Source organism: Oncorhynchus clarkii, chromosome 25 (assembly GCF_045791955.1).
Source record: "Oncorhynchus clarkii lewisi isolate Uvic-CL-2024 chromosome 25, UVic_Ocla_1.0, whole genome shotgun sequence".
Taxonomy (NCBI): domain Eukaryota; kingdom Metazoa; phylum Chordata; class Actinopteri; order Salmoniformes; family Salmonidae; genus Oncorhynchus; species Oncorhynchus clarkii.
In genome coordinates, this window is record NC_092171.1 from 41180537 (window position 1) to 41246983 (window position 66447).

The following is a 66447-nucleotide window of genomic DNA, read 5'->3' on the forward strand; positions in this document are numbered from 1 at the left end:
GTTGGTCTGAATGGATAAGGTTTGGGATAGGCTTAAAACAAAAAAAGATCTTATTTCGCTGGATTTGTACATGCAACCTTTGGAATCAGCGGCTTAGGCTGATCAAGACATCCCCAAGTCACTTAACAAAACAAACTATTTGAAGATAACAGCGCTCACCGTTAGTGTCCGGTTTCCACGTCATCTCCGAGAGAGACGTCCTCACACATGGGATGGACGTCGAACGCGGTCTTGTATCGCGGGTGACTAATAAAACACACATGGGATGGACGTCGAACGCGGTCTTGTATCGCGGGTGACTAATAAAACACACATGGGATGGACGTCGAACGCGGTCTTGTATCGCGGGTGACTAATAAAACACACATGGGATGGACGTCGAACGCGGTCTTGTATCGCGGGTGACTAATAAAACACACATGGGATGGACGTCGAACGCGGTCTTGTATCGCGGGTGACTAATAAAACACACATGGGATGGACGTCGAACGCGGTCTTGTATCGCGGGTGACTAATAAAACACACATGGGATGGACGTCGAACGCGGTCTTGTATCGCGGGTGACTAATAAAACACACATGGGATGGACGTCGAACGCGGTCTTGTATCGCGGGTGACTAATAAAACACACATGGGATGGACGTCGAACGCGGTCTTGCATCGCGGGTGACTAATAAAACACACATGGGGTGGACGTCGAACGCGGTCTTGTATCGCGGGTGACTAATAAAACACACATGGGATGGACGTCGAACGCGGTCTTGTATCGCGGGTGACTAATAAAACACACATGGGATGGACGTCGAACGCGGTCTTGTATCGCGGGTGACTAATAAAACACACATGGGATGGACGTCGAACGCGGTCTTGTATCGCGGGTGACTAATAAAACACACATGGGATGGACGTCGAACGCGGTCTTGTATCGCGGGTGACTAATAAAACACACATGGGATGGACGTCGAACGCGGTCTTGTATCGCGGGTGACTAATAAAACACACATGGGATGGACGTCGAACGCGGTCTTGTATCGCGGGTGACTAATAAAACACACATGGGATGGACGTCGAACGCGGTCTTGTATCGCGGGTGACTAATAAAACACACATGGGATGGACGTCGAACGCGGTCTTGTATCGCGGGTGACTATTAAAACACACATGGGATGGACGTCGAACGCGGTCTTGTATCGCGGGTGACTAATAAAACACACATGGGATGGACGTCGAACGCGGTCTTGTATCGCGGGTGACTAATAAAACACACATGGGATGGACGTCGAACGCGGTCTTGTATCGCGGGTGACTAATAAAACACACATGGGATGGACGTCGAACGCGGTCTTGTATCGCGGGTGACTAATAAAACACACATGGGATGGACGTCGAACGCGGTCTTGTATCGCGGGTGACTATTAAAACACACATGGGATGGACGTCGAACGCGGTCTTGTATCGCGGGTGACTAATAAAACACACATGGGATGGACGTCGAACGCGGTCTTGTATCGCGGGTGACTAATAAAACACACATGGGATGGACGTCGAACGCGGTCTTGTATCGCGGGTGACTAATAAAACACACATGGGATGGACGTCGAACGCGGTCTTGTATCGCGGGTGACTAATAAAACACACATGGGATGGACGTCGAACGCGGTCTTGTATCGCGGGTGACTAATAAAACACACATGGGATGGACGTCGAACGCGTTCTTGTATCGCGGGTGACTAATAAAACACACATGGGATGGACGTCGAACGCGGTCTTGTATCGCGGGTGACTAATAAAACACACATGGGGTGGACGTCGAACGCGGTCTTGTATCGCGGGTGACTAATAAAACACACATGGGATGGACGTCGAACGCGGTCTTGTATCGCGGGTGACTAATAAAACACACATGGGGTGGACGTCGAACGCGGTCTTGTATCGCGGGTGACTAATAAAACACACATGGGGTGGACGTCGAACGCGGTCTTGTATCGCGGGTGACTAATAAAACACACATGGGGTGGACGTCGAACGCGGTCTTGTATCGCGGGTGACTAATAAAACACACATGGATATAAAATGGCCTGTTGCGCGCTGTGTGTGTGTGTGTGTGTGTGTGTGTGTGTGTGTGTGTGTGTGTGTGTGTGTGTGTGAGTAGGAGGAGAAGTCGATGGAGGGTATTGCCACGAGCTTCATGTTTTGATTACCAGTCCAATAAACCCATTAGAACAGTCAATACAGCCTTTCAAGTCTACCAGGGGTTCCAGCTTACTGCCAGCACACAGTCACACAGTCACGCCTTTTACACACTTTGTCCTCTATTGCAGACAGAGAGGGACAACGGCCAACGAGCATTTCCATTTTAATCTACATCAGATTTATCTTCTGTTTTTGATGAGTACCTTCTAAAAGTTGTTTCGTTTTTTGGGAGTTTTTCCCGGAATTCTACGGAATTCTCCACTGCTGTTCTAGAATTTGATTGTTGTATTTTGCCGCTATTCTCTGCACCCCTCATTGCATCAAAGGCTGTCTGCTTCATGAGGCTAGAGAAGAAGAAGAAGAAGAAGAAGAAGAAACGGCCATTTTGAACCACTTCATCTCTGATTCTTTCTTCTTATAGTAGAAGCAGAGATATATATATATATATATATAGTTGCATCTATACTATGTGTATTATTATCTGAAAGAGGCTTTGGTATTAGCCTGTCTGAGATGCTCCGTGTGAGAACAGGGAGGGAAACCTGACATGCTAAGTGTACAGTGTGTTTGACACAATAGTGCTTATCAAACAAAGAGAGAGCAATGTATGAGCAGATATTACATATGCAGAACCCATGGCTAAGGGAAACGCTGGCATCCTAAATCATTTTTAGTTCATAAAAAAATATATATATATATATATTTATTCTGGCCTGGAAGAACTAGGCTGTAATGTGGCTACATTTCATCCTCATGTCAACCCTTTATCTCCACCAGACATGTAGCCAGATGCCTTGTCACCAAGCGAGGATAATATTTTGCAATCATCAAGTGTGGTGAGTATTATGGGTTGGATAGGTTTCAGCCTGGTTGGGGGCCGGAGGAGAGTGAGAACAGGGTGGATGGATCAAGTCGTGTCTGTCTGTCAATGATGTTTTGATTTTTGATGTGATTGATTGGGTGCTAAGCCAAATCCAAACGGGCTTCGGTTGACACTATTGTTTGGTGCGGCAGGTTCATTCACATGTGAGCAGGTTCATTCACATGTGAGCAGGTTCATTCACATGTGAGCAGGTTCATTCACATGTGAGCTCACAGGCCAGTTAAGTTCTTCCGATCTTGTCAAGCTAAAACAGGAAACGGCCTTCCCCAAACTGTCGCCACAAAGTTGGAAGCACATAATAGCCTAAAATGTAATTGTATGCTGTAGCGTTACGATTTCCCTTCACTGGAACTAAGGGGCCTAGCCGGAACCATGAAAAACAGCCCCAGACCATTATTCCTCCTCCACTAAACTGTACAGCTGGCACTATGCATTCGAGCAGGTAGCATTCTCCTGGCATTCGCCAAAACCAGATTCGTCCTTCGGACTGCCAGATGGTGAAGGGTGATTCATCACTCCAGGGAAGACGTTTCCACTGCTCCAGAGTTCAATGGTGGCGAGCTTTACACCACTCCAGCCGATGCTTGGCGTTGCGCATGGTGATCTAAGGCTTTTGTGCGGCTGCTCGGTCATGGAAACCCATTTCATGAAGCTCCCGACAAACTGTTCTTATGCTGACGTTGCTTCCAGAGGCAGTTTGGAACTCAGTAGTGAGTGGTTGCAACAGAGGACAGATGATTTTTACGCGCTTCAGCACTCGGCGCTCCCGTTCTGTGAGCTTGTGTGGCCTACCACTTCGTAGCTGAGCCGTTGTTGCTCCTGGAAGTTTCCACCTCACAATAACAGCACTTACAGTTGACAGAGGCAGTTCTAGCAGGGCAGAAATGTGACGAACTGACTTGTTAGAAAGGTGGCATCATGTGACGGTGCCACGTTGAAAGTCATTGAGCTCTGCAGTAAAGGCCATTCTACTGACCATGTTTGTCTGTGGAGATTGCATGGCTGTGTGGTCGATTTTATACACTTGTCAGCAAACGGGTCTGGCTGAAATAACCCAATCCACCTATTTGAAAGTATGTCCACATATTTTTGTATATATAGTGTATCTCTGACATCATAGTGCACATTCAACATGATGAAACACAAAGAATAGAAAGAGAAATTGTTTTGTATGTTTTTATTTATATATATATAAATAAATAAAATATTGGTAAATGTTTTGGGGGGGGGGAAGCGTGGCTTCCATTGGAATCCATGAATACACACCACTGCAAACAAATATGTAAATATATAAATATATATTTAGTAGGCTGAAGGTTTTGTGAATGTCTCCGATGTAGTGGTTGTTGGTTACTCTCCACCAGAATCAAAACATTACTGCACGTAAGGCGCCAATGTAAACTGAGATTTTTGGATATAAATATGCACATTATCGAACAAAACATACATGTATTGTGTAACATGATGTCCTATGAGTGTTATCTGATGAAGATCATCAAAGGTTAGTGATTAATTTTATCTACATTTCTGCTTTTTGTGACTCCTATCTTTGGCTGGAAAAATGGCTGTGTTTTTTTGACTTGGCGGTGATCTAACATAATCATATGTTGTGCTTTAGCTGTAAAGCATTTTTGAAAACGGACACGATGGGTAGATTAACAAGATGTTTATCTTTCATTTGCTGTATTGGACTTGTTAATGTGTGAAAGTTACATGTTTCTAAAAATATATTCTTGAATTTTCACGCGCTGCCTTTTCAGCGGAATGTTGTCGACCTGCGCTAGAAAGGTTGAGGAACAGACACTCTGGCTCTGAGGTGGTGCTACGGACTGTACGTCATTGAAGTCTACATATGTCGGATCTTAAAATGACCCATTTTGTCACAGGAGGATAATAAATCCTGCATCAGGAGGAATTTGAAAGGATCTTTAATATTTAGAGTCGCCGCCAGGGGGCAGCTGGAATCAGTGTTTGTAGGCTATTAAACCAGGGCTCTCCAACCCTGTTCCTTCCTGTAGGCTATTAAACCAGGGCTCTCCAACCCTGTTCCTTCCTGTAGGCTATTACACCAGGACTCTCCAACCCTGTTCCTTCCTGTAGACTATTAAACCAGGGCTCTCCAACCCTGTTCCTTCCTATAGGCTATTACACTAGGACTCTCCAACCCTGTTCCTTCCTGTATGCTATTAAACCAGGGCTCTCCAACCCTGTTCCTTCCTGTAGGCTATTAAACCAGGGCTTTCCAACCCTGTTCCTTCCTGTAGACTATTAAACCAGGGCTCTCCAACCCTGTTCCTTCCTGTAGACTATTAAACCAGGGCTCTCCAACCCTGTTCCTTCCTGTAGGCTATTAAACCAGGGCTCTCCAACCCTGTTCCTTCCTGTAGGCTATTAAACCAGGGCTCTCCAACCCTGTTCCTTCCTGTAGGCTATTACACCAGGGCTCTCCAACCCTGTTCCTTCCTGTAGGCTATTAAACCAGGGCTCTCCAACCCTGTTCCTTCCTGTAGGCTATTAAACCAGGGCTCTCCAACCCTGTTCCTGGAGAGATACCCTCCTGTAGGTTTACACTAGGACTCTCCAACCCTGTTCCTGGAGAGATACCCTCCTGTAGGTTTAAACCAGTGCTCTCCAACCCTTTTCCTGGAGAGATACCCTCGTGTAGGCTATTAGACCAGGGCCCTCCAACCCTGTTCCTGGAGAGCTACCCTCCTGTAGGCTATTAAACCAGGGCTCTCCAACCCTGTTCCTGGAGAGATACCCTCCTGTAGGTTTACACCAGGACTCTCCAACCCTGTTCCAGGAGAGCTACCCTCCTGTAGGTTGAAACCAGGACTCTCCAACCCTGTTCCTGTAGATACCCTCGTGTAGGTTTAAACCAGGGCTCTCCAACCCTGTTCCTGGAGAGATACCCTCCTGTAGGTTTACACCAGGACTCTCCAACCCTGTTCCAGGAGAGATACCCTCCTGTAGGTTTAAACCAGGGCTCCCCAACCCTGTTCCTGGAGAGATACCCTCCTGTAGGTTTAAACCAGGGCTCTCCAACCCTGTTCCTGGAGAGATACCCTCCTGTAGGTTGAAACCAGGGCTCTCCAACCCTGTTCCTGGAGAGATACCCTCCTGTAGGTTTTTCGCTCCAACCCTAATTTAACACACCTGATTCTAATAATTTGCTGGTTGATATGCTGAATGAGGTCAATTACAACTGGGGTTTGAGTGTTAACCTACAGGAGGGTAGCTCTCCAGGAACAGTGTTGAATATGCAATTTAAAAGAGAGGCCGTTGTCAATTAAAATGCCAAGATATTTATATGAGGTTATGTTAGTGGAATTCTAAATTCCTCTGTATTATTTTCCCAATCAGAATTAAGTACTCTGTCAATGCATTCTATGGGATCGTAAAACCCATATTATTATTATAGGAATGGACAGAGCCCCAGTCTTAAACTCAGGTAACAGCGTTTATTACAAGAGAGTACTGCCCAAGAATACAATGAACCTTACATTTAAAGAGACAACATAAAATGACATCATCAGTTTCCCACCCCCTCTCCGATCCACACAATAGCGCAGTGTCTTCAGTTCTGGAGATCTTCTTCTACTCCCCTCATTAAACAAAACATTCCAATCTGTCTAAAAGACATCTTCTCCTCCACTACTGGAACATCAAAGACCATTCTTATCTGTCAGAAAATATATATGCCCTCCTTCTCCCTTTCCTACAAGGTAAAGATAATTCATTTGTTTTACTTACATTTTCAGTAACAGCTTAACCAAGAACCCATACATTTCATACCATAATATAATAGTTTTAAAATAACTGGTTCTAATTTAAATGTATGCATAATTAATCATTTCAACTATAATTTCCTCCAACAGGTTACAACCTCAATTTCCTTGCCCTGACAGGTAGTAATAGGTGAAAGGTTCAGAGGTCTATTTCTTGCTTTAGAAAACACCATTAGTTTAGTTTTGTCAGTATTGAGGATAAGCTTCAATTGACACAAGGTATGTTGAACAGTATAAATAGCAGTTTGCATGTTCTGGAAAGCTTTTGTAAGAGACGAGGCACAACAGTAAATAACAGTATCATCAGCATAAAAATGAAGTTGTGCATTTTGGACATTTTTGTCTAAATCATTTATATAAATAGTGAATAAGAGAGGACTAAGTACAGAGCCTTGGGGCACACCATTAAAGACAGACAATTTAACAGACATAAGCCCATCAAATTTCACCAGGGGTGACAGCGTTGAGATTTGCCAATAATTATTTAAAAGATTTGGATCTCCCCCTTTTAAAAGTGGTAGGACAAATGCTGATTTCCAGATCTTTGGAATTTCATTACATTCCAGGGTTAGATTGAACAGATTTGTAAGTGGTTCAGCTATGAAATCAGCTGCCAGATTTAAAAAGCAGGGATCCAAAAGATCAGGACCTGCAGGCTTTCTCTGATCTAAGGATTCAGGGCTTGATGTACCACCTGCACTGAGAATGGCAAATAGCTAAAAGTTTGACCAGCTCTCACGACTTCAAGTAAGCTTTGTATGCTCTCGTTGGCTGGCCCTCGCTACATATTCGTCGCCAAACCCACTTGCTCCAGGTCATCTATAAGCCTTTGCTAGGTAAAGCTCTGCCTTATCTCAGCTCACTGGTCACCATAGCAATATCTCCCTCACTAACTTTAAAGCATCAGCTGTCAGAGCAGCTTACCGATCGCTGCAGCTGTACACAGACCATCTGTAAATAGCCCATCCATCCAACTACCTACCTCATCCCCATATTTGTTTTTCTGCTCTTTTGCACACCAGTATTTCTACTTGCACATCCTCATCTGCACAAATATCACTCCAGTGTAAATTTGCTAAATTGTAATTACTTCGCCACTATTGGCCTATTTATTGCCTTACCTCCTTACTTCATTTACACACACTGTATTTAGACTTTCTTTTTTCTCTATTGTGTTATTGACTGTACGCTTGTTTATTCCAGGTGTAACTCCGTGTTGTTTGTGTCGAACTGCTTTGCTTTATCTTGGCCAGGTCGCAGTTGTAAATGAGAACTTGTTCTCAACTGGCCTACCTGGTTAAATAAAGGTGTAATAAAAATCCGCACCTTTCCCTCCTCTCTACCATCTCCCCTCCATATCATTCCTACCTCACTCCCCTTCTTTCTCCCCTTATCCTCAACACCCCATCATCCTCACTCCCCCACTTCTCCCCTCGTCCTCACACCCCCCCTCTTCCTCACTCCCCTCTCCTAGGTGGCTGACAGAAGGATAATTCCATAGAAAAGAGACAAAAAAAACGGTCTATATTTTTTTTTTGCAAGTTGCGAGCAGAACAATCTCAGCCGCTAAGTTCCAGCCTCTACTCCGACCAACACAACAGCCCCAGACTCAGCTTCGTTATTGGTAGAGCTCTGCTACTTGACCCGAGCCTGACGGCCCCAACATTATACATGGGGTTTAGGGCCGGGTAGGGTCTGTTTTTTCATCAATAACTAGGGCAGAACTTTGGTATCACTGACATTTTGAAGCTGAGCCGTTTGATAATGCTCTGCTGCACATAATATAGCCGGGCCTTAAATTTGGCAGAAGCAAATCGGGCTCGTTTAAGTTAGGGCCTGAACGTCACGGCCTGGGTAAGGTTCGGGCTTAAAATTCATACACTTGCCGGGCTCTAATCCCAGGCCTCCAACCCATTCACCAGAACCCAGTTTTATGCTGCGTTCACATGCTTGTCGGAACTAGGAAGCTGACATTTCCCGACTTGCTAACTGGCTGAAGAAAGATGATCCCAACCCCAACTTGAAAAAAATACCAAAATCAACCAATAGGAGGGCTCTACGCAAATAACTTATGTTCATTTTAACTGCTGTATCACATCCGGCCGTGATTGTGAGTCCCACCGGGCGGCGCACAATTGGCGCAGAGTCATCCAGGTTTGCCCGGGGGTAGCCCGTCCTTGTAAATAAGAATTTGTTCTTAAACTCACTTGCCTAGTTAACTAAAGGTGAAAAATATATAATTTGAAGTCACTGGGCTCACTAATAAAACAGTGAACATGTGATCGGTCTTTTAGCCTCTAGCTATAGTCCTCTGTAGCTCTGTATATCCCCCTGTTGAAAGCAGAATCCTGGGATGTGTTCATTAGGCGCCAAAAAGGGAATAAATGTTTATAGCGTCTCGCTACTGTTATTTTATTGTTGCTCCTTAATTGTTTGTTATATATATTTTTTAATGAAATTCTTTCTTAAATCTGCATTGTTGCAAGGAACCATTTCACTGTTGAAATTCAGCGCAAGTGACAAATACAATTAGACTTGGTTTGATTTTGAAACCGGGAAGGAAATATTCTGTCATTATCCAATAAGAAAGTCTTGTTTTTGTTTTACGTTTTTGAAACGTTTTGGTACGGCGTGCCCTAATGACATTTGGGCTAATGATTGACAGGCCATTGGCCAGGCTGAACAGCTGACTCACCCAGGAGAGTGCATGCCTAATTTACAGTGGGACATACTACCCCCATCAAGACTAATGAACAGTGGGGGACACTACTACTACTTTAGACCAGAGCCCTATGGAACCCTATTCCCTATATAGTGCACTACTTTAGACCAGAGCCCTATGGAACCCTATTCCCTATATAGTGCACTACTTTAGACCAGAGCCCTATGGAATCCTATTCCCTATATATAGTGCACTACTTTAGACCAGAGCCCTATGGAACCCTATTCCCTATATAGTGCACTACTTTAGACCAGAGCACTATGGGTATGCAAACAATATCTGAGGAATAACACAGTGCCACATAATTAATCTAGTATGATTCAAATATCTCTCCTTTTATGTTTAAGTTTAAGTTTGAGTTTATTTTATTTTTACAGGGACAGTGCACATTAATCAACGTTTCAGTAAAAGTGCCGGTTTTAGCCGGCCGGCTAATTTTCAACCGCAGTCCCTGGGCAGGTTATTAAAAACAATTACAATATAGACAATAGCAGCATAGAACAAGCAAGACATAGCAACATAGGACAAGCAAGACATAGCATAGACAGAGCAACATAGGACAAGCAAGACATAGCATACAGACAGAGCAACATAGGACAAGCAAGACGTAGCATACAGACAGAGCAACATAGGACAAGCAAGACGTAGCATACAGACAGAGCAACATAGGACAAGCAAGACGTAGCATACAGACAGAGCAACATAGGACAAGCAAGACGTAGCATACAGACAGAGCAACATAGGACAAGCAAGACATAGCATACAGACAGAGCAACATAGGACAAGCAAGACATAGCATACAGACAGAGCAACATAGGACAAGCAAGACATAGCATACAGACAGAGCAACATAGGACAAGCAAGACATAGCATACAGACAGAGCAACATAGGACAAGCAAGACATAGCATACAGACAGAGCAACATAGGACAAGCAAGACATAGCATACAGACAGAGCAACATAGGACAAGCAAGACATAGCATACAGACAGAGCAACATAGGACAAGCAAGACGTAGCATACAGACAGAGCAACATAGGACAAGCAAGACGTAGCATACAGACAGAGCAACATAGGACAAGCAAGACGTAGCATACAGACAGAGCAACATAGGACAAGCAAGACGTAGCATACAGACAGAGCAACATAGGACAAGCAAGACATAGCATACAGACAGAGCAACATAGGACAAGCAAGACGTAGCATACAGACAGAGCAACATAAAACAAAAAGCAGCAAGACAAAATTCATAAAAGTAACAAATTATGACATGTATCCATGTACAGTACAGTATGCCTATTCCTGATCACACGTACAGTACAGTATGCCTATTCCTGATCACACGTATAGTACAGTATGCCTATTCCCGATCACACGTACAGTACAGTATGCCTATTCCTGATCACACAACAGTACAGTATGCCTATTCCTGATCACACGTACAGTACAGTATGCCTATTCCTGATCACACGTACAGTACAGTATGCCTATTCCTGATCACACGACAGTACAGTATGCCTATTCCTGATCACACGTACAGTACAGTATGCCTATTCCTGATCACACGTACAGTACAGTATGCCTATTCCTGATCACACGTACAGTACAGTATGCCTATTCCTGATCACACGTACAGTACAGTATGCCTATTCCTGATCACACGTACAGTACAGTATGCCTATTCCTGATCACACGTACAGTACAGTATGCCTATTCCTGATCACACGTACAGTACAGTATGCCTATTCCTGATCACACGTACAGTACAGTATGCCTATTCCTGATCACACGTACAGTACAGTATGCCTATTCCTGATCACACGTACAGTACAGTATGCCTATTCCTGATCACACGTACAGTACAGTATGCCTATTCCTGATCACACGTACAGTACAGTATGCCTATTCCTGGTCACACGTACAGTACAGTATGCCTATTCCTGATCACACGTACAGTACAGTATGCCTATTCCTGATCACACGTATAGTACAGTATGCCTATTCCTGATCACACGTACAGTACAGTATGCCTATTCCTGATCACACGTATAGTACAGTATGCCTATTCCCGATCACACGTACAGTACAGTATGCCTATTCCTGATCACACGACAGTACAGTATGCCTATTCCCGATCACACGTATAGTACAGTATGCCTATTCCTGATCACACGACAGTACACCTATTCCTGATCACACGTACAGTACAGTATGCTGAGCAAGCCGTTTTCAAGTTTGGGCAGAGCTGAAATAATTATAACACCTAGACAACTTGACAATTACTGATCACATGTATAGTACAGTACCTTACTGGTCACATGTATAGTACATTACCTTACCGGTCACATGTATAGTACATTACCTTACCGGTCACATGTATAGTACATTACCTTACCGATCACATGTATAGTACAGTACCTTACTGGTCACATGTATAGTACAGTACCTTACTGGTCACATGTATAGTACATTACCTTACTGGTCACATGTATAGTACATTACCTTACTGGTCACATGTATAGTACATTACCTTACTGGTCACATGTATAGTACATTACCTTACTGGTCACATGTATAGTACATTACCTTACTGGTCACATGTATAGTACATTACCTTACTGGTCACATGTATAGTACATTACCTTACTGGTCACATGTATAGTACATTACCTTACCGGTCACATGTATAGTACATTACCTTACCGGTCACATGTATAGTACATTACCTTACCGATCACATGTATAGTACATTACCTTACTGGTCACATGTATAGTACATTACCTTACTGGTCACATGTATAGTACATTACCTTACTGGTCACATGTATAGTACATTACCTTACTGGTCACATGTATAGTACATTACCTTACTGGTCACATGTATAGTACATTACCTTACCGGTCACATGTATAGTACATTACCTTACCGGTCACATGTATAGTACATTACCTTACTGGTCACATGTATAGTACATTACCTTACTGGTCACATGTATAGTACATTACCTTACTGGTCACATGTATAGTACAGTACCTTACTGGTCACATGTATAGTACATTACCTTACTGGTCACATGTATAGTACATTACCTTACTGGTCACATGTATAGTACAATACTGATCACATGTACAGTACCTTAATGGTCACATGTACAGTACCTTACTGGTCACATGTACAGTACCTTACTGGTCACATGTACAGTACTACACATGTGATCAGTAATGTACTGTACATGATGGACTGTTGTTTCTCTTTGCCTATTTGAGCTGTTCTTGCCATAATATAGACTTGGTCTTGTACTAAATAGGGGTATCTTCTGTACACCACCCCTACCGTGTCACAACACAACTGATTGGCTGAAACACATTAAGAAGGTTAAGAAATTCCACAAATTAACCCTTAAGAAGGCACACCTGTTAATTGAAATGCATTCCAGGTGACTACCTCATGAAGCTGGTTGAGAGAATATTCTGATTTGTTTAACACTTTTTTGGTTACTACATGCTTTCATATGTGTTATTTCATAGTTTTGATGTTTTGACTATTATTCTACAATGTAGAAAATAGTAAAAAATAAAGAAAAACCCTTGAATAAGTAGGTGTGTCCAGACTGTTGACTGGTTCTGTACCTTAATAGAAAATGACTCAAGTAAAAGTGAGTCACCCAGTAAAATACTACTTGAGTAAAAGTCTAAAAGTATTTGATTTGAAATATACTTAAGTATTCAAAGTAAATGTAATTGCTAAAATATACTTAAGTATGAAATGTTAAATAATAAAACTTTTCTCTGTTTAGTGAGTCCTCCAGATCAGAGGCAGTAGGGAGGACCAGGGCTGTTCTCTGTTTAGTGAGTCCTCCAGATCAGAGGCAGTAGGGATGACCAGGGATGTTCTCTGTTTAGTGAGTCCTCCAGATCAGAGGCAGTAGGGATGACCAGGGACGTTCTCTGTTTAGTGAGTCCTCCAGATCAGAGGCAGTAGGGATGACCAGGGATGTTCTCTGTTTAGTGAGTCCTCCAGATCAGAGGCAGTAGGGAGGACCAGGGATGTTCTCTGTTTAGTGAGTCCTCCAGATCAGAGGCAGTAGGGGTGACCAGGGATGTTCTCTGTTTAGTGAGTCCCCCAGATCAGAGGCAGTAGGGATGACCAGGGATGTTCTCTGTTTAGTGAGTCCTCCAGATCAGAGGCAGTAGGGATGACCAGGGATGTTCTCTGTTTAGTGAGTCCTCCAGATCAGAGGCAGTAGGGAGGACCAGGGATGTTCTCTTGATAAGTGTGTAAGAATCTGACCATTTTCCTGTCCAAATGTAAACGAGTACTTTTTGGGTGTCAGGGGAAAATGTATGGAGTAAAAAGTACATTATTTTCTTTAGGAATGTAGTGGCAAAAATATAAATAGTAAAGTACAGATATCCACAAAAACGAATTAAGTAGTTCTTTAAAGTATTGTTTTACCTAAGTAGTACTTTAGAGTATTTTTAACTTAAGTACAATACACCACTGATATTCCTCTTATCTAGGTTGGTGAGGGCAATTGATATTGCGTCGTCTATGGATCTGTTGGGGTCCGTATGCAAATTGGAGTGGAGAGCTACCGTCCTGTAGGTTTTCAGTCCAACCCTAATCTAACTTCGACCTGATTCTAATAATTAGCTGGTTAATAAATTGAATCAGGTTAGTTACAACTGGGGTTAGAGTGTAAACCTACAGGATTGTAAGCACTCCCGGAACATGGCTGGAGACCCCTGGTCTAAGGTGTCTTGGTGATGATGGAAGTTGATGTGTTGCCATAACCAGCCTCTCAAAGCACTTCCCGATGACAGATGTGAGTGCTACAGGGTGGTAGTCATTGTGGCATGGAGCCTTAAAGAGTTCTTGGGAACATGAATGATGGTGGTTATAAGACATGAGCGGATTACAGACTGGGACAAGGAAAGGTTGAAAATAACCCTGAATATGCCTGCCAGCTGAACTGCTCTGAGAACGCTCCCTGGAATACCTTCTAGCCCCCTGTTAACCTGATTAAATACCTTCCTCGTGCCGGCCTTAGAGAGCGGGATCACCCAGTTCTCTGGGTTGGTGGGGGGGGGGACTCACGCACGGCACGGTGTTGTTATTGTCGAAGCGTGCATCACATACATTGCGTTTGTCTGGAAGAGAGGCATCGTTGGGCGGATCACGGCTGGGTCTTCCTTTGTAATCCATAATAGAGACTGTAGCCCCTGACACATGGGCAGGCATCAGAGCCTGTGTAATATGATTCCACCTTATTCCTATATTGTCCTTTTGCTAGTTTGATGACTCTGCGGAGGTCGTAGCAGGACTTCCTGTACTTGTTCCTGTCCTCAGTCGTAGCCTCTTGGTAAGCAACTCCAGTGTATATTTGGCCTTGTGTTTTAGGTTATTGTCCTGCTGAAATATGAATTTGTCTCCCAGTGTCTGTTGGAAAGCAGACTGAACCAAGTTTTCCACTAGGATTTTGCCAGTGCTTAGCTGTATTCTGTTTATTTTTATCCTAAAAAAACTCCCTATTCCTTGCCAATGACAAGCACTCATAACATGATGCAGCCACCACCATGATGGTACTCAGTGACGTGTTGGATTTGCCCCAAACATAACGCTTCGTATTCAGGACAAAAAGTGCATTTCTTCGTCACATTTTTATCAGTTTTACTTTAGAGCCTTGTTGCAAACAGGATGCAGTGGGGTTGCCACACCAATTAAATTTTTTTAATTTTTTTTATTAAAATACAAATATAGGTTATTGTATGGGACTTATCAATCTTTTTGCGAAAGATAATTAGAAAAATAAGTGTTTTTGTCTGGGATTTTTACGTGTAGGTTAGGCGGGCTAATGCCAAGGGGGACTACTGTGAGGCTAATGTAAACTAACTTGCAAAAACAGAGAAAGACAAAAAAAAAAAAAAAATCTCATTCCAAAGGAAAATTCAGCAGCTACACAAAAAACGCGAGTGGAACAACAAACTAGGACGAGGGAAATAAAACACCTTGATGTTTTCCTTGAATACGGATTTAACTTCGTCGAAGTAAAAGTGGGGGAGCAGAGGCCTCACTGTCTCATATGTTCAGTGTCTCTGGACAACAACAAGAGACTGTAGCCAACGAAATTACAGCGGCATTTGGAAACCAAGCATCTGGTTGGCAAAACAAGATACTTTTGACAGGGGATGGATTGTCAGAAGAGCGTGATAAGGAATGTGGCCTGCACACCAGCAAGTGTCCCGTCTCATCTCCAAGCCGTAATCTATTGGGGAATAGCAGGCTGCCATTGACATAGTTAGGACAGTGACAGCAGACAGCGCAGTGTCAGATACGTCCAACGAGCAGCTGATGTCCCGATTCAGGGAGTCGGAGTTTGCCATACAGTTGGATGAGGCAACGGATGTGGTGAAGGAGGCCTATTTTTTTTGTTGCTTTTGTGAGGTTCAGGACATTGGTTTGTTCTGTAAATCAATCAAAAAAGGAGGGGCAACTGGGCATGGAGTTATTTTTAAATCCTGATTGATTTTTTCCTTGAGAATGATTTGAAGTGGGATACCTGTGGTGTTATCTACACAGATGGAACCCCGGCTATTACTGGGTTCGCCCGGAGAATTAAAAGCAACAACAACAACAACAACAACAACAACAACGACAACGAAAAAAGACTCGTAATGTGCAGTGGGAATCACCACCGGGAAGCACTTGCCACTCTGGGTAAAAGAAGAAGAGCTGATATCAGATATCTTTGAAAAGCTGAACTCCCTGAATCTGTCTCTGCAATTTGTCAGAAGCCCAAGTTTTTTTTTGAAATGTTCCCGAAAGAAAGGTAGAGCTGTGGAAAACATCACTTGAGAACGGACACAATACCATTCTACCATCTCGCTAGTGAACGATGCCACTTTATTTTTATTACCTTTATTTAACTAGGCAAGTCAGTTAAGAACAAATTCTTATTTTCAATGACGGCCTAGTGGGTTAACTGCCTTGTGCAGGGGCAGAACGACAGATTTGTACCTTGTCAGCTCGGGGATTTGAACTTGCAACCTTTTGGTTACTAGTCCAATGCTCTAACCACTAGGCTACCCTGCCGCTAGTGAACGATGCCATTGGCGATAATGAGTGATTACTTGACAACCTTGAAGTCCAGTCTGGAAAAATAAGTCCCAGAGAACAGCTCCCAAGATTCAGATCAAGATCACTCACCCCTTTCTGGTGGACATCGTCATCTCTCCATGGAAATCCAGGATCAGCTGACCTGTGAACTTCAGTTGCAAAGACAGCGAGTTCTGGTTGAAATCTGACACAGACTACGCAGCTCTCACAAGATATAGTCAAATCAGAGCTCTCCTGCCATTCGAATCAGCCTACCTGTGTGAGCTTGGCTTCTAATGTTTTTGGCCGTGTTGGAAAACCAAGTACAGATCCAGGCTTGAAGTGGAGGACAACCTTGAGACTTTCTGTATCCAAAATATCTCGAAGAAGAAGAAGAAATAATGAGGATTTTCTGAATGAGGCCATACATGCTCAAATATGAGGTCATCAATCCATTCAAAATTATTTGCTGAATTGAATTGATTAAATAATTTTGCTCAAAATGCCAAGAGTGAAGAGATAACCACATCATGATATATAGGCATTCGATGCCTGACTGCACAGTCGATGATGTGGCAGGAAACCATTGGTTGATACATGTCGTCGGGTAGGAACTCAACCAGTGCGTGAGGTGTACTATTTCTGCTTCCATTTCCCCAGGAAGTACCGGACTTCCTCCTCCTTTTGGTTCATCCGAGGATCATTATGATATTCATAACAGATCAAACTGAATAAAAAAGGAGTTTGTTTCAAAGGAGAAAAGAAGGTTTGTAGACCATACAAGTGAATAAACAAACAAAACAACATTCTCTGTTTTCTGTTTTATTTGGGTTTCCATGTCTGATGTCCGACACACTCAAACCAACCACAGTACAGAGGGGAAGTGAGGTGAAGTGGAAGTCGTCTCTAAGCCAGACGTTTTCTGAACTCAGTTCTGGGGATCTCAAAGTTTTGGGGTTTTTGGTCCTAATATATATACCATTCAGCAGACGCTTTTATCCCACGCATGCATACGTTTTACGTATGAGTGGTCCCGGGAATCGAACCCACTACCCTGGCGTTTACAAGCGTCATACTCTACCAACTGAGCTACAGAGCACTACACAGCCGTTTCAAATAAGCAGAGCTTGTTATTGTGTTGATTATTTGAAATAGTCCGTAATGCTAGGGCAACAGCAGAAACATGCACCCCTTGGGGTTCCCAGGAAAGAGATTGTGATCCAGGGCCAGGTATGTTTTCATTCCCCTAAAGGTTTAGGTTAATATTGAGGGTTTTACAGTCATCTTACTAGGCAGAAACTGATTAATCAACGTTGTTTCAACAACAACAACAAAATCTATGTGATGACATTGAATGAACGATGTGGAAAATTACTTCCCTTCAGGGTTGGGGGCCAATTCCCATATCAACTCCAGTCAATTCAGGAAGCACGTTGAAATTTATATTCTAGCCAATGAGAAACATTTGAAATTTGATTTACTTTTGGAATTAAAACCGAATTTGAGGGCAACCCTGCTTCCTTACAGGTCGGTACAAAGACTACAACCCTGCTTCTCTACAGGTCGGTACAAAGACTACAACCCTGCTTCCTTACAGGTCGGTACAAAGACTACAACCCTGCTTCCTTACAGGTCGGTACAAAGACTACAACCCTGCTTCCTTACAGGTCGGTACAAAGACTACAACCCTGCTTCCTTTCAGGTCGGTACAAAGACTACAACCCTGCTTCCTTACAGGTCGGTACAAAGACTACAACCCTGCTTCCTTACAGGTCGGTACAAAGACAGTATATGAGAGAGAAAACATGCAACACTTCTGATTTTATAAAACAGGCAAAAAGGACAAAAGTTGTTCAACACGGTTCGTGTTGTAAGACAAACGCAAATGATTTAAAGTTCGGACATATTCATAACAATTAATGATTTATTTTTTTTGGTATTGTTCTCTCACTTTGCTACCTTGTATGAGAGGAGAGAAACCCGTCATCGCTTTAATACAAACGTCATTTGTAAATTCACGAGTTCATTTTTCATAACAGTTTAGGCAGATACGAGGCTAGTCCAGGCCAATAACAAAACTAAAAACAAGACAACTGTCCTTGCCAGTTACAGCAAATACTGCTAGCCAGTACATAAAAACACCCTAGACACGTACTGTCTAAGACAACCGACAAACAGAAATACCGGGGTCACATTGTCTCTTTCACCGACTGGTTAACTGCCTGCCTGCATGACAAACAAAAAATAACTGATTTGACCAGAGACCGAGAGGGAGATGGAGAGAGATACACATAAAAAGAGAGGTATAGGATGCATGCCGTGCAGCTGTTTAGTTTTGTAGATTTAAAAAAAATATGTTTTTGTTTGCCCCAGGATTTGGAGAAGCCCTTTGTGCTCTCTTCCTCCCTCACTCCTTCCTCTTCTTCTTCACCTCCTCCTTATTTCAGCTCCTCCACCTCTTGTTTGACCTCAGTTACGTAGTGGTGATCCTTCCCATGAGCCACTTCCATGATGGCGATCGCCTGGACAGGAAATCAGGAAGTGACACGTTACACATTAACGTTTGTTGGTCGTCACTATCTAGCCAAGTTACAAAGACCCTGCCTATTTCAAAAAACTATATATTTAAAAAAAAAAAACTGGTTTTAAACCTAACCACTCTGAAAAGCGTATGCCTAACTTTGAATTATTATTATTATTTATTTTTCATACATTTTTACGATTCAGCAAATTTGGACTTTGCAGCTTGGACATTTAGTGGGAACCCTAGGTCAGGGATATCTGACTACGCCAGAGAGCTACAGAAATACAAACCCTGGGTATTCCATCTCTGTAGTAACACACCTGATTCAATTGATCAATGTGTGTGTGTGTGTGTACTTCCTGAATGCCCTGGTGAATGACAGGGTTTACCTTCTTTAATGCCTTGACTCCCTGGGTCTTCCTCTCAAGTCCCAGGTAGAGACGGCCCAGTTTCAGGTACATGGAGGCCACGTTCAGAGAATAGGCTGGGTAGTGGACACTGGAAACACAGGAGAGATGAAACAATCAATCAGAGAGCAGGCTGGGTAGTAGACACTGGACACACAGGAGAGATGAACCAATCAGAGAACAGGCTGGGTAGTGAAATGTAAACGCTGTTTACAGAATTTTTTATTTTATTTGGGGAGCGCGTTTACCCAGCTTTTGAAGGAAAATGCATTGAAAGTAAAGGGAGACTTCCTTCACTCAGAGGGAGACTTCCTTCACTCAGAGGGAGACTTCCTTCACTCAGAGGGAGACTTCCTTCACTCAGAGGGAGACTTCCTTCACTCAGAGGGAGACTTCCTTCACTCAGAGGGAGACTTCCTTCACTCAGAGGGAGACTTCCTTCACTCAGAGGGAGACTTCCTTCACTCAGAGGGAGACTTCCTTCACTCAGAGGGAGACTTCCTTCACTCAGAGGGAGACTTCCTTCACTCAGAGGGAGACTTCCTTCACTCAGAGGGAGACTTCCTTCACTCAGAGGCAGACTTCCTTCACTCAGAGGGAGACTTCCTTCACTCAGAGGGAGACTTCCTTCACTCAGAGGGAGACTTCCTTCACTCAGAGGCAGACTTCCTTCACTCAGAGGGAGACTTCCTTCACTCAGAGGGAGACTTCCTTCACTCAGAGGGAGACTTCCTTCACTCAGAGGGAGACTTCCTTCACTCAGAGGGAGACTTCCTTCACTCAGAGGCAGACTTCCTTCACTCAGAGGGAGACTTCCTTCACTCAGAGGGAGACTTCCTTCACTCAGAGGGAGACTTCCTTCACTCAGAGGGAGACTTCCTTCACTCAGAGGGAGACTTCCTTCACTCAGAGGGAGACTTCCTTCACTCAGAGGGAGACTTCCTTCACTCAGAGGGAGACTTCCTTCACTCAGAGGGAGACTTCCTTCACTCAGAGGGAGACTTCCTTCACTCAGAGGGAGACTTCCTTCACTCAGAGGGAGACTTCCTTCACTCAGAGGGAGACTTCCTTTACTCAAAAATAGCGTTTCTTGTACACATGAATAAGTCTCTTTGGATAAAAGCGTCTGCTGTATGTTTTAGTCACCTGTATGGTTGAATGATCTTCTCTCCGTAGCTCATGGCTCCGTCCCAGTCCTGCATGTACAGACAGACTCCCATGGCCTGGTACATCATGTGAAGCACGTACACGTTAGTGTCTGCAAATATAGAGCTCATCTTCTCCTGGCTCAACTCACAGATCTCCAGCAGGTCACTAGGGGGTGCTAGAGGGTCAAGGACTCAATACAACAGATTATTTATTTATTTATTTCACCTTTATTTAACCAGGTAGGCTAGTTGAGAACACCTTTATTTAACCAGGTAGGCTAGTTGAGAACACCTTTATTTAACCAGGTAGGCTAGTTGAGAACACCTTTATTTAACCAGGTAGGCTAGTTGAGAACAAGTTCTCATTTACAACTGCGACCTGGCCAAGATAAAGCAAAACAGTGTGACACAAACAACAACACAGAGTTACACATGGAATAAACAAGCGTACAGATAATAACACAATAGAAAAATCTATATAGAGTGTGTGCACATGTAGAAGAGTAGGGAGGTAAGGCAATAAATGGGCCATAGAGGTGAAATAATTACAATTTGGCATTAACATTAGTGACAGATGTGCAGAAGTTGAATGTGCAAGTAGAAATACTGGTGTGCAAAAGAGCAGAAAAACAAAACAAATATGGGGATGAGGTAGGTAGTTGGTTGGATGGGCTATTTACAGATGGGCTGGGTACAGCTGCAGTGATCGGTAAGCTGCTCTGACAGCTGATGCTTTAAGTTAGAGAGGGAGGTAAGAGTCTCCAGCTTCAATGATTTTTGCAATTCGTTCCAGTCATTGGCAGCAGAGAACTGGAAGGAAAGGCGGCCAAAGGAAGAGTTGGCTTTGGGGACGACTAGTGAAATATACCTGCTGGAGCGCAGTGCTACGGGTGGGTGCTGCTATGGTGACCAGTGAGCTGAGATAAGGCGGAGCTTTACCTAGCAAAGACTTATAGATGACCTGGAGCCAGTGGGTTTGGCGATGAATATGAAGCGAGGGCCAGCCAACGAGAGCATACAGGTCACAGTGGTGGGGCTTTGGTGACAAAACGGATGGCACTGTGATAGACTGCATCCAGTTTGCTGAGTAGAGTGTCGGAGGCTATTTTGTAGATGACATCGCCAAAGTCAAGGATCGGTATGATAGTCAGTTTTATGAGGGTATGTTTGGCAGCAGGAGTGAAGGATGCTTTGTTGCAAAATAGGAAGCCGATTCTAGATTTAATTTTGGATTGGAGATGTTTGATGTGAGTCTGGAAGGAGAGTTTACAGTCTAACCAGACACCTAGGTATTTGTAGTTGTCCAGCGATCGGTTAAGAGCATGCATTTCATTTACTAGCTTTTAAGAGCAGTTGGAGGCCCCGGAAGGAGAGTTGTGTGGCATTGAGGCTCGTCTGGAGGGTAGTTAACACAGTGTCCAAAGGGCCAGAAGTATACAGAATGATGTCGTCTGCGTAGAGGTGGATCAGAGAATCACTAGCAGCAAGAGCGACATCATTGATATATACAGAGAAAAGAGTCGGCCCGAGAATGTAACCCTGTGGCACCCCCATAGAGACTGCCAGAGGTCCAGACAACAGGCCCTCTGATTTGACACACTGAAATCTATCAGAGAAGTAGTTGGTGAACCAGGCGAGGCAATCATTTGAGAAACCAAGGCTGTTGAGTCTGCCGATAAGAATGCGTGATTGACAGAGTCGAAAGCCTTGGCCAGGTCGATGAAGACGGCTGCACAGTATTGTCTCTTATCGATGGCGGTTATGATATAGTTTAGGATCTTGAGCGTGGCTGAGGTGCACCCATGACCAGCGCTGAAACCAGATTGCAGAGCAGAGAAGGTACGGTGGGATTCTAAATGGTCGGTAATCTGTTTATTAACTTGGCTTTCGAAGACTTTAGAAAGGCAGGGTAGGATGGATATACAGTGGGGCAAAAAAGTATTTAGTCAGCCACCAATTGTGCAAGTTCTCCCACTTAAAAAGATGAGAGAGGCCTGTAATTTTCATCATAGGTACACTTCAACTATGACAGACAAAATTAGGGGAAAAAAATCACATTGTAGGATTTTTAATGAATTTATTTGCAAATTATGGTGGAAAATAAGTATTTGGTCAATAACAAAAGTTTCTCAATACTTTGTTATATACCCTTTGACAGAGGTCAAACGTTTTCTGTAAGTCTTCACAAGGTTTTCACACACTGTTGCTGGTGTTTTGGCCCATTCCTCCATGCAGATCTCCTCTAGAACAGTGATGTTTTGGGGCTGTTGCTGGGCAACACGGACTGTCAACTCCCTCCAAAGATTTTCTATGGGGTTGAGATCTGGAGACTGGCTAGGCCACTGCAGGACCTTGAAATGCTTCTTACGAAGCCATTCCTTTGTTGCCCGGGCGGTGTGTTTGGGATCATTGTCATGCTGAAAGACCCAGCTACGTTTCATCTTCAATGCCCTTGCTGATGGAAGGAGGTTTTCACTCAAAATCTCACGATACATGGCCCCAATCATTCTTTCCTTTACACAGATCAGTCGTCCTGGTCCCTTTGCAGAAAAACAGCCCCAAAGCATGATGTTCCCACCCCCATGCTTCACAGTAGGTATGGTGTTCTTTGGATGCAACTCAGCATTCTTTGTCCTCCAAACACAACGAGTTGAGTTTTTACCAAAAAGTTCTATTGTGGTTTCATCTGACCATATTCTTCTGGATCATCCAAATGCTCTCTAGCAAACTTCAGACGGGCCTAGACATGTACTGGCTTAAGCAGGGGGACACGTCTGGCACTGCAGGATTTGAGTCCCTGGCGGCGTAGTGTGTTACTGATGGTAGGCTTTGTTACTTTGGTCCCAGCTCTCTGCAGGTCATTCACTAGGTCCCCCGTATGGTTCTGGGATTTTTGCTTACCGTTCTTGTGATCATTTTGACCCCACGGGGTGAGATCTTGCGTGGAGCCCCAGATCGAGGGAGATTATCAGTGGTCTTGTATGTCTTCCATTTCCTAATAATTGCTCCCACAGTTGATTTCTTCAAACCAAGCTGCTTACCTATTGCAGATTCAGTCTTCCCAGCCTGGTGCAGGTCTACAATTTAGTTTCCGGTGTCCTTTGACAGCTCTTTGGTCTTGGCCATAGTGGAGTTTGGAGTGTGACTGTTTGAGATTGTGGACAGGTGTCTTTTATACTGATAACAAGTTCAAACAGGTGCCATTAATACAGGTAACGAGTTGAGGACAGAGGAGCCTCTTATAGAAGAAGTTACAGGTCTGTGAGAGCCAGAAATCTTGTTTGTTTGTAGGTTACCAAATACTTATTTTCCACCATCATTTGCAAATAAATTCATTAAAAATCCTACAATGTGATTTTCTGGATTTTTTTCTTCTCATTTTGTCTGTCATAGTTGAAGTGTACCTATGATGAAAATTACAGGCCTCATCTTTTTAAGTGGGAGAACTTGCACAATTGGTGGCTGACTAAATACTTTTTTGCTCCACTGTAGGTCTGTAGCAGTTTGGGTCTAGAGTGTCCCCCCCCCCCCCCCCCCTTTGAAGAGGGGGATGTTCGGGAATCTCAGAAGACACGAAAGAGAGGTTGAACAGGCTAGTAATAGGGGTTGCAACAATTGCGGCAGATCATTTTAGAAAGAGAGGGTCCAGATTGTCTAGCCCGGCTGATTTGTAGGGGTCCAGATCTTGCAGCTCTTTCAGAACATTGGCTATCTGGATTTGGGTGAAGGAGAAATGGGGAGGCTTGGGCAAGTTGCTGTGGGGGGTGCAGGGCAGTTGACCGGGGTAGGGGTAGCCAGGTGGAAAGCATGGCCAGCCGTAGAAAAATGCTTATTGAAATGATCAATTATTGTGGATTTATCGGTGGTGAAAATGATTCCTAGCCTCAGTGCAGTGGGCAGCTGGGAGGAGGTTCTCTTATTCTCCATGGACTTTACAGTGTCCCAGAACTTTTTGGAGTTTGTGCTACAGGATGCAAATTTCTGTTTGAAAAAACTAGCCTTAGCTTTCCTAACTGCCTGTGCATATTGGTTCCTAACTTCCCTGAACAGTTGCATATCACGGGGGCTATTCGATGCTAATGCAGTACGCCACAGGATGTTTTTGTGCTGGTCAAGGGCAGTCAGGTCTGGAGTGAACCAAGGGCTACATCTGTTCTTAGTTCTACATTTTTTGAATGGGGCGTGCTTTTTAAGATGGTGAGAAAAACACTTTTAAAGAATAACCAGGCGTCCTCTACTGACGGAATTAGGTCAATATCATTCCAGGATACCCGGGCCAGGTCGATTAGAAAGGCCTGCTTGCTGAAGTGTTTTAGGGAGCGTTTGACAGTGATGAGGGGTGGTCGTTTGTCCGCGGACCCGTAGCGAACACAGGCAATGAGGCAGTGATCGCTGAGATCCTGGTTGAAGACAGCAGAGGTGTATTTAGAGGGCCGGTTGGTCAGGATGACATCTATGAGGGTGCCCGTGTTTACGGATTTAGGGTTGTACCTGGTAGGTTCCTTGATTTGTGTGAGATTGAGGGCATCTAGCTTAGAATGTAGGACAGGCGGGGTGTTAAGCATATCCCAGTTTAGGTCATCTAACACGAACTCTGAAGATAAATGGGGGGCAATTCACTCACATACGGTGCCCAGGGCACAGCTGGGGCCTGAGGGGGGGTCTATAACAAGCGACAACAGTGAGATTTATTTCTGGAGAGGTGGATTTTCAAAATAAATGTTTGGGCACAGACCTGGACAGAACTCTGCAGATCACTAGGGTGGTGCTAGAGGGTTAGAGACTCAATACAGCACATAGATCACTAGGGTGGTGCTAGAGGGTTAGACTCAATACAGCACATAGATCACTAGGGTGGTACTAGAGGGTTACAGACAATACATCACATAGATCACTAGGGTGGTGCTAGAGGGTTAGACTCAATACTGCTTCCACCAGTCCAATGAGCTCACAGTATAAAGGGTATAAAGAGAGGAGAAAGGGAATTTGACTGTGGGCTAAGGTTCATAACAGGAGTGATGTGTGTGGAAGGGAAGATAGTACTGGACCTACTGGTACTGGACCTACTGGTACTGGACCTACTAGTACTGGACCTACTAGTACTGGATCTACTGGTACTGGACCGTACTGGACCTACTGGTACTGGACCTACTGGTACTGGACCTACTAGTACTGGACCTACTAGTACTGGACCTACTGGTACTGGACCTACTACAATCAATCAATGTATTTATAATGCCCGTCTTACATCAGCTGATATCTCAAAGTGCTGTACAGAAACCCAGCCTAAAACCCCAAACAGCAAGCAATGCAGGTGTAGAAGCACGGTGGCTAGGAAAAACTCCCTAGAAAGGCCAAAACCTAGGAAGAAACCTAGAGAGGAACCAGGCTATGTGGGGTGGCCAGTCCTCTTCTGGCTGTGCTTGGGTCTACATGGGTCACAAACAACACAGGAACTGAATACCTGACATTTCCATATTTCCATACCCCCCCCCCCCTCTGTCAATCAAACCTCCCCTCCCACACTGTATCCAGGTACTGTGGTAGCAGCCATAAGAGCACAGATAAAAATGACTCCTACAGAGTTAGGTATAAAAGGGTCAACTCTTGTTCTTTTATACCGATTGTTGTGCTCTTTTCATACTTATCAACTTGTCTGTTGATTCGCTTAGCTCATTTACTTCACGCTGTTGATTCGCTTAGCTCATTTACTTCACGCTGTTGATTCGCTTAGCTCATTTACTTCACGCTGTTGATTCGCTTAGCTCATTTACTTCACGCTGTTGATTCGCTTAGCTCATTTACTTCACGCTGTTGATTCGCTTAGCTCATTTACTTCACGCTGTTGATTCGCTTAGCTCATTTACTTCACGCTGTTGATTCGCTTAGCTCATTTACTTCACGCTGTTGATTCGCTTAGCTCATTTACTTCACGCTGTTGATTCGCTTAGCTCATTTACGCTGTTGAGGAAGAGAGGCAATTATGCATTTCACTTTACCACTCACTATATTGTGCACGTGACAAATAAACTGATTTGAGCGAGGGAGAGAGAGAAGGAGGGAGAGAAGGAGAGAGAAGAGGTATAGAAGGAGGTATAGAAGGAGGGAGAGAAGGAGGGAGAGAAGGAGGGAGAGAAGGAGGGAGATAAAGTGAGTGTGGGGATGGAGAGAGCGAAGGAGGGAGAGAAGGAGGGAGAGAAGGAGGGAGAGAAGGAGGGAGAGAAGGAGAGAGCGAAGGAGGGAGAGAAGGAGGGAGAGAAGGAGAGAGCGAAGGACGCGTAGAAAGTAAGAGGTGTACAGTAGAGAAAAGGATATTCTTGTAGTGCTTAGCTCTACGGAACTCTTCAATAACATTCCTGGCATAGCGAACCATCTTTCTGACCTCCTCTGGCTGTGGAGGAGAGCTCAACTTTTGAAGCGCCATCTTACCTCCATCCTAGAGACAGTGGAGAGAGACAAGAGACACAGAAGAGAGGAGAGACAAGAGACACAGAAGAGAGAGATACAGAAGAGAGACAGAAGAGAGAGACGGGAGACAGAAGAGACACAGAAGAGAGAGACAGAAGAGAGACAGAAGAAAGAGAAGAGAGACAGAAGAGACACAGAAGAGAGAGACAGGAGACACAGAAGAGAGAGACAGGAGACACAGAAGAGAGAGACAAAAGAGACACAGAAGAGAGACAGGAGAGAGAGACAGAAGAGACACAGGAGAGAAAGACAGAAGAGACACAGAAGAGAGAGAGACAGAAGAGACACAGAAGAGAGAGACAAAGGAGAGAGAGAAGAGAGAGAGACAGAAGAGACACAGAAGAGAGAGAGACAGAAGAGACACAGGAGAGACAAAAGAGACACAGGAGAGACAAAAGAGACACAGGAGAGAGAGACAAAAGAGACACAGGAGAGAGAGACAAAAGAGACACAGAAGAGAGAGACAAAAGAGACACAGAAGAGAGAGACAAAAGAGACACAGAAGAGAGACAAAAGAGACACAGGACAAAGAGAGAGACAGAAGAGAGAGAGAGACAGAAGAGACACAGGAGAGAGAGAGACAAAAGAGAGACAGAAGAGAGAGAGAAGAGAGGGACAAAAGAGAGACATCTGAAACTGAACGAAATGAGGGCTAGAATGGCTCCAGAGGGGATTGCATGTATTCTAGTTTTCACACGAGGACACGCAGATCAATAACTAACACACACACAGCTGCAGTCTTCTTTACTGCAGTGCGTCTCACACCTTTACTGCAGTCACAGTGTGTGACCCACCCAGTTTTAGGAATTGTCCTTGTCTTGTATGGAGAGGGAAGAGGAGAAGGTTAGCCCTGTTCCTGGAGAGATACCCTCCTGTAGGTTTACACCAGGGCTGCTTGTAGTAGTAGTAGTAGTAGTAGTAGTAGTAGTAGTATTATTATTATTATTAGTGGTAGTAGTAGTAGTAGTAGTGGTATTAGTATTAGTGGTAGTAGTAGTAGTAGTAGTGGTAGTAGTAGTAGTGGTAGTAGGAGTAGTAGTAGTAGTATTGGTGGTAGTAGTAGTAATAGTAGTATTGGTATTGGTAGTAGTATTGGTAGTAGTAATAGTAGTAGAGGTAGTAGTAGTAGTAGTAGTAGCAGCAATGGTAGTAATAGTAGCAATACTAGTAGTGGTAGTAGTAATACTAGTAGTAGTAGTAGTAGTATTGGTATTAGTAGTAGTAGTAGTATTAGTATTGGTAGTAGTAGTAGTATTGGTATTAGTAGTAGTAGTAGTAGTAGTAGTAGTATTAGTATTGGTAGTAATAGTAGTAGTAGTAGTATTGGAAGTAATACTAGTAGTAGTAGCAATGGTAGTAGTAATACTAGTAGTAATACTAGTAGTAGTAGTAGTAATACTAGTAGTAGTAGTAGTTGTAATACTAGTAGTAGTAGTAGTAGTAGTAGTAGTAGTAGTAATACTAGTAGTAGTAGTAGTAATACTAGTAGTAGTAGTAGTTGTAATACTAGTAGTAGTAGTAGTAGTAGTATTAATACTAGTAGTAGTAATACTACTACTAGTAGTAGTGGTAGTAGTTGTAATACTAGTAGTAGTAATACTAGTAGTAGTAGTAGTAGTAGTAGTAGTAGTAATACTAGTAGTAGTAGTAGTAGCAATGGTAGTAGTAATAGTAGTATTGTTAATAGTAATAGCATTGGTAGTAGTAGTAATAGTGGTAGTAGTAGTAATAATAGTAGTAGTAGTAATACTAGTAGTAGTGGTAGTAGTAGTAGTGGTAGTAGTAGTGTTTTCATAGGCTGTGTGCTAGTTACAGTGACCCCGTATGGTCTGGTTTGTACATCTGTGGTTACTACGTTATTGTTTTTGTACTGTGGTTACTACGTTTGTCTGTGGTTACTACGTTATTGTACTGTGGTTACTACGTTATTGTACTGTGGTTACTACGTTTGTACTGTGGTTACTACGTTATTGTACTGTGGTTACTACGTTTGTCTGTGGTTCCTACGTTATTGTACTGTACCTTAGACCGCGTGGCACACTCATTACACACGCAGGTAAAGAAGTATGAATCCCTCAGTCTCTCGTTCCTGTCGTCTGTCGGGTAGAGCAGGTCAATGTAACTGTTGAAGATCTACACAAAGAGAGAGGAAGGGTTAACAGGACAGACACAGGGAGAGAGAGAGGAAGGGTTAACAGGACCTCTACAGAGAGAGAGAGAGAGGAAGGGTTAACAGGACCTCCACAGAGAGAGAGAGAGGAAGGGTTAACAGGACCTCCACAGAGAGAGGAAGAGGAAGGGTTAACAGGACCAGGGTTAGAGTTCAGGTTTATTGGGTGTGTGGTATGGTGTGTGAGTGTTCAGGGTGTGTGGCTTGGTTCTTTTATCCTTGTTTGAACCTAAAAACCCTAAAAAGTAAAGCAAGGAAAATCCCCACGAGGATAGAAGAGCATAACGTGTGTCTCAGCGTGTGTGTGTGTGTCTCAGCGTGTGTGTGTGTGTGTCTGTGTGTGTGTGCGTGCCTCGGCGTGTGTGCGTGCCTCGGCGTGTGTGCGTGCCTCGGCGTGTGTGTGTCTCAGCGTGTGTGTGTCTCAGCGTGTGTGTGTCTCAGCGTGTGTGTGTCTCAGCGTGTGTTCAGGCCAGGTCTCACCTCGTCTCCAGGCTGGATGTCCTGCACGGCTCGTACCTCAGCTACTGTCCCCTTATAGGTGACGATGACGTTAGGACTACAACTATGGTTCATCAACGCTACACTGGAGGGAGAGAGGAGAGAGGGAGGAGAGGAAGGAGAGGGAGGAGAGGGAGGAGAGGAAGGAGAGGGAGGAGAGGGAGGAGAGGGAGAGAGGAGAGAGGGGGGAGAGAGGGAGGGAGGAAAGAGGGGGGAGAGGGAGGAGAGGGAGAGAGGAGAGAGGGGGGAGAGAGGGAGGGAGGAAAGAGGGGGGAGAGGGAGGAGAGAGGGCGGAAAGAGGGGGAGGAAAGAGGGGGAGGAAAGAGGGGGAGAGGAGAGAGGGGGAGGAAAGAGGGAGGGAGGAAAGAGGGGGGAGAGGAAAGAGGGGGAGGAAAGAGGGAGGAAAGAGGGAGGAAAGAGGGAGGAAAGAGGGAGGAAAGAGGGAGAGAGAGGAAAGAGGGAGGAGAGAGAGGGAAGAGAGGGGGAGGAGAGGGAGGTGAGAGGGAGGGAGGAAAGAGGGGGAGGAGAAGGAGAGAGGAGATAGGGGGGAGAGAGGGAGGGAGGAAAGAGGGGGGGGGGAGAGGGAGGAGAGAGGGCGGAAAGAGGGGGAGGAAAGAGGGGGATGAAAGAGGGGGATGAAAGAGGGAGAGAGGAGAGAGGGGGAAGAGAGGGGGAAGAGAGGGGGAAGAGAGGGAGAGGAAAGAGGGAGAGGGAGGAAAGGGGGAGAGGGAGGAAAGGGGGAGAGGGAGGAAAGGGGGAGAGGGAGGAAAGGGGGAGAGGGAGGAAAGGGGGAGAGGGAGGGAGGAAAGAGGGAGAGAGGAGAGGGGGAGAGGGAGAGAGGGGGAGAGGGAGAGAGGGAGAGAGGGGGGAGAGGGAGAGAGGAGAGAGGGGGGAGAGAGGAGGGGGGAGAGGGAGAGAGGAGAGAGGGAGGAGAGGGGGAGAGAGGGGGAAGAGAGGGGGAGGAGGGGGGGAAGAGAGGGGGGGAAGAGAGGGGGAGAGGGAGGGGGGGAGAGGGAGGAGAGAGGGAGGAGAGAGGGAGGAGAGGGAGAGGAGAGGGAGAGAGAGGGAGGGAGGAAAGAGGGGAGGAAAGAGGGAGAAAGAGGGAGGAGAGAGAGGGAGGAGAGGGAGAGGGGAGAGAGAGGGAGGAGAGGGGAGAAAGGGAGGGAGGAAAGAGGGGGAAAAGAGGGGGAGAGAGGGGGGGAGGAAAGAGGGGGGGAAAGAGGGGGGAGAGAGGGGGAGGAGAGAGGGAGGGAGGAGAGAGGAAGGAAAGAGGGGGAGGAAAGAGGGGGAGGAAAGAGGGAGAGAGAGGAGAGAGGAGGGGTAGGGAGGAGGGAGGGGGAGGGAGGAGGGGGAAGGGAGGGAGAAGAGAGGGGAGAGAGGGGAGGGAGAAGAGAGGGGAGAGAGGGGAGAGAGGGAAGAGGGGGGAAGAGAGGGGGAAGAGGGGGGGAAGAGAGGGGGAGGAGGGGGGGAAGAGGGGGGAAGAGGGGGGGAAGAGAGGGGGAGGAGGGGGGGAAGAGAGGGGGAGGAGGGGGGGAAGAGAGGGGGAAGAGAGGGGGAAGAGAGGGGGAAGAGAGGGAGGAAAGGGAGGGGAAGAGGGAGGGGGGAGAGGGGGAAGAGAGGGGGAAGAGAGGGGGAAGAGAGGGAGGAAAGGGAGGGGAAGAGGGAGGGGGGAGAGGGGGAAGAGAGGGGGAAGAGAGGGGGAAGAGAGGGGAAGAGGGGGAAGAGGGGGGAAGAGGGGGGGGAAGAGGGGGGAAGAGAGGGGGAAGAGGGGGGGAAGAGAGGGGGAGGAGGGGGGGAAGAGAGGGGGAAGAGAGGGGGAAGAGAGGGGGAAGAGAGGGAGGAAAGGGAGGGGAAGAGGGAGGGGGGAGAGGGGGAAGAGAGGGAGGAAAGGGAGGGGAAGAGGGAGGGGGGAGAGGGAGGGAGGAAAGAGGGAGCGAGGAAAGAGGGAGGAGAGAGGGAGAGAGGGGGGAGAGAGGGGGAGGAAAGAGGGAGAAAAGAGGGAGGAGAGGGGAGAAAAGAGGGGGGGAAAGAGGGGGGAGAGGGGGAGGAGAGAGGGAGGGAGGAGAGAGGGAGGAGAGAGGAAGGAAAGAGGGGGAGGAAAGAGGGGGAGGAAAGAGGGGGAGGAAAGAGGGGGAGGAAAGAGGGGGGAGAGAGAGGAGAGAGGAGGGGGAGGGAGAAGGAGGAGGGGGAAGGGAGGGAGAAGAGAGAGGGAAGAGAGGGAGAGAGGAGAGAGGGGGAGAGGGGGAGGAGAGAGGGGAGAGAGAGGGAGGAGAGGGGGAGAGAGGGGGAGGAGAGGGGAGAGAGGGGGAGGAGTGGGGGAGGAGAGGGAGGAGAGAGGGGGAAGAGAGGGGGAGGAGGGGGGGAAGAGAGGGGGAAGAGAGGGAGGAAAGGGAGGGGGGAGAGGGAGGGGGGAGAGGGAGGGGGGAGAGGGAGCGAGGAAAGAGGGAGGGGAGAGGGAGCGAGGAAAGAGGGAGGAGAGAGGGAGGAGAGAGGGAGGAGAGAGGGAGGGGAGGGGAGAGGGGGAGAGAGGGGGAGAGGGGGGAGAGAGGGGGAGAGAGGGGGGAAAGAGGGGGGAAAGAGGGGAGAGAGGGGAGAGAGAGGGGAGAGAGAGGGGAGAGAGAGGAAGGAGAGGGAGAGGGGAGAAAGGGAGGGAGGAGAGGGAGAGGGGAGAAAGGGAGGGGGGAAAGAGGGAGGGAGGAGAGAGGGAGGAAAGAGGGGGAAAGAGGGGGGAAAGAGGGGGAAAGAGGGGGGAAAGAGGGGGGAAAGAGGGAGGAGAGAGGGGAGAGAGAGGGAGAGAGAGAGAGAGGGGGAGAGAGGGGGGAGAGAGGGGGGAGAGAGGGGGGAGAAATGAAGATAATGATGTGTCATTCATTCGTAATGATTGTGATTCTACTCTTCTTTCCTAAAATGCATTTAATATCTGAATGTTCAAAATGTTGAATCCAACAGTTCCTGTTACTACAGTTCCTGTTACTACAGTTCCTGTTTGTACAGTTCCTGTTACTACAGTTCCTGTTTGTACAGTTCCTGTTACTACAGTTCCTGTTTGTACAGTTCCTGTTACTACAGTTCCTGTTACTACAGTTCCTGTTTGTACAGTTCCTGTTTGTACAGTTCCTGTTTGTACAGTTCCTGTTTGTACAGTTCCTGTTTGTACAGTTCCTGTACTGCCAGTGGTGTGAATGGGTCCAGACAGTGACAACATTGTAGACTTACTCAGGGAACACAGCAGAGCCCAGATGAGACAGCTCCTCATCCTCTATGGTGAATCCATTACAGTTTACCTACAGGGGGAGGTAGAGAGACAGGTGGGGGGGGAGGTAGAGAGACAGGTGGGAGAAGGTGAGGGGGGGCTCGAAGGGGTACAGGGGGGGTCGAAGGGGTACAGGGGGGAGGTAGAGAGACAGGTGGGAGAGAGAGAGAGCAGACGTGTAAGGACAAATATGGTAGCAGACTACCAAATATGGTAATCCTCGTGGTAGCAGACAAGAAATGCTAGTGGTCTGTCCTGACTAATGTAATGAAACTAAAAGGTTAAAGGTCAGGTCCCTCAGGGCTGTCCTGAGTGGGTGAGAAGTCTGGTGTCATGGAGGCATTCAGGGGATTATGTCTGTGTGTAGACAGACAGACAGACAGACAGACAGACAGACAGACAGACAGACAGAAAGAGAGAGAGAGAGAGCCGGAAAGAGAGGGAGAGAGAGCCGGAAAGAGAGAAGAGACTGGCAGCTGACAGCTCGACCCGCAGGAAAGAAAAAAACATTGTTGAGAGAACTAATCAAAGATCCGCACATTTCAGTTTGAATACTGCATTTACAACAACCTCCTGTCCAGATCAGTGTCACAGCTCTCCTACCCGTGCCCCACGCGAGCCAGGCTACCCGTGCCCCACGCGAGCCAGGCTACCCGTGCCCCACGCGAGCCAGGCTACCCGTGCCCCACGCGAGCCGTGTCCCACGCGAGCCAGGCTACCCGTGCCCCACGCGAGCCGTGTCCCACGCGAGCCAGGCTACCCGTGTCCCACGCGAGCCAGGCTACCCGTGTCCCACGCGAGCCAGGCTACCCGTGTCCCACGCGAGCCAGGCTACCCGTGTCCCACGCGAGCCAGGCTACCCGTGTCCCACGCGAGCCAGGCTACCCGTGTCCCACGCGAGCCAGGCTACCCGTGTCCCACGCGAGCCAGGCTACCCGTGTCCCACGCGAGCCAGGCTACCCGTGTCCCACGCGAGTCGAGTCAGCCAGGCTACCCGTGTCCCACGCGAGTCGAGTCAGCCAGGCTACCCGTGTCCCACGCGAGTCGAGTCAGCCAGGCTACCCGTGTCCCACGCGAGTCGAGTCAGCCAGGCTACCCGTGACTGTGACCACAGCAGTAGTGATGATGCAGAGCTGCTGTAACATAGATGTATAAGAACTAGATCCTATCCTCCTTACCTGTCCAAAGAGCACAGTGAGGGTTTGGTCATCAGGGAAGTCTATGTGTCGAGAGTAGAAATGATGCAGTGCAGCTATATCCGTCTGGTTCATCTCATTCTTCTCACTGTCCAACTTATCCAGGTCTGAGAGAGAGGAGAGAGAAAGGGGAGAGAGGAGGTGGTGGAGAGAGAGAGGGGGGTGGTGGAGGGAAAGGGAGAGGGGGTTGGTGGAGGGGAAGGAGAGAGAGGGGGGGTGGTGGAGGGGAAGGAGAGAGAGAGGGGGGGTGGTGGAGGCGGAGGAGAGAGAAAGGGGAGAGAGGAGGGGGAGAAGAGAGAAAGGGGAGAGAAGTGGTGGTGGAGAGAGGGGGAGGAGGAGAGAGAAAGGGGAGAGGAGGTGGTGGTGGAGGGGGAGGAGAGAGGAGGGGTAGGAGAGAGAAAGGGGAGAGAGGAGGTAGTGGAGGGGGAGGAGAGAGGAGGGGTAGGAGAGAGAAAGGGGAGAGAGGAGGTAGTGGAGGGGGAGGAGAGAGGAGGGGTAGGAGAGAGAAAGGGGAGAGAGAAGGTGGTGGAGGGGGAGGAGAGAGGAGGGGTAGGAGAGAGAAAGGGGAGAGAGGAGGTGGTGGAGGGGGAGGAGAGAGGAGGGGTAGGAGAGAGAAAGGGGAGAGAGGAGGTGGTGGAGGGGGAGGAGAGAGGAGGGGTAGGAGAGAGAAAGGGGAGAGAGGTGGTGGTGGAGGGGGAGGAGAGAGGAGGGGTAGGAGAGCGAAAGGGGAGAGAGGAGGTGGTGGAGGGGGAGGAGAGAGGAGGGGAAGGAGAGAGAAAGGGTAGAGAGGAGGTGGTGGAGGGGGAGGAGAGAGGAGGGGAAGGAGAGAGAAAGGGGAGAGGAGGTGGTGGTGGAGGAGAGAGGAGGGGAAGGAGAGAGAAAGGGGAGAGGAGGTGGTGGTGGAGGGGGAGGAGAGAGGAGGGGAAGGAGAGAGAAAGGGGAGAGGAGGTGGTGGTGGAGGGGGAGGAGAGAGGAGGGGAAGGAGAGAGAAAGGGGAGAGAGGAGGTGGTGGAGGGGGAGGAGGCAGAGAAACATTAATCTTCCCATTTCAGGTCATACACTGAACAACATATAAACTCAACATAAAGTGCTGGTCCCATGGTTCATGAGCTGAAATAAAAGATCCCAGAAATGTTATTTCTCTCAAATGTTGAGCACAAATTAGTTTACATCCCTGTTGGTGAGCATTTCTCATTTGTCAAAATAATCCATCCACCTGACAGGTGTGGCCTATCAAGAAGCTGATTAAACAGCATGATTGCACAGGTGCACCTTGTGCTGGGGACAATAAAAGGCCACTTTAAAATGTGCAGTTGTCACAACACAAAGCCACATATGTATCAAGTTTTTATAGGGGACGTGCAATTGGCATGCTGACCGCAGGAATGTGCACCACAGCTGTTGCCAGAGAAATTATTGATAATTTCTCTACCATAAGCCGCCTCCAAACATTACTTTAGACAATTTAGCAGTATGTCCAACCGGCCTCAAAACTGTAGACCTCATGTATGCCCAGGACCTCCACATACGGCTTCTTCACCTGCGGGATCGACTGCGACCAGGCACCTGGACGAAACTGTAGGTTTGCACAACCGAAGAATTTCTACATTAATAGTCAGGAACCGTCTCAGGGAAGCTCATCTGTGTGCTCGTCGTCCTCACCAGGGTCTCGACCCGACTGTAGTTCAGCGTTGTAACCGACTTCAGTGGGGAAATGATCACCTTCGATGGCCACTGGCACGTTGGAGAAGTGTGCTCATCACGGACGAATCCCGGTTTCAGCTGTACCGGGCAGATGGCAGACAGCGTGTGTGGAGTTGTTTTTGTGAGAGATTTGCTGACGTCAACATTGTGAACAGAGTGCCCCATGGTGGCGATGGGGTTATGGTATGGGCAGACATACGCTACAGGCAATGAACATAATAGCATTTTATCGATGGCAATTTGAATGCACAGAGATACCGTGACGAGATCCTGAGGCCCGTTGTCGTGCCTTTCATCCACCACCATCACCTCATGTTTCAGCATGATAATGCACGGCCCCATGTCACAAGGATCTGTACACAATTCCTGGAAGCTGAAAATGTCCCAGTTCTTCCATGGCCTGTATACTCACCTGACATGTCACCCACTGAGCATGTTTGGGATGCTCTGGATCGACGTGTACGACAGCGTGTTCCAGTTCCCACCAACATCCAGCAACTTCACACAGCCAATGAAGAGGAGTGGGACGACATTCCAACAGGCCACAATCAACAGCCTGATCAACTCTGTGTGAAGGAGATGTGTCACGCTGCATGAGGCAAATGGTGTTCACACCAGATCCTGACTGGTTTTCTGATCCACGCCTCCCTTTTTCTCTCTTTCTTTTTGGTACAGCATCTGCATATCTGAATTGCCAGTCATGTGAAATGCATAGATTAGGTCCTAATTCATTTTTTTTATTTTTTATTATTATTAACAGATTTCCTTATATGAACTGTAAAATCAGTAAAATATTTTCAATTGTTTGGTTTATATTTTTTGTTCAGTGTACTATAGTCATCTAGAACACAACATATGAGTCAGATGTTTTCTTGTTGGCACAATGAGGTCAGACCTAGACTAGCCTGGACCCAGATCTGGCTGGGCTCTTGTCGACTACATTGCTGTCGACATAAAGTCCCTGTGGATCAGAAGGAGGGGGGATACGTTCTTGGAAGGGGGGGCTGGAGGCAGGTGCACCTGCTAGGCAATGTGACAGGTGTGAGGGGTCATGATATATGCCAGCAGCCTGTTGTCTGTGCAGAAACCCGAAAGACCTCCTCCTCTATGAACAGCTAGACTAGAGGAACGGAGAGGCCTCCCTAGACTAGAGGAACGGAGAGGCCTCCCTAGACTAGAGGAACGGAGAGGCCTCCCTAGACTAGAGGAACGGAGAGGCCTCCCTAGACTAGAGGAACGGAGAGGCCTCCCTAGACTAGAGGAACGGAGAGGCCTCCCTAGACTAGAGGAACGGAGAGGCCTCCCTAGACTAGAGGAACGGAGAGGCCTCCCTAGACTAGAGGAACGGAGAGGCCTCCCTAGACTAGAGGAACGGAGAGGCCTCCCTAGACTAGAGGAACGGAGAGGCCTCCTCCATGTTGGTCCAGTCCCACACAGACTATCCTCCCCTCTCTCAGTATGTACAGGCCAGGATACAAGTGTGTGTGTGTGTGTGTGTTCTCCACTTCCTCATTTGGCAGTGAGCCTGTACTATAGATCATCTATTAATAGTTCTCCTGTAGGTCACACTATGTGACCAGCTCTAGTTCTACTGTAGGTCACACCATGTGACCAGCTCTAGTTCTCCTGTAGGTCACACCATGTGACCAGCTCTAGTTCTCCTGTAGGTCACACCATGTGACCAGCTCTAGTTCTCCTGCAGGTCACACCATGTGACCAGCTCTAGTTCTCCTGCAGGTCACACCATGTGACCAGCTCTAGTTCTCCTGCAGGTCACACCATGTGACCAGCTCTAGTTCTCCTGTAGGTCACACCATGTGACCAGCTCTAGTTCTCCTGTAGGTCACACTATGTGACCAGCTCTAGTTCTCCTGCAGGTCACACCATGTGACCAGCTCTAGTTCTCCTGTAGGTCACACCATGTGACCAGCTCTAGTTCGACTGCAGGTCACATCAAACAGCAATCACCAACTCAGAGAGGCTGCTGCCAACCAATCACAGGCCACTTTAACAATGTTGACATTTCTGACACTACTCATATATGTATATACTGCACCTTGACTATGCCGCTCGGCCATCGCTCATCCACATATTTATATGTACATATTCTCATTCACCCCTTTAGATGTGTGTGTATTAGGTAGTTGTTGGGGAATTGTTAGATATTTCTGCACTGTCGGGAACCAGAAGCACAAGCATTTTGCGACACTCGCATTAACATCTGCTAACCGTGTGACCAATAAAATTTGATGACATCTATACAAGCATTGTGCTCTGATTTTTACCTCAATATAGTGTGACATACAGTTGAAGTCAGAAGTTAACATAGACTTAGGTTGGAGTCATTAAAACTCGTTTTTAAACCACTCCACAAATTTCTTGTTAACGATCTATAGTTTTGGCAAGTCGGTTAGGACATCTATTTTGTACTTGACACAAGTCATTTTTCCAACAATTGTTTACAGGCAGATAAGTGAAATTATCATTCACAGTTGCATCACAATTATAGTGGGTCAGAAGTTTACATACACTAAGTTGACTGTGCCTTGAAAAAGCTTGTAAAATTCCAGAAAATGATGTCATGGCTTTAGGAGCTTCTGATAGGCTAATTGACATAATTTGAGTCAATTGGAGGTGTACCTGTGGATGTATTTCAAGGCCTACCTTCAAACTCAGTGCCTCTTTGCTTGACATCATGGAAAAATCTAAAGAAATCAGCCAAGACCACTGAAAAAATGTGTAGACCTCCACAAGTCTGGTTCATTCTTGGGAGCAATTTCCAAACGCCTGAAGGTACCACGTTCATCTGTACAAACAATAGTACGCAAGTATAAACACCATGGGACCACGCAGCCGTCATACCGCTCAGGAAGGAAATGCGTTCTGTCTCCTAGAGATGAACGTACTTTGGTGCGAAAAGTGCAAATCAATCCCAGAACAACAGCAAAGGACATTGTGAAGATGCTGGAGGAAACAGGTACAAAAGTATATATATCTACAGTTAAACGAGTCCTATATCGACATAACCTGAAAGGCCGCTCAGCAAGGAAGAAGCCACTGCTCCAAAACCGCCATAAAAAAAGCAAGACTACGGTTTGCAACTGCACATGGAGACAAAGATCGTACTTTTTGGAGAAATGTCCTCTGGTCTGATGAAATGAAAATAGAACCGTTTTGCCATAAAGACCATCGTTATGTTTGGAGTAAAAGGGGGAGGCTTGCAAGCCGAAGAACACCATCTCAACCGTGAAGCATGGGGCTGGCAGCATTATGTTGTGGGGGTGCTTTGCTGCAGGAGGGACTGTTGCACTTCACAAAATAGATGGCGTCATGAGGGTGGAAAATTATGTGGATATATTGAAGCAACATCTAAAGACATCTGTCAGGAAGTTAAAGCTTGGTCTCAAATGGGTCTTCCAAATGGACAATGACCCCAAGCATACTTCCAAAGTTGTGGCAAAATGACTTAAGGACAACAAAGTCAAGGTATTGGAGTGGCCATCACAAAGCCCTGACCTCAATCCTATAGGAACCTGACTCAGTCACACCAGCTCTGTCAGGAGGAATGGACCAAAATTCACCCAACTTATTGTGGGAAGCTTGTGGAAGGTTACCCGAAACATTGGACTCAAGTTAAACAATTTAAAGGCAATGCTACTAAATACTAAGTGAGTGTATGTAAACTTCTGACCCACTGGGAATGTGATGAAAGAAATAAAATACAAAATAAATCATTCTCTCTACTATTATTCAGACATTTCACATTGTTAAAATAAAGTGGTGATCCTAACTGACCTAAAACAGGGAATTTTTACTAGGATTAAATGTCAGGAATTGTGAAAAACTGAGTTTAAATGTATTTGGCTAAAGTGTGTGTAAACTTCCAACTTCAACTGTATGTCCTATGTGGGGTTGCAATATTCTGGTAATTTCCCCCCAAATTCCCTGGTTTTCCAGAAATCCCAGTTGGAGCACTCCGGAATTCCTGTTTATTCCCGCCATGATTCCGGGAATCTTCCAACTAGGATTTCTGAAAACCCTTTTGGGAGTTTTAGTACTATGTATCTAATCTGTGTACTTACGGGCTTCAAACTCGCTGAGGAGTAACAGCCTCTCTGACTGTGTCCGTTCCGTTGTGACTTTCTGGTGAAGACACAGACAAAGCAGAACACATTTAGGGGGATCCACACACACACACCCATCCACCAACCCACCCATCCACACACAGACCCATCCACACACAGACCCATCCACACACAGACCCATCCACACACAGACCAACAGACCTGCCCACCAACAGACCCGCCCACCAACAGACCCGCCCACCAACAGACCCGCCCACCAACAGACCCGCCCACCAACAGACCCGCCCACCAACAGACCCGCCCACCAACAGACCCGCCCACCAACAGACCCGCCCACCAACAGACCCGCCCACCAGCATGACCCACCCACCTGTTTCATGATGATCCTGGCTACCAGTCTGACGGTCTCTGACGGACACCAGTTCTCCCCATAGGAACACATGGCTGTACACTCCAACTTGTGCATCGGCCAGTCTCCCTTCTACAGGTGTGTGTAAAGAAGACAGAACATATTAGAGACGTGCTTTACTCAAGGACACAAGTCCGCAGGCAAGCCATCTGATGTGTGCCCCACTTGCCTTGGCAAACAAACTACTATCTATTCAAAACGGTTTCTGACAGAGAGTCAGAGGCATGAAAGATCGTCATGGCAACCACCAGAACAATGTGTCTGATTCACATATTCCTAAATGCTGTAATTATTATTATTTTAGCAGAAGTTGTTATCCAGACTTCTTCAGTATATATGGCCTATCTCTGGAATCAAATCCACAATCCCTACCCTACCCTACACAGGCTCTCCAACCCTGTTCCTGGAGAGATACCCTCCTGTAGGTTTACAATCCAAACCTAGTTGTAACTAACCTGGTTCATCTAATCAACCAGCTTATTATTACGATCAGGTGAACTAGATTAAGGTTGGAATGAAAACCTACAGGAGGGTATCTCTCCAGGAACAGGGTTGGAGAGCCCTGGTTTAAACCTACAGGAGGGTATCTCTCCAGGAACAGGGTTGGAGAGCCCTGGTTTAAACCTACAGGAGGGTAGCTCACCAGGAACAGGGTTGGAGAGCCCTGGTTTAAACCTACAGGAGGGTAGCTCCCCAGGAACAGGGTTGGAGAGCCCTGGTTTAAACCTACAGGAGGGTATCTCTCCAGGAACAGGGTTGGAGAGCGGTGGGTCAGGCTTCCCAAAAGCATCTTAAGGCCAAGTTAATCGTTAAAACCTTCGTAGCAGCATCGTTAAAAATGTCAAAGCTGTTTCCCCCGAAGCCATCGTTATTAAAATGTAGCACTTGAAAACCCTGGTAACACTGGTAACCCAACGCCCGCCTCAGACCACCGGTAACCCAACGACTGCCTCAGACCCCCGGTAACCCAACGGCTGACTCAGACCCCCGGTAACCCAACGCCTGCCTCAGACCCCCGGTAACCCAACGCCTGCCTCAGACCACCGGTAACCCAACGCCCGCCTCAGACCACCGGTAACCCAACGCCCGCCTCAGACCACCGGTAACCCAACGGCTGCCTCAGACCACCGGTAACCCAACGCCTGCCTCAGACCACCGGTAACCCAACGGCTGCATCAGACCACTCCAACAGCGAAGTGTGTCTTTAGATGCTGTTTTTCCCCCCTCCCACAACACTTTATACACAGATCTCCGCTAAACATGGATAAACCATGCGATTCTTTCTGTGACCCGGGGGGAGGGGGGAGGAGCCAGACCTACATCTCCATGGAAACCACACACACCCATTGACTCTCCCGATCTTACTCAGACAGAGGGAAATCAACCCTGGGGAGATCTTGTGGAATGCACTGTTAGCATTCAAGACTAACCAATGACATTTTGACAATCCATCCTGGGGATTCAGAGGGAAGAATTCACTGCAGGGAAAAGCTGTAAAAAAAGACATTACTTTCCTGGACTGAGAACTGAGAGAGGCAACAACCGACATACAAGTCAATATACACCTAGTACATTATTCATTTCCTCTGAAAGTGGCGCTGTGATTGTGTAAAAGTGGTGGAAGTCCATGAGGATCGTAAGATGGCAAGTCTAATTTACAAACCCACTATCAATTACTATCCCCGGCAACGTCCACACCGGATGCTAATTGGTAGCCTATTTCATGTCTATTCCTGGTTGGTGATCTCTATAGTTTCAGGGTTGTGAAAGCCTGTGTTGACACAGTCCTCTCCCATTCAATCTCTTTATGAAGAAGATCATATCATTTGCAGCAGTCCTGTGAATGTATTTCCCAGAGGCCCATTCATATTGATCTGCAGAGCCTCTCACCTCAATAGCTGTGTTATATCCGGTCTTGATATCGCATCTTTTAACTACCTCATTTTCAACTTAGTCTAGTAAATAAAACAATTTAATTAATTATTTGTGGCCTTGAAGTCATTAGGGTTTTTGCAGCTCCAGAGCTAACGACTATTCAGAATGAAAACATAGTAATTGACAGTTGATTATACTAATTGTTGATACAGTAGTGATTCATGATCATTGCACAGGTGCACCTTGTGCTGGGACAATAAAAGGCCACTCAAATGTGCACTTTTGTCACACAACACAATGCCACAGATGTCTCAAGTTTTGAATTTGGCAGTAAGTCCAACCGACCTCACGTGTAACCCCGCCAGCCCAGGACCTCCACATCTGGCTTCTTCACCTGTGGGATCGTCAGAGAACAGCCACCCAGACAGCTGATGAAACTTTGGGTTTGCACAGCCAAAGAACTTCTTCACAAGCTCATCTGTATGCTCGTTGTTCTCACCAGGGTCTTGATCTGACTGCAGTTTGGTGTCGTAACCGACTTCAATTGGCAAATGCTCACCTTCGATGTCCACTGGCATTCTGGGAAAGTTCACGGATGAATCCCGGCAAGATGGAGTCGTGTGGGGGAGCGGTTTGCTGATGTTAATGTCGTGAACAGAGTGCCCCATGGTGGTCATGGGGTTATGGTATGGGCAGGTCTAAGCTACGGACAACAAACACAACTGCATTTTATCAATGTCAATCAATGTGAATGCATAGAGATACCGTGACGAGATCCTGAGGCCCATTATCGTGCCATTCATCCGCCGCCATCACTTCATGTTTCAGCATGATAATGCAAGGCCCCATGTCACAAGGATCTTTACACAATTCCTGGAAGCTGAAAATGTCCCAGTTCTTCCATGGCCTGCATACTCACCAGATGTTAACCATTGAGCATGTTTGGGATGCTCTGGATTGATGTGTAGGACAGCGTTTTCCAGTTCCCGCCAATTTCCAGCAACTTCGTACAGCCTTTGAAGAGGACTGGGACATTCAACAGGCCACAATCAGCTCTATGTGTAGGAGATGTGTCACGCTGCATGAACCAAATGGTCACACCAGAGACTGACTGGTTTTCTGATCCATGCCTCTACCTTTTAAGGTGTCTGTGACCAACAAGATGCATATCTGTATTTCCCAGTCATGTGAAATCCATAGATATAAATTAATTAGGCCCTTTCCATTGACTGATTTCCTCATATGAACTGTAACTCAGTAAAATCTTTGACATGGTTGCATATTGCATTCATATTTTTGTTCAGTTAACCTGCAGCACTCCAGGAACTGAGTTGCCTAGTCCCTGTCCTACAGAGGAAGGCCCAGGGCTTCCTACTTTCAGAGGAAGGCCCAGAGCTTCCTACTTTCAGAGGAAGGCCCAGCGCTGTTGAACGCAGCTCTAGTTTCAGAGGAAGGCCCAGAGCTTCCTACTTTCAGAGGAAGGCCCAGCGCTGTTGAACGCAGCTCTAGTTTCAGAGGAAGGCCCAGCGCTGTTGAACGCAGCTCTAGTTTCAGAGGAAGGCCCAGCGCTGTTGAACGCAGCTCTAGTTTCAGAGGAAGGCCCAGCGCTGTTGAACGCAGCTCTAGTTTCAGAGAAAGGCCCAGCGCTGTTGAACGCAGCTCTAGTTTCAGAGAAAGGCCCAGCGCTGTTGAACGCAGCTCTAGTTTCAGAGGAAGGCCCAGCGCTGTTGAACGCAGCTCTATTTTCAGAGGAAGGCCCAGCGCTGTTGAACGCAGCCTAGTAGTTGTGTTACACTGGTTGTGTGGGTTCACTATGACCTTTCCTTAGGGGGATCCATTTCTCTGGAACACACACACACACACACACACACACCTTCCCTGGGGACTCATTTATAAACGTTGTGTACTTAAAAAAATATATACATGTATATACTCCAAAACATGCATGCGCCAGTTCAGGGAAAAATATGGCATTTATCAAAAGTGATATTGAAGAGAGCAATTGTGTTTAGCTCTATGGTCTTTAGACCGTACGCAGGCAGTAGTCTAATGTTTTGTGAAAATTATCACATGCTTATTCATTACAACAACAGGTAAATAAGATGAGAACATTCGCCACTAGTGAGTAGAGCTATTTTCTAGCATTTATTTTTTGCACTCTAAAATAGTTTGAAATAAGCCAAGGAATCCATTTCATTTTCCACGATCATTGCAGAATAAATTCCTCATCTTTTTCTGACTGTGATAGTTTCATAGTCACGAAGTAGCCTAAAGGCCCGACAATGTCCCAGCTTCTCATTGAATTCAAACCCACTTTACAGTAGAAAAATTGACTTCCAAGTATTTTTATCTCTATTCGATCTGGAGCGCAGTTTTTAAAAACCGGTAGAACAGAAGATTCCCATGTGTTTTTGTAGACGTCTGAATAATGTCTCAATTTAATATTGTTTACTTTCGAAAACATAGGCTATTTTTATAACCATTGCAGAATGTACTTTGTATTTCATCTGTAAATATGAATAAAATGATTAAATTACGAGCCTAGTTGGTTTAGCCACTGAAAAAGTCAGGAACCTTCGCTTGCCATGATTGGCTGAGATAATGAGTGGGCTGGACATGCTGGGAGAGGAGTTTGGATTGGTCTGCTCTGTCTAACGTGAGCTCTTCAGTATGTGTCGATAGTCCGGGCCAACCGCAACCTTTTTTGAAAAGATAGAACATTAGCCATCAAGAACTACAAAAGTTTTCTACTTTTCTCAACAACATTGATGCCCTGAATTTAGCGGGCTCTATCGCCTACCCAGAAGACTCCACTTGCGACGGATTATTACATGACCCACCTGCTGGGTGATTACGGCCATTTATTGTTTGTCATGAACATGTGTACATGTCTAGACCATAGTGACCCATCCCCTTAGTTAGATGTGGCTGAGGGGGTGATTATAGCATGCTCTTCACATGACCCATCAACGTAGACCAAGTGTGTTGGTTAAGCGTCATCAAATAATTATTCAATATTTGTTATCTGTACACTTTGTTTTTTGATATTGCTACCCATGTACACCCTTCTGTATCGTCTGCAGGTGACAAGTGAACCTAGATTTGATATAGTATGCGTTTACCACATATGTGAACCCTTAAAGAGATGGGTGGGGCTCAGGCTTAAGAGGGTGTGAACGATGCTGAAAGAAAGGGTGTAGACAGAAGAGGTCTCCACCCCCCAAAAAAAAAAAATTCAGGGGCAATTTCTCTCAAAAGTGAAGTTAGAAGTTTAGCAACTTTCAAAGCAGACTTATTTTCCTGTTGTTCCTCAACTGCAGTGTATGATACACAATTTTCTAGCTCTAAATCTTTACTTTTATCCAATGTAAAAAAATCACAAATTGAAAATGTTGCTACATAAGACCGAATCAGGGCGGTTGGTCATCATGTGGGAAAGTCAAAGGGATCTGAATACTTTCCCGATGCCCTGTAGATGTGTCTGTATATAGAATAAGTTAAAAGGAAAAACAAAAATAAATGGAGGAACTTACTCTGGAACGATCGAGTAGAATATATTATTAAAAAAATAAAAGGCAAATTATATTGACTTTTTCTTCTTTTTTTTAAATGCAAAAAAATATATTTTTGAATCTTCAACATAGAAATGCTACCTGAAATAATCTACAGAAACTTGTTACAAATGACGGAATATTCCATGATTCACCAAAATGGTATTTCAGAAGAGGAAGCAAAATACATGTTATCCAGATTACAACCTCTCACTTTCAGTTAATTGAATACGGAACCTTTTTTTTAAATATCACCCTTTCTAAAAACGAGTCTTTCTAAAAACGAGCATTTCTAAAAACGAGCATTTCTAAAAACAAGCCGTACAAAGCTGGTTGCAATTCCAGTTTCCTCCAGAAAAGACTGAACAAATATTTAGTTTTATTTCATTCAAATATTAATAATGTTAAAAAATAATTTATAATTTATAAATAAAATAATTATTTATATATATATATATATATATATATATATATATATATTTTTTTTTTTTATTATTATTATTTTTTTTTTATGTAATAAAATTGTTTTAAAAATGAATTATCTTTGTGAATGATATTATGAATAGGAAAGGTGGAGTAGTCACGTGGCATTAACAAAAATATATGAAAATGTCTGCTCTATCCAAAACTACAACCAACTGATTGCAGCATTAACGCAAACATGGAGGAGACAAGCGGAAGGGGAGAAGGTAAGGAACTTGTTTGTCTGACCTTTATTACTGATCAGAATTGGCACACAAAAAAATAAAAAAGTTTTACTTGAGGACCAAAACGCTGACAGCGGCGCCATACAGGTGGCAAAATAGTTGGGAAGAGATTTGATGTGCCGATTCCGTGGCACATGGTTTATGAACTGACACATAAATCTTGATTTAAAAAAAAGTGAGTTTTTCTATGTAAATACAAAACTTCTGGCCACAAACAGAATGCTATATATACGGGAAAATACAACCATCTCAGCAGATTTTGCTTCGGGAAAAACAGAATCATTAGACCACTTATTTTGGTATTGTCCCTTCGTAGATTGTTTCTGGTCACAGGTTTAGGAATGGCTGAAAAAAAAAATCACAACATTTATCTCAAATAAACCCTCCACTGTTGGGAGATTTGAAAAGCCATAGTCAAAACAACAATATAATAATACTTTTTAGTAAAAATATTTATCCTTATCTTACAATCTGTAGATATGCGAATAAATTTTTTTTTTTATAAATACAAATATACAGCACATGGAAAACACAAGATGGCGGTTTCCTGTTCCTGTTTCATGGACAGAGTAGCTAAGGTGTGGGATTAAAAGCTCCTGTTCTATAAGAGTTAGTACTTATACATGCTACAGTGTGTTTTCAGTCCTATCTAACCAGATAGAATGTATATCAAATTACTTTATTATTGCTATGTAAGGACTGTGGAAAAACTAAATGTGTGTAGACTGTAACAAAATAAAAAGCTTAAAACAACTGAGATCGTGGATGGGACCAAAGTTTGTAACACTTTTTTTTTAACTACGTTAAAAATTTCTAAAATATGCTAAATGCTAAGGTTTGCTAATTCTGTAGCCAGTTAGCTATCTAGTTAAATACTTAGCTTCTTGCTAAATCAAGCGTCGCTTGGTTAACCTGTTGCGACGACCAAACCCGGATCCGGGATTCTATTTATAGACCTAAGCTCATTACCATAACGCAACGTTAACTATTCATGAAAATCGCAAATGAAATGAAATAAATATGCTATCTCTCAAGCTTAGCCTTTTGTTAACAACACTGTCATCTCAGATTTTCAAAATATGCTTTTCAACCATAGGAAAACAATCATTTGTGTAACAGTAGCTAGCTAGCGTAGCATTTAGCGTAGCATTTAGCGTTAGCATTAGCGTTAGCATTTAGCAGGCAACTATCACAAAAACAAGTAAAGCCTTCAAATAAAATAACTTACCTTTGAAGAACTTCTGATGTTTTCAATGAGGAGACTCTCAGTTAGATAGCAGATGCTCAGTTTTTCCAAAAAGATTCTTTGTGTATTAGAAATAGCTCAGTTTTGTACATCACATTTGGCTACCAAAAAAAAAAAAAAAAACGAAAATTCAGCCCTCAAAACGCGAACTTTTTTCCAAATTAACTCCATAATATCGACTGAAACATGGCAAACGTGGTTTAGAATCAATCCTCAAGGTGTTTTTCCACATATCTCTTCGATGATATATCCTTCGTGGAAGCCTGGTTTCTCCTTGCTCTCAAATGGAAAAATAATTGCACCTGGCTTTACGCTCCAATTTCGACGCAGGGACACCAGGCGGACACTTGGAAAATGTAGTCTCTTATGGTCAATCTTCCAATGATATGCCTACAAATACGTCACAATGCTGCAAACGCCTTGGGGAAACGACAGAAAGTGTAGGCTCATTCCTTGCGCAATCACAGCCATATAAGGAGACAATGGAAAACAGAGCTTCAGAGATTCTGCTCATTTCCTGGTTGACGTATCATCTTGGTTTCGCCTGTAGAATGAGTTCTGGGGCACTTACAGACAATATCTTTGCAGATTCTGAAACTTCAAAGTGTTTTCTTTCCAAAACAGTCAATAATATGCATAGTCAAGCTTTTTTTCGTGACAAAATATTGCTCTTAAAACGGGAACGTTTTTTATCCAAAAATGAAATAGCGCCCCTAGAGATCCAAGAGGTTAACAGCAGAGAATCCCCTCCTGGATCAAGAGCTTTGCCGTTTAATATTTGTTTGTGTTTTTGGCGTGCAGCAAACTGTGAGTAGCCTTTTTGTGTTACTTGTATAACTTTATGAGCTGGGAAGTCCTGCAAATATTTTAGGTCAGAGACTGTATAAAAATGGATCATAATGCGCTAGCATTAGCATTTGCTATGGGATTTGACATGTACTTGTTAGCGTTGCTAACATTCGGTTCTCAGAGGATCAGTGTGGTTTGAAAATAACACCCTTTGTCTTCAGTGCCTGAATTACCGAATATCCTAGGGATGTTACAAGGTAAACATTACAGTATTCACACACTGTCATGTAGTAAGCATAGTAACCACAAACACACTATACCTGGCAGTCAATCTCACAGTAGTAAGCTTGTTTACACTTTCCACATTTGGAGAGGCCTTCCTTCCTGCAGAGAGAGAGAGGAGAGAGAGGAATGGGGGGGGAGGAGAGAAGAAGAGAGGAGAAAGAGGAGAGAGAGAGAGAGGAAAGAAGAGAGAGAGGAGAGAATGTTGTCAAATCTTGTTGTTGAAAGTTGAGATGAGCGAGACATCAAGGATAGTAAGATATTACCTACACACCAAGCTCTCGCTGTCTCAAACACACACACACACACACACACTCTAGTGTGGGTTCACATCCATCTCTCTTAAGGGCAGATGGTGCAAAGAAAGGTCACTTTTCTATATATATATATAAATATATAAATAGTCCTGGGCATGTCTCCAGAAACAAGTGAGGCTGTGGTGTGTGGGTCCATGTGTGTAGGCTACATATAAAAAGGCCTGTCCTAGAGAGTCAGGAATGCCACTACTAAAGTAGTTCCGCTACGCTCTCTCAGCCTCACGGTGTGTCACAAACTAAAACAGGTTCCGCTCCACTCTCCGTCTCAGCCTGTAGCCTTCAGACCAAACAAGACCAGGGCTGGGTCAATATAATTCCAATAAATTCAGAAACTTAAACCAAATTCCAAATCTTCCTCGTTGAGAAGCATTGAAGAGAATTGGGATTTCAGGGTACTTTCAGGGTACAACAAGTGTGTGGTTAAAATTGACAAAAACCACACACACGTATTTCTTTCCACAGGGTCGTGGGGTGAGACAGGGATGCAGCTTAAGCCCCACCCTCTTCAACATATATATCAACAAATTGGCGCAGGCACTAGAACAGTCTGCAGCACCTGGCCTCACCCTACTAGAATCTGAAGTCAAATGTCTACTGTTTGCTGATGATCTGGTGCTTCTGTCACCAACCAAGCAGCACCTAGACCTTCTGCACAGATTCTGTCAGACCTGGGCCTGACAGTAAATCTCAGTAAGACAAACATAACGGTTTTCCTAAAAAGGTCCAGTTGCCAAGACCACAAATACAAATGCCATCTAGAAACCGTTGCCCAAGAGCACACACAAAACTATACATACCTCGGCCTAAACATCAGCCACACAGGTAACTTCCACAAAGCTGTGAATGGGCTGAGAGACAAGGCAAGAAGGGCATTCTATGCCATCAAAAGGAACATAAAATTCAACGTACCAATAAGGATCTGGCAAAAAAAAATGCTTGAATCCATTATAGAACCCATTGTGGTCTGTGGTCCGCTCACCAACCAAGACTTCACAAAATGACAAACACCCAATTGAGACTGCATGCCGAATTATACCAAAAATGATCCTCAAATAACGCATGATACCCGCTAATTATCAAAATCCAGAAAAGATACGTTAAATTCTACAACCACCTAAAAGGAAGCGATTCACAAACCTTCCATAACAAAGTCATCACCTACAGAGAGATGAACCTGGAGAAGAGTCCCCTAAGCAAGCTGGTCCTGTTCACAAACACAAACAGACCCCCAGGACAGCAACACAATTAACCCAACCAAATCATGAGAAAACTAAAAGATAATTACTTGACACATTGGAAGAAATTTACAACAAAAAAAACAGAGCAAACTAGAATGCTATTTGGCCCTAAACAGAGAGTACACAGTGGCAGAATACCTGACCGCAGTGATTGACCCAAACTTAAGGAAAACTTTGACTATGTACAGACTCAAATCTATGTATAGGCGAATTCAACAGGTGTAGGTAGACCTTAACTCTATTTCTAGAACATCACTTTTGTTTAAGAAAATATTTACCAAATAAACTAACATAAAAAAAATTATACAAATTAACACAATAAAATAAGAATAACGAGGCTATGAGGTACCGGTACCGAGTCAATGTGGAGGCTATATACAGGGGGTACCGGTACCGAGTCAGTGTGGAGGCTATATACAGGGGGTACCGGTACCGAGTCAGTGTGGAGGCTATATACAAGGGGTACCGGTACCGAGTCAGTGTGGGGGGGTACCGGTACCGAGTCAGTGTGGGGGGGTACCGGTACCGAGTCAGTGTGGGGGGGTACCGGTACCGAGTCAGTGTGGAGGCTATATACAGGGGGTACCGGTACCGAGTCAGTGTGGAGGCTATATACAGGGGGTACCGGTACCGAGTCAATGTGGAGGCTATATACAGGGGGTACCGGTACCGAGTCAGTGTGGGGGGGTACAGGTTAGTTGAGGTAATTTGTACATGTAGGTAGGGGTGAAGTGACTATGCATAGATAATAAACAGCGAGCAGCAGCAGTGTAAAAAACAAATGGAGGGAGGGGGGTGTCAGTGCAAATAGTCCAGTGGCCATTTGATTAAATTGTTCAGGAGTCTTAAGGCTTGGGGGTAGAAGCTGTTAAGGAGCCTTTTGGTCCAAGACCTGGTGCTCTGGTACCGCTTACCGTGCAGCAGTAGCAGAGAAAACAGTCTACGATTTGGATGACTGGAGTCTACCAATTTTTGGGTCTTTCCTCTGACACCCCCTATTATATAGGTCCTGGATGACAGGAAGCTTGGCCCCAGTGATGTACTGGGCCGTACGCACTACCCTCTGCAGCAGCTTGCGGTCAGATGCCAAGCAGTTGCCATACCAGGCAGTGATGCAACAGGTCAGGATGCTCTCGATAGTGCAGCTGTAGAACTTACTGAGGATCTAGGGACCCATGTCAAATCTTTTCAGTCTCCTGAGGGGGAGAAGGTGCTGTCATGCCTTCTTAAGGACCATCTTGGTGTGTTTGGACCGTGTCCTTGATGTGGACACCAAGGAACTTGAAACTCTCGACCCACTCCACTACAGCCCAATCGATGTTAATGGGGGCCTGTTCGGCCCGCCTTTTCCTGTAGTCCACGATCACCTCCTTTGTCTTGCTCACATTGAGAGAGAAGTTGTTGTCCTGGCAACACACTCTGACCTCCTCCCTATAGGCTGTCTCATCGTTGTCGGTGATCAGTGTTGTGTCGTCAGAAAACTTAATGGTGTTGGAGTCATGTTTGGCCATGCAGTTGTGGGTACACAGGGAGTACAGAAGGGGACTAAGTACACACCCCTGAGGGGCCCCAGTGTTAAGGATCAGCGTGGCAGACGTGTTGTTGCCTACCCTTACCACCTGGGAGCGGCCCGTCAGGAAGTCCAGGATCCAGTTGCAGAGGGAGGTGTTTAGTCCCAGGGTCCTTAGCTTAGCAATGAGCTTCGTGGGCACTATGAAGTTGAACGCTGAGCTGTAGTCAATGAACAGCATTCTCACATAGGTGCTCCTTTTGTCCAGGTGGGAATGGGCAATGTATAGTGAAATTGCATCAACTATGAATCTTTTGGGGCGGTACGCGAATTGGAGTGGTTCTAGGGTATCCTGGAGGTTGCTGTTGATGTGAGCCGTGACCAGCCTTTCAAATCACTTCATGGCTACTGACCTGAGTGCTAGGGGGCGGTAATCATTTAGGCTGGTTACCTTCACTTCCTTGGGCATAGGGACTATGGTGGTCTGCTTGAAACATGTAGGTATTACAGACTCAGTCAGGGAGAGGTTGAAAAGGTCAGTGAAGACACTTGCCAGTTGGTACGCTCATGCTTTGAGTACACGTCCTGGTAATCCGTCAGGCTTTGTGAATGATGACCTGTTTAAAGGTCTTTAAAGCTCACATCAGCTTCCGAGAGTTTTACCACACAGCTAGTGCTTTCATGCATGGTTCAGTGTTGCTTGTAGGGTTGCACATTTTGGGGAATATTCAGAGGTGGAACCTTTCCATGGGAATTAATGGGAATATATGGGAATTAATATTAGCCAAAGAGAGGAGTCACAAAAAGTACAAAGAGATAAAAAAATGTATCACTAAGCTTTGATGATCTTCATCAGATGACACTCATAGGACTTCATGTTACACAATACATGTTTTGTTCGGTAAAGTGCATATTTATATAAAAAAATCTAATTTTACATTGGCGCGTTATGTTCAGTAGTTCGAAAACATGCGATGATTTAGCTTAGAGCCCCATCAAATTACAGAAATACTCATAAAAAACATTGATGAAGATACAACTATTATACATGGAATTAGAGATATACTTCTCCTTAATGCAACTGCTGTGTCAGATTTTTTTTTAAACTTCATGGAAAAAGCAAACCACGCAATAATCTGAAAACAGCGTTCAGACAACAAAGAAGCCAAAGCGATATCCGCCATATTGGGTAGTCAACAATAGCATTAGAAATATTCACTTACCTTTGATGATCTTCATCAGAATGCACTCCCAGGAATCCCAGGTTCACAATAAATGCTTGATTTGTTCGATAATGTGCATCATTTATGTCCAAATAAATCCTTTTGTTAGGGCGTTTAGTAAGCAAATCCAAACGCGCGTGCAGGTCCAGCAGAACGTCGGACGAAAAGTTCAAAAAAGTTATAACAGTCCTTAGAAACCCGTCAAACTAAATATAGAATCAATCTTTAGGATGTTAACATAAATGTTCAAAAATGTTCCAACCAGAGAATTCCTATGTCTGTAGAGAAGCAATGGAACGAGAGCTAACTCTCTCGGGACCGCGCGTCATGAGACCAAGGCACTCTGCCAGACCACTGACTCAAAACAGGTCTCACGAGCCCCTCCTTTATAGAGAATCCTCAAACAAGTTTCTAAAGACGTTTGACATCTAGTAGAAGCCTTAGGAAGTTAAAAATGACCCCATAGACACTGTGTATTCGATAGGCCAAGCTTTGAAAACCTACAAACCTCAGATTTCCCACTTCCTGGGTGGATTTTTCTCAGGTTTTCGCCTGCCATATGAGTTCTGTTATACTCACAGACATCATTCAAACAGGTTTAGAAACTTCAGTGTTTTTTCTATCCAATACTACTAATAATATGCATATATTAGCATCTGGGACAGAGTAGCAGGCAGTTTACCTTACGGAAACCTTATTCATCCAAGCTACTCAATACTGCCCCCCTGTCACCAAGAAGTTAACCAAAATATGTCACAATACCTAGAATTACCTGTATCCCACAAAAAAAGGTTCACCGTTATAAGCTAACTTTTTTGATGAAGGCATTTAGCTCATCTGGTAGGCTAGCGTCATTGGGCAGCTTGCGTCTGGGATTCCTTTTCTAGTCCGTGAACGTTTTAGCCCTGCCACATCCGACGAGCGTCATAGCCAATGTAGTAGGATTCAATCTTAATCCTGTATTGACGCTTCGCCCGTTTGATGGTTCGTCTGAGGGCAGAGTGGGATTTCTTATGAGCGTCCGAATTAGTGTCCCGCTCCTTGAAAGTGGCAGCTCTAGCCTTTAGCTTGATGCGGATATTGCCTGTAATCCATGGCTTCTGATTGGGATATGTATGTACGGTCAAAGTGGGGAAGACGTCGTTGATGCACTTATTGATGAAGCCGATGACTGAGGTGGTATACTCCTCAATGCCATTGGCTGAATCCCGGAACATATTCCAGTCTGTGCTAGGAAAATATTCCTGTAGCGTAGCATCCGCGTCATCTGACCACTTCCGTATTGAGCGAGTCACTGGTACTTCCTGCTTTAATTTTTGCTTGTAAGCAGGAATCAGGAGGATATAATTATGGTCAAATGTTTTAAATAGAGGGAGAGCTTTGTACATGTCTGTGTGTGAAGTAAAGGTGGTCTAGAGTTTTTTTCTCCTCTTGTTGCACATGTAACATAGCTGGTAGAAATGAGGTGAAACGGATTTAAGTTTCCCTGCATTAAAGTCCCCGGCCACTAGGAGCGCCACTTCTGGATGAGCATTTTCTTGTTTGCTTATGGCCTTATACAGTTTGTTGAGTGTGGTCTTAGTGCCAGCGTCGGTCTGTGGTGGTAAATAGACTGCTACGAATAATATAGATAAGAACTCTCTTTGTAGATAGTGTGGTCTACAGCTTATCATGAGGTAGTCTACCTCAGGCGTGCAATACCTCTAGACTTCTTTAATATTAGACAACACACCAGCTGTTATCGACAAATAGACACACCCCTACCCCTCGTCTTACCACACGTAGCTTCTCCGTCCTGCCGGTGCAAATCCCACCAGCTGTATATTATCCGTGTGGTCGTTCAGCCACGACTTGGTGAAACATAAGATTACAGTTATTAATGTCCCGTTGGCAGGATAATCTTGATTGGAAAATAAAATCAATGACCTACAATGATTTCACGATAGCCAATAGAACGGATAGAAGTGGGGGTTTACTCTTTCGCCTACGAATTCTTATACGGGAGCCCGACCTCCGCCGCCTTCATTCTTTTCTTCAAGGAAATGACGGGGATTTGGGCCTGTTCCCGAGAAAGCAGTATATCCTTCGCGTCGGACTCGTTAAAGGAAAACTCTTCTTCCAGTCCGTGGCGAGTAATCGCTGTTCTGATGTCCAGACGTTATTTTCGGTCATAAGAGACGGTAGCAGCAACATTATGTACAAAATCAGTTACAAAAATAAGTTACAAACAGCGCAAAAAAAACTAACTAAAGAGCACAGTTGGTTAGGAGCATGTAAAACATTTGCCATCCTCTCCTGCACAGTTCTACAGTGAGCTTAGCCTTGCTATTGAGAAAGGTCACCGTAGGCAGACCTGGCTCTCAAGAGAAGACAGGCTATGTGCTCACTGCCCACAAAATGAGGTGGAAACTGAGCTGCACTTCCTAACCTCCTTTCCAATGTATGACCATATTAGAGACACATATTTCCCTCAGATTACACAGACCCACACATAAATTGAAAAACAAATACAATCCCCATATCTATTGTGTGAAATTCCACAGTGTGCCATCATAGCAGCATGATTTGTGACCTGTTGCCACAAGAAAAGGTCAACCATTGAAGACCAAACACCATTATAAAAAAAATATCAACCCATGTGTGTTTATTTATTTTCCTTTTTTGTACTTTTAACCATTTGCACATCATTACAACACTGAATGACTGTATGACATTTGAAATGTCTTTATTCTTTTGGAAATTTTGTGAGTAATGTTTGTTAATTTTTTATTGCTTACTTCACTTTTGTTTATTATCGATTCCACTTGCTTTGGCAGTGTAAACATATGTTTCCCATGCCAATAAAGCCCCTTAAATTGAAATGAGAGACAGAGAGGGCGTGTGTCTGTCAGAGAGGGCGTGTGTCTGTCAGAGAGGGCGTGTGTCTGTCAGAGAGGGCGTGTGTCTGTCAGAGAGGGCGTGTGTCTGTCAGAGAGGGCGTGTCTGTCAGAGAGGGCGTGTCTGTCAGAGAGGGCGTGTCTGTCAGAGAGACAGAGAGGGCGTGTCTGTCAGAGAGACAGAGAGGGCGTGTCTGTCAGAGAGAGAAAGTTTTGTTTTTTAATGTCTTTCACTTTCGGTTTTGTACAGCAGCTTCAAATAGCTGAAAGAGAGAGAGAAGAGGAGAGAAAATAGAGAGATGTCTGTCTCGCTCCTCCATTTTGTTTCAATGGAATTAAGATGATCTTATCGCTACGATGCTTTTGGGAAACCCAACTGAAAGCAAACTGTGTGTGTGTTTATCCTTCGTCTTCAACTGAGTGCAAACAGAGAGGAAGAGGCGAAGCGAATGGACTTACTCCGTGCAAAATCTGTCCGCGTGAGATAAGACCCTTTTTTGTATGGTCTCCGAGCGTATCGAATTACGTGACAGCAGCTAATGTGTGATCCCTAATAAATACCAAAACGATACCCGATCTCGCCTGCCTTCAATAATTGAGGACATGCATTTCCATTGTTAGAGCGGTCACTCGGCTATCTTGTCACTATAATAGATATTATACGGGTGGTGATATTATGAGGCTGGTGCGGTCTGCACACCGCATCACCGGGGGCAAACTACCTGCCCTCCAGGACACCTACAGCACCCGATGTCACAGGAAGGTCAAACAAAACAAGAATCAAGGACAACAACCCCCCCCCCCCCCCCGAGCCACTGTCTGTTCACACCGCTACCACCCAAAAGGCAAGGTCAGTACAGGTGCATCAATGCTGGGACCGAGAGATAGAAGGTATTTTTCAATCTCAAGGACAGCAGACTGTTAAACAGCCGTCTCTAGCACAGAGAGGCTGCTGCCTACATACAGACATGAAATCATTGGCCACTTTAATAAATGGATCACTAGTCACTTTAATAATGTTTACCTATCTTACATTACTCATCTCATATGTATACACTGTATTTTATACCATCTATTGCATCTTGCCTATGCTGCTCTGTCATTGCTCATCCATATATTTATATGTATATATATATTCTTATTCCATTCATTTACTTAGATTTCTGTGTATTAGGTAGTAGTTGTGGAATTGTTAGATGACATGTTAGATATTGCTGCAGTGCGGGGAACTAGAAGCACAAGCATTTCCCTACACTCACATCTGCTAACCATGGGTATGTGTGTATGTGATAATCTTTGGTATAAATGAGGGAGTCGCTGAGGAGCATGCCTCTTCAGAAAACATTCCATAAACATTACCAGTCAAACGTTCGGACATGCCAACTCATTCACGGGTTTTTCTTTATGTTTCACTATTTTCTACATTGTAGAATAAAAGTGAAGACATCAACACTATGAAATAACACATATGGAATCATGTAGTAACCAAAAACAAACAAAAAAAAGTGTTAAACAAATCAAAATATATTTAATATTTGTTGAGATTCTTCAAAATAGCCACCCAGCTTTGCACACTCTTGGCATTCTCTCAACCAGCTTTATGAGGTAGTCACCTGGAATGTATTCATGAAATTTCTTTCATTTTTAATGCATTTGAGCCAATCAGTTGTGTTGTGACAAGGTAGGGGTGGTATACAGAAGAAGATAGCCCTATTTAGTACAAGACCAAGTCCATATTATGGCAAGAACAGCTCCAATAAGCAAAGCGAAACGACAGTCCATTATTACTTTAAGACATGAAGGTCAGTCAATACACACATTTCCAATAATTGAACGTTTCCTCAAGTGGCATTGCAAAAACCATCGAGCTCTATGATGAAACTGGCTCCCATGAGGACCGCCACAGGAAAGGAAGACCCAACAAAAATACATGTACATTTTGTCCGTTAAACATTGAATTGGACTGTAGAATTCCATTCATTCTCATGAATGACTGTTAGGGAGTGCCAATATGGCAGACCGGAGGCTTCAAACCCTCTCAATGGCAAATACACAGCATCAGCAATCCAGCTGAGCCTGATGCCGCGTTCCCATACTCGTCGGAACTCGGAAACGTCCGACTTGATGATCCGTTGTACGCGGCACGTGTATAACTACAACCAGTCAGCAAGTCGGAAATGCCCGAGTTTCCTAGTTCCAACTAGAACGTGAACGCGACATGCTACTGAATGGGCCTTCTCAGAAGAAACAGCTGTGTGTTTTTGTCAGCTGTTGAAAAGCCATGCTGAACCCACATGGTTCGGAGTGACATCCACTTCTAGTCAATGCGAGTTATTTCTACAACGTTATTGGTATGGTTTGAGGACACCTTACTGTAGTAAAATCGACAACATAACAGCCGTATATCAAGGTGACAACAGAGAGAAATATCCTATTCATGCAGAATAAGGTTGACCAGCTAGCTTGATAGAACCACAAACATTTCTCTTTTAAAAGATATCATTTCTATTATATAAACAAACCCAGACACGTCGTGTTCAGACAGTTGTCCAGGTCCATACCTGGTGAAGCAGTATTCACAGTGCGCTCCTCTCTCATTCACCGTCAGGACGTAGGAATAGGCAGGACAGGCAAACACGAGGTCTCCGACAGCGAAGTGCTTCACAGCCCGTAGTCCCCTGCCTTTCCCCGGGCTAGCGAACCTCTCCGTCCCCGCTATTCCCTCGTTCTTCATTAAGCCATTCATCTTCAATGCCGTGTGTGGTCTGTTCACCTAGGTGACTAGCTACCGCTCTCTTTTTGTTCTGTTTAGTTTTTTTTACTTGCTTGTTGACTACCCCGAGTGTGTTGACGTTAGCAAGACAGCGACCTAGATAACATGGGTTGTGTCCTTATGCAAAGAAAATAAATAAATGCAATGATCAGACTTGCTAGCGTTGTTCCTTGTATGTCTTTTGGCTAGCTGGCTTCAGCTACACACACGGACTACAGCCTCTCACCAATACCAAACGGCAAGGCTAACTAGCCTAGCATCATATGGTTAGCTTGTCACTTCTACGACCAGTCCTTGCCTACGACACATTGAACTACAGGATACCGAGGTCCTAATGCCACGTTCAAGTGCCAGTCGGAACGACGACACGTTTCAGACTTACAAACGAGTTGTAGTGATACACGTGCCGCGTTCAACCAATGAGCACTTCGGACATGTCCGAGTTTCCTATTTCCCCGACTAGGTAGTGAACGTGGCATAATGCCCCGATAGTTTCAGTGTGAGGAATGGTTTAGATGTTGCTGGAGATAATATCGAAATATGTTTTATAACTATCTCATTGTTCTATATGTCTGTGGTATTATCACACTCACTAGCCTCCCATTGGAAACGACACAGTGTGGTCTATCTAGGCAGGGTAACCCCGTTTGGGTGATTTCTGGTATATCATCATTTTTTTTTTTTACCCGATTTAGTATATTACCATTGGATATTAATGTTAAAAGTTCAATTTATATTCCTAGAACTTAAGTTGAAAATGGTGCTGTCGCTGCTTCTTATTGACAAGGCGTGTTGATAAACAGCCAATAAGCAGAAACAGTTGGTGATATATTGAAAACCTAAACATAAAATGTACTATCTACACATACAGTACCAGTCAAAAGTTTGGACACACCTACTCAATCAAGGGTTTTTCTTTAATTTTACTGTTTTCTACATTGTAGAATAACAGTGAAGACATTAAAACTATGAAATAACACATATGGAATCATGTTGTAACCAAAATAAGTGTTAAACAAATCCAAATATATTTTAGATTCTTCAAAGTAGCCACCCTTTGCCTTGACAGCTTTGCACACGCTTGGCATTCTCTCAATCAGCTTCACCTGGAATGCTTTTCCAACATTCTTGAAGGATTTCCCACGTATGCTGAGCACTTGTTGGCTGCTTTTCCTTCACATCCCAAACCATCTCAATTGGGTTGAAGTCGGGTGACTGTGGAGGCCAGGCACTCCATCACTATCCTTCTTGGTCAAATAGCCCTTTCACAGCCTGGAAGTGAGTTGGGTCATTGTCCTGTTGAAAAACAAATGATAGTCCCACTAAGTGCAAACCAGATGGGATGGTGTATCACTGCAGAATGCTGTGGTAGCCATGCTGGTTAAGTGTGCCTTGAATTCTAAATAAATCACCAGCAAAAGCGCCCCCCATTCCATCACACCTCCTCCTCCATGCTTCACGGTGGGAACCACACATGCGGAGGTCATCCGTTCACTTACTCTGCGCCTCACAAAGACACGGTGGTTGGAACCAAAAATATCAAATTTGGACTCATCAGACCAAAGGACAGATTTTCACTGGTCTAATGTCCATTGCTCGTGTTTCTTGGCCCAAGTAAGTCTCTTCTTATTATTGGTGTCCTTTAGTAGTAATTTCTTTGCAGCAGTTCAACTGACTCCTCTGAACAGTTGATGTTGAGATGTGTCTGTTACTTAACTCTGTGAAGCATTTATTTGGGCTGCAATTTCTGAGGCTGGTAACTCTAATGAATTTATCCTCTGCAGCAGAGGTAACTCTGGGTCTTCCTTTCCTGTGGCGGTCCTCATGAGAGCCAGTTTCATCATAGAGCTCGATGGTTTTTGCAATGCCACTTGAAGAAACTTTCAACTTTATGTCTTAAAGTAATGATGGGCTGTCATTTCTCTTTGCTTATTTGAGCTGTTCTTGCCATAATACCGACTTGGTCTTTTACCAAATAGGGCTAATTTCTGTATACTACCCCTACCTTGTCACAACACAGTGATTTGCTCAAATGTGTTAAGAAGGAAAGAAATTCCTCAAATTAACTTTTAACAAGGCACACCTGTTAATTAAAATGCATTCCAGGTGTCTACCCCATGAAGCTGGTTGAGAGAATGCCAAGAGTGTGCATGGCTGTCACCAAGGCAAAGGGTGGCTACTTTGAAGAATCTCAAATATTATATATATTTTGATTTGTTTAACACTTTTTTGGTTACTACATGATTCCCTATGTGTTATTTCATAGTTGTAATGTCTTCACTATTATTCTACAATGTAGAAAATAGTAAAAATAAAGAAAAAGCTTTGAATGAGTAGGTGTGTCCAAAACCCACATAATTACCTTATTAGTGACAAGTCCTTTGTGAGCTAGCCAGCTAGTTAACATTAGCTCAGGATTTGTGTAGTCATACTTTTCCATGTGGTGACTGGGTAGCTAATGCTAGCCCACCAGGGCCAGGGTATAGCTAGCTAGCTAAATATTGCCTGGTGGGCGAGCTAATTAGGCACCTTGGTTGGCTTGTTGGTTACATTAGCTAACGTTGCAACACAGACAGGTTTAGTTATAAAACATATTTGGTTGCACCATATCTCACCATGGTGCAGTCAGATTTTCCTGACAGGCGGTGAAATGCTAGTGAATGAGCCTAACGATACCGATTAGCGCTAACTAGCAAACATTGAAAATCCCTGCCCTCTTGGACTAGTTAGCATCTGACCATCCACGGGGTCTGGGGGAAAGTCTGACTATACTAACAAATAACTAGGTTGCTAAACTTTAGCTAAATACTCCTGCCCTGGTGGGATAACATTAGCTAGCATGTCACCACGTGGAAAAGTGACTGCACGAACAGTGAGCTAATATTACCTAGCTGGCTAGCTAGCTCACAAAACACAAACAGTTTTGTTCCACGAGTGCATCTATTGTACACGACTAATCAAATGACCTGTGAAGACAGTTAGACATGTCAGCAGGGATGGAAATTAAACTAGCCCGAGTCTAATACTTTTCAGACTGGGCTAGTAGATAATGTCCCAAACTAGCCTGACACAGGAAACATCACATGCCACAGATTTCGGACCTGAAAGTCGAAATTGTGGTCTGCTGGCAAAGTGCCCAAAATCCTTCAGTTTACATCCCATTCAGACGATCCCACTATCACTGTTGGTCTTCCTCAGTGACCTCAAAGGGTTTTAACTTTTCTCTTCAGAATTAGAATCAGAAGTATAGTCTTATAGTGCATTGTAATACTTCACCTATTCGGGCTAATATTTACCCTGGACTGTCCTGATCATCTTGTTGAGCGTTCCAGATAATTCCTCCATCCCAGCAGAAATATCCCATCCTCATAGTAGGATTTTAGACGGGCAGATGGACCAAAGTCCAGTCTATTTTACCATTACTAGAGTCAAGTCTGTGGGTTATGGTATTTTAATATCGATGTTATCAACCATCGCTAGTAAAAGGCGAACCCGGAAAGAAAAGTTGCCCTGTATTTACCAGAAAAGATATTAGACGAACAGGTCAGTAACTCAATGTGATACGATATTGTGTAAAACATTGAATTTTTAGATGCGTCAACATTTTGACTTCATGTCCCCTTTTCCCCATGTTTTAGACAAGAGGTGTGACATGGGGAACATCAGGCATCACCCCACGACAAGCAGTGCATGATCCACACTACACCCAGCAAGGAGATCTGCTGGGAGTGATGTCTCTCCCATCCTTAGATGCTCTCTCTCTCTCTCTCTCGCTCTCTCTCTCATTCTCTCTCTCTCTCTCTCTCTGTCTCTCTCTCTCTCTCTCTCTCTCTCTCTCTCTCTGTCTCTCTCTCTCTCTCTCTCTCTCTCTCGCTCTCTGTCTCTCTCTCTCTCTCTCTCTCTCTCTCATTCTCTCTCTCTCTCTCTCTCTCTCTCTGTCTCTCTCTCTCTCTCTGTCTCTGTCTCTCTCTCTCTCTGTCTCTCTGTCTCGCTCTCTCTCTCTCTCTCACTCACATAATCAGTCCATATTATTTTCGATGGGTGTATCCTATCCAACCCGATTTACTTCTTATTTGGAGTTCAATGGTAATGGGGGATGATTCCAGATGCCTTTTGCTTTGATGCTGTCAGTTAATTTGAAATATTGTCAGTTAAATTTAAATGTTGTCAGTTAATCATTCCAATTAAACTGGCTGGCTAGATATACTGTATCTACAAATTCACCTGGCTAATTAATAGTTTTAGGAGAAGTGGCATGATGTTGTGCTGTTACATTTGTAAGTGATTTATTTATTTAACCTTTATTTAAATTATCTGGTAAAACTGGTCTATCTGCACATCTAAATGAGCTAAGTGGAAACATCTGCTAACTACTTTAATCATTTCATTATTGCTCAGGCAGCTGCCATTTTCCATTGGGAAAGACAAACGGCCCTGCATTTACCAGAAAAGGAAGCTCCGCACAACGAAGAGGATAAGAAATCATTTTGAACATCAGATATAAATTCACAATGTGCCCTTTAGTTGGCTACTTTGAGCAAAACTTGCATGTCATATTTTTTTGGGACCATTTGCTTCCCTGAAAACAGGTACTGACTGGAGGAGATGGAGGCTTTGGTGGTCCACACAACAAAGATGGCGCTGTCCCTTGTGATGTGGAGCTGACCGTACCAAGATATAGAAATCCAACTTCACATTTTATTTAACTAGGCAAGTCAGTTAAGGGAACAGTGGGTTAACTGCCTTGTTCAGGGGTAGAATGACAGATTTTTTTTTTTACCTCGTCAGCTCAGGGATTCGATCCAGCAACCATTTTGGTTACTGACCCAATGCTCTAACCACTAGGCTACCTGCCATCCAAAGGACAGTCAATGGTAAGGTCCTTTGCACCATAGGGACACATGGCCTCCTCCACTGCAGTGCCTACCAGACAATTCAATGAAGAACCCAGGATCCCAGACCTTGTGACCCAAAGTCCTGATTAGATTGATGATATTACAGCTGTGGAATATTTAATCAACTGTAATTTTTTTCGCATTGAGGACAAGTGCAGTTTTTCAACAACAACAATAAAACGTTTAATTGATTACTTGGGATTTGATCACTTGACATTATCAATCATATAGTGGGGAAGAATCCTATAGATCCAGACTGTGTGAATGTGTGTACCACTCTGAATAAATAAATACTGTGCCTCTTGAAGATGTGTCTCTAAGCATTCAACTACAATACAGGCTGAATGTCAAAATATATTTGTTTACATTCATTCACATCAATGGACAACATTCTAGAACTGAGTTATCATTCATTGAAGTATGGCATCCTGGCTAATCTGGTTAATGATTATATAATCTCTTTCATTGTAGAAAGTTGACCACTGTATAGAAAACATTGTATTGCTACTCCAGAGAATGTGTTTTCACTGCTCCAGAGCTTTACACCGTTCCAGCCGATGCTTGGCATTGCTCATGGTGATCTAAGACTTTTGTGCGGCTGCTCGGTCATGGAAACCCATTTTATGAAGCTCCCGACAAACAGTTATTGTGCTGAAGTTGCTTCCAGAGGCAGTTTGGAACTCTGTAGTGAGTGTTGCAACCGAGGACAGATTATATTTATGCGCTACGTGCTTCAGAATTTGATGATCCCGTTCTTTGAGCTTGTGTGTCCTACCACTTCGCAGCTGAGCCGTTGTTGCTCCTAGAAGTTTCCTCTTCACAATAACAGCACTTACAGTTGACCGGGGGTAGCTCTAGCAGGGCAGAAATTTGACGAACTGGCTTGTTGGAAAAATGGCATCCTATGACAGTGCCACGTTGAAAGTCCCTGAGCTCTTCAGTAAGACCAATCTACTGCCAATGTTTGTCTATGGAGATTGCAGAGCTGAGTGCTCGAACTTATACACCTGTGAGCAACGGGTGTGGCTGAAATATCAGAATCCACTCATTTGAAGAGGTGTCCACATACTTTTGGGCCATGCAGTGTATCATCACATTTGTGAAAATTGTTGCATTGAAGATCAACTATGTTTTTTTGGCAGTTGAAAAATATTCAAAAAAGCCACCTCCAAAAACAAAACAAAAATCTAAAAATGCAAAGGCTAATTTCTGTAAAACAAACATGACTGTCTTGTACCACCATCGTGTGGCCAACGCATGAACATTTGTTGAAGGACTGGGATCTGATCTAAACTGCATTTCTTTCACATCTCTCGTTCTCGTTCCACACTTCCTTCTCATAGCCCATTGGAGAAGAAGGTCAGAGGGGAAGGACCTTTTGACTTTTTTCTTATCCAATGGGTGTTTGAGAAGGAGGCGAGGAGAGAGGATGTGAGGACTCAATAAATATGCAAACGGGAAGGTCTTATTTGCATAATAATTCATTGGATATAAGCCGGACGACAACCTGTTGCCAGGTAAAAACTCAAGAGATTGTGGTATAATAAGCAATGTGGTAAAATGTACCCTCTGATAGGCTAGGTTACATTTTCAACGGTCAAATCATTTCAGATCTATACACAGGGTTTCTACGACAACTAAATAAATTCCACGACAACACACACACAGGGCAAATAAAATCAAACAAATACATTTCGAATGATAATTGATTTTCTAAAAACGTGATTTGAAAACTGCATGTCAATTCCCTGAACGTATCAAATATTGTATTAAACTCCTTGTATTAAACTCCCTGTACACAGATGCCTTGGAGGTGAAGGGTTTGGGGGTTGTTTCTAGACAAGGTCCTGATATCCTTCTCCTGAAAGCGCAGTTCCCTCTCCCGGGACTTGTCTATTATCTAGAGTGGGGATGTCAATGTACTGGCTACATCCTGAAGCCTTTACAACTATAACCTATCAGGATTAGAATTCTGCATCCACCATGATGAAAACTGAAGCGCAGAACAAAGACTGACAGAGAACAACATGTCAGAAGGCCTAACAGAATAGACATGAAGAGGAGCCGGCTGTATTATTCTGTTATACAACTTCCAGTCCGTCATAACAGATCAGTCTATTTCCTGTGACCTCACAACCAGACAGAGAGTCTTAACAACCAGACAGAGAGTCTTGACAACCAGACAGAGAGTATTGAAAATCAGACAGAGAGTCTTAACAACCAGACAGAGAGTCTTAACAACCAGACAGAGAGTCTTAACAACCAGACAGAGAGTCTTAACAACCAGGCAGAGAGTCTTAACAACCAGACAGAGAGTCTTAACAACCAGACAGAGAGTCTTAACAACCAGACAGAGAGTCTTGATAACCAGACAGAGAGTCTTAACAACCAGACAGAGAGTCTTGACAACCAGACAGAGAGTCTTAACAACCAGACAGAGAGTCTTAACAACCAGACAGAGAGTCTTAACAACCAGACAGAGAGTCTTAACAACCAGACAGAGAGTCTTGACAACCAGACAGAGAGTCTTAACAACCAGACAGAGAGTCTTAACAACCAGACAGAATCTTGACCACCAGACAGAGAGTCTTAACAACCAGACAGAGAGTCTTAACAACCAG

At 44.7% G+C, this 66447-nt stretch overlaps 1 protein-coding gene across 1 annotated transcript; it reads right to left on the reverse strand.

Annotated features, from left to right (window-relative positions):
- Window positions 1-17488: 17488 nt before the first annotated feature.
- Window positions 17489-59251, reverse strand: LOC139383551 (N-lysine methyltransferase SMYD2-A-like). Its single transcript, XM_071128129.1, has 12 exons — window positions 58720-59251; window positions 49033-49096; window positions 40506-40616; window positions 40133-40193; window positions 34329-34453; window positions 33114-33181; window positions 29880-29982; window positions 29252-29362; window positions 27077-27197; window positions 20760-20934; window positions 19596-19704; window positions 17489-19204 (listed from the first exon to the last, which is right to left on the reverse strand). The coding sequence occupies exons 1-12, from the start codon at window positions 58902-58904 to the stop codon at window positions 19121-19123; spliced, it is 1317 nt and encodes a 438-aa protein (XP_070984230.1). The 5' UTR covers window positions 58905-59251; the 3' UTR covers window positions 17489-19120.
- Window positions 59252-66447: the final 7196 nt, after the last annotated feature.

Excerpts from the sequence above, each read along its gene's own strand:
- LOC139383551 (XM_071128129.1), bottom strand. The coding sequence starts at position 58,904 with ATGAATGGCTTAATGAAGAACGAGGGAATAGCGGGGACGGAGAGGTTC. Across the intron at positions 49,097-58,719 it reads TGTGAATACTGCTTCACCAG|GAAGGAAGGCCTCTCCAAAT; the intron begins GTATGGACCTGG and ends CTCTCTCTGCAG. Across the intron at positions 19,705-20,759 it reads AAGATCATTCAACCATACAG|TGTCCACTACCCAGCCTATT; the intron begins GTGACTAAAACA and ends CTGTGTTTCCAG.